The sequence below is a fragment of the Vicugna pacos genome, chromosome 11 (assembly GCF_048564905.1).
Source record: "Vicugna pacos chromosome 11, VicPac4, whole genome shotgun sequence".
Taxonomy (NCBI): Eukaryota; Metazoa; Chordata; class Mammalia; order Artiodactyla; family Camelidae; genus Vicugna; species Vicugna pacos.
The window spans coordinates 27,865,282-27,935,657 of NC_132997.1; the positions used below are offsets into that span (position 1 = coordinate 27,865,282).

Below are 70,376 nucleotides of genomic sequence, written 5' to 3' on the forward strand. Positions count from 1 at the left end.
TAGAGACAATATATGGGATGGTTGACCAGAGGCAGCAAGAGAAAGGAAGACAGGGGCTGGTGCAGGGACACAGAACCAGGTGATGGCCAACTGAGAAATCAATCCTGTCCTCCCCAGGGGTCAACTCGAGAGACAAAGCAATTCAAGAAGAAATTGGGAAGCTTGACAGGGACTTGCTCAGAGCCAGCTGGTGATGTCAGAGGGGTGGAAGGGATGGAGAGGAGGCAGGTCGGGAGAGGACTGTCAGGAACCAACTCCTGGGGGCACTAGGGGCACCAGGGTCACCCGGGACCCTGGTGCTAGAAGAGTCAGAAAAGCCAAAGGTACCTAGAGACGAGGAAGACCGTGGACAAACCCGATAGCTGTGAAGCTGGGTGGTTCACACGGACCCCAGGGTCTTTCTGAGGGCAGCTTGTTTGGGGAGGACACCAAGGTAAAGCGTGGCAAGTAGGAACAAGGAACGTAGACAATGCCTTATATCTAGGTGGCAGTCAAGAGACGGGCCTGGGGTAATTCGGGAGAATTACAGGATCAACATACAAATTTTTTAGATTGACGGTGTTCTTTGTACGTCTGTAAACAGTAAGGGAAGTAATAGACTTGAGAGACAGAGGGATGGGATTTGAAAGTTGGGAAAAGGACTGTCTGTCTCATTTAATCTGGGATAGAGGCTCAGAGGGTGGGGAAGACACCAGCACACGCTGCACGGCCAGGGACATCTGAGCCGAGTGCTACGGGCACCCACGTCTGCACACATAGGGGCCATCATCTGTCTTGAAAGTGGCCGCAGTGGCCGCGTCCTGTGCGCTCACTTGCATGGTCTCCCTGTTTCCTCCCGGGCTCTTCACCTCTGTGGCATCTGGCCAGGCACTGTCTGCTGGGATCCTCGCGGTTCGGTTTTTTGAATGGGTTTCTCATCCCAGACACCCAGTGAGCCCCGTCCTGCTGCCTCTAGCACGGTCATGGGCTGAGTCACACCCCTTGGTCCTCCTTTGTAATGAGAACCCTTTCCCACTCACATCAGTTGATGTAGCATTTTTCAAACCTCTTTTCTCTCATGCATAATCTTTATGTTCTACGATCGACCATAACCTCTCGCTTAAATCATTATAACACTCCAACTGTAACACACCTCTAATCTGCTCCGGCTCAGAGCCACGCTGCCTGGCGCGTGCTCCTTCCTCTGAGTTTCCTCCCAGTGGGTGGACCCAGCTGAGGAGAGAGGACAAGATTCCGTGGAGAATCATCGCCATGATTCTATTACTTTCTCCAGCAACAGAGCTGGCCCCTCCCTCGAGTCGGGGTCGGGGTAGGAGAGCCAAGAGTGTGACAAAATGACAACAGCCCAAGGAGGGAGATGTTAGTGAGGGCCTGGTGGGCGTGGTGGCAACAGGGAACAGGGTGGGTGGAGGGTTGACGGGTAGGCTGAGACCGGGCAGTGCGGAGGGACAGGGACCCTGGGGACAGGCTCCCTGGGGCACGGAGGCTCTGGTGGGAGGGCTAATTGTTAGCGGCTGGTGGCTATAACAGAGACGCAGGTCGCAGGAAGTGGGGCCCGGGCGTCAGGAGGATCCTCAGCGTGGATGCCGAGGGAAGGAACGCGGGCAGGAAACAGGAGGGGAGATGGACCCAGAGCCCAGGCAAGCAAGGCGGCCGGCCTTCCCTCTCGCAATGCCCGCACCTGCGCTCCCTGCTTCCCGGCCCTTGCGCCCACCCTCTGGAATGACCACGCTTCCCTGATGGCGGGCTCGTGGTCAGTGTGCCCCGCCGGGAAGCAAACCCCACAAGGACCAGCATCAGGCCCCACACGGAGGACACCGATGCCCACTTGTCAAAGGCATGAGCCGCGGGCGGGGGGGGGGGGGGGCGGCTGCAGCACAGCGCAGGTGGGGCCCTGCAGGGGAAAAGGGGTCTCGCTCAGGCTCAGCCTCTCACCAACCGTCCCCTCCGTGAGACCCCACTCCGCCTGGGCCACCTCTCTCCCCGTGAGGTCTACTCTCCTAATAAAAATGCACACAGCCTAGTGTCCGTGATTACCACCAAGAAAGCTGTTTCCTCTTCCCTATTAACCACCAAACTAGAGTGGAAAATCATTCTTTCCTGAGGAAGGTTCAGAGTTCAAATAGAGATGACCGAGGAAACCAGGAGCGGGAACCGGGGAGGCCACATCTGCCTGCGCAGAGTCCGCAGCCTTCTTCCTAAGCAGACGTCACTGACCGCCTCAGAGCAGCGCACCGCCGGGAGCTGCGGCCCTGCAGTGCCCCCGTCAGGAAGGCCGAGGAACTGCTCCAGGTCTGCGCTCTGCGAACACTCCGAAAGCAGGCAACTCCGAGAACCCCTACCTTCCAGCCCTCCTGAACTCCTAGCAGAGAAAAAAATAAGTACAACTCCGTGAGGGCCTCCGTGATCAGTGACCCTCCTGTCAGGACACCTGACCAAAAGGGTAAAGCCAAGAACATGGTTTTAAGTCCAGCTTTGTTTACAGCCTGCATCCTTGAAACGTCACCTGCTTCCTCCAGCACCCCGTCTCCAGGTGTGAACAAGAACTGACATTCTCAACCTCTCCTAGAAGATGCTGCAGGGAACTGGGCACCGGGACAGAATTTGGTCAATGCGGAGCATTAAGTCAGGCCACCTGAATCATTTCAGAGTCTTAGGAAGCCTCTACACTCAAAACGCCTAGACAGAGGGAAGGAAACGGATAAACATGGAGTATGCAAAGCAGAACCACCTCCCAGACTCAGTCAAGCCAGTGCAAGAAACACAATCAAATCTGAAGCAGGAAAAAATAGGATAGTTCTCTTAGGTAGCAAACAAAAGAAAACAACCCACACTTTATTTTGTCTGCTCCAATCACACTTGTTTAAAAAATAAGGTAAAAATGGGGGTGACTAGTACAGCTCAGTGGTAGAGCATGTGCTTGGCATACACAAGGCCCTGGGCTCAATCCCCAGTGCCTCTGTTAAGGGCAAAAAATAAAATTAATTTTTTAAAAAATAGGGGAAAAAAAAAACACCTTTCGCTTAGGGATGATCCCTCAAATGATTAAGTCTGTATTTTGACCAACTGTAAAAAGGGTATCAGGAGAATTTCAACGCACATTCCATAGAGACAATGAGTAAGAAAAAAGGAAAATATCCTGAGAAACAGGCTACTGGCACATAAATATAATTGCATAAACATAATTCATGTAAGAAATAAATTTGGAAATACAAAATATAGAAAATCGCCTAGTAATTAGAGAAATTCAAAACAAAATAACACTTCTCTATCAAAGGAAGCATAAAACAAAGATCAATAATATTTAAGTCGATTCACTAGAAGGAAAATAAATTATATACTTTCTGGAGGGCAATTTGGCAATATTTATATAAATCCTTAAAAATCGATAGGATTTTTTGACAAATAACACAACTTATAGAAATTTACCTTATAAAAATAATTAAAGATAGAAGGAAAGAGTTGGCTGCAAGCATCATCCGTCAAAGGAAATTTGGAAAGAATCTGATATCTACCATGGGGAATTCATTACATAAAATAGCTGTATCAATAATCAATGCTGGAGAGGATGTAGAGAAAAAGGAACCCTCCTAACACTGTTGGCAGGAATGTAAATTGGTGCAGCCGCTATGGTGAACAGTATGGAGTTTCCTTAAACTAAAAATAGACTTACCCTGTGATCCAGCAATCCCACTCCTGGGCATGTACCCGGAGGAAACGCTAATTCAAAAAGACACATGCACCCCAATATTCATAGCAGCACTATTTACAACAGCCAAGACATGGAAACAGCCTAAATGTCCATCAACAGGTGACTGGATAAAGATGTATTCCATTGTGTATATGCAATACACAATGGAATACTACTCAGCCATACAAAACAATGAAATAATGCCATTTACAACAACATAGATGAATCTAGAGATTATCATATTAAGTGAGGTAAGTCAGACAAAGACAAATACCATAATATCACTTATACATGGAATCTAAAAAAAAATGATATAAATTTTATTTACAAACCAAAAATAGACATAGAAAACAAACTACAGTTACCACAGGGGCAAGGGGTTAAGGGAGGGATAAATTAGGAATTTGAGATTAACAGATATGCACTACTATATATAAAATAAGTAAATAACAAGGACCTACTATAGAGCACAGGAAACTATATTCAATATCTGGAAATAACTTATAATGGAAAAGAATCTGAAAAATACATATATATATATAACTGAGTTACTTGCTGTACACCTGAAATTAACACATTGTAAATCAGCCATACTTTAATAAAAATGTTAAAGAAAAAAAAAAAGCTGCATCTACTCAGTGAACTACTATGCAGTCATTAAAAAGTATGTCTGTATAAACCCCAATATATTATTGAAATATTTCACAGGAAAAAAAGTTTGGGTAAACAAACAAACAAAAATGTACTTATAATCCAATTTGGTAACTATACATTTACTTAAATATACCCATCTATCTATCTATCTATCTGCAAAGGGAGAGAAACAAGGGACTCCAAGATGACAGTGGCTGTCTGGGTAACAGCCTGGGAGTGTTTCCATTTTTTTCCCTTTTATTTTTATTTTCTGAGCTTGCTACAATGAAATATATTGCTTAGTTAATATGAAAAATATAATTAAGAGTATTTCTTAGACTGAAGAGTAAAACAAAATTCCCAAGGGAACTTCTGAGAGCTGAAGCCAGAAGCGCAGGCAGGATCCGGCGTCCCGAGCCAGGCACCTTCCCGCAGAGCAGCACCCCGCATGACAGGGCACCACCCCCGCCCGGAGCAGGCACCTTGGCCAACACCGAGTCCCGGCTTTGCCCAGTCCCATCAGGAGGTACACTCAGAGGAAAGGCAGTAAACTGGCATGTCAAGGGCATTTCCCATGTTTCTTGAAGAATGTAAAAGGCAAAGATATTTAAATTGGACTTAATTACTTAGCCATGTACCTGGAGTTAAAAAAAAAAATCCCCAAACCCAGGTTCTGCATAGTTCCTAGTGGGTAGAGGGGACACCAAACCACTGGACCGAGACAAGAACCACATCTGGAATGGCCACAGGAGACATTCAGCAAGTTTTTATTGCATTCACCTCCTTCCAGGATCTGTTTTCAGGATTCTGTTGCAACACTTACTGCATAAAAAGATACCTTAAAAAATATTCAGTGTGAAAAACATAACTGTAAAATACAATGTATATTATATAATCCCAAAAGGATTTTCCACCAATTTCGACGCTGTGAACTAAAGCATCTGATGAAGTCTTTCATTCTCCGACTCTTTCAGACCCAGGGCCACAGCTGCTCTGCGGTACCAAAGCAGCACTTCTGTGACGGTGAGTCAGACGGTGTATCTTTTCTCGCCTTCGTGTTTCGCCTTGTGGTACTTCACGTAGTCACCGTACAGCTCCTTAAAGACATCCTTCACTCCTGGTTGCAGCGAGACCCGCAGGAATTGGATGTCTGGCTCAATGCAGAGGTCCAGGATGAGGTAAATGCCCTCCTGCAGGAGGCCCTTCACCGCCGGGTACAAGGTGACCTGGCCAAGGGGGACAGACAGCTCTGTAAGAGCCAACAGGCAGACACCAAGCCCTCGATGGCCTGACAAGGAATTTCAACCCCCGCCACCAACTTAAGAAAACATATTGCTTTTAAAATATCATTTTGCACATAACTTAAATAATTGAATATTCATATCTTGAAAGTTTATATTTGGGGAAATGGAGGCCAACTCAAGCCAATAAAAACTTAGAGTGAAACATCACAAAATCTCAGGAGTAGCTTTGCTATTCAGTAAATGATGCCTACCTGTTTACTGGGGGCATTTAAAAACCTGAATCTTTAAGTTTAAAAATCTTATAATAAGAGCCACCTGAACATTGCATCAGATTTCCTCCACATGGCCAATCACGTTGGAAGCTGCATTAATTGGGATAATGGTGGCAATGTACGTTCCAAGACCAGCCCACCTCTCTCCAGAGAAGGGCAGGTGGGCAGCCATCAGCACCCAGCATCAGATATGATTTATAATTATCACTTAATAGATATTTGTATTTCCGTCAACAATAGCACAAAGGGCCCTAAATTCCTAAGTGCCCCAGGATGGACGAGTTGGTCCCTGTGCCCAAAGATGCACTCCTTCCTGAAAATCTGGGTTAACCAAAATCCGGGCACAGCAGGAGGAGTGGGCATTCCAGCTCCAGTTTGGCAGTATCAGCTACTGGGCATGAACTTTCAGATCAGAGATTCAGACTAGTATCTGAACAAAAAGGCCGAGAGAGCAGGCTCTACTCGCACTGGCCAGGGCTGTGCAAGCTTCAGCCGAACTAAGCAGAGTCTTGCACTGTGGCAGGTGAAACCAGAAAGCAGCAGGAAGGGTCCAGCTAACAGGCCTGGGATGTGGCTGGTTCTTCATTAACGTCCAGCTGACCTGAGAGTTCTCGCCTCTCTGCAAACACAGCTTCTAACGGGCACACATTTTAACCAGGAGAAGGTGTGATTCACCGAGGCAACCACTGAGGGGCATATTCCTAAAGAAGCAATTTGTTTCTGCCACTAAGATGATGCTACTCTTCAAAGTCACAATTATTTTCACAGAATAGCTCGAAACTTTTTTGACAGATCATCATCTTGGTTAAATTTGATTGTTTTATAGACAAGAGTGCTCAAGGGCCAAAGACAGATGGCCTGTCTGTGACTCCACATTGAGTTATTAGGGACAGAAAGAAAACATAAAATGAAACAGAAAACAGAAGAAGTCCTTAATCTTACTAGCTGGGCGAGGATGTTGTAAATTGACTGCTCCTTCATTCACTGAATCATCACACTAAGCAAATAATTCCACTTCCAAAGGCAAAAAGAGGCGAATTAATTTCCCCAGTGGCAGAAGTGAGACCTGAACTGGGCAATCTGAGTCCAGACGTCACAATCCCTTCAGCTGGTCCCCTTAGTGAAGGCACAGCCCAGAGCACGGTGCTCTGGTGGGTAACAGAAAGGCCAGGACTTTTAGGACAACATAGCCACTTCGCATCTGTATGTTACAGACCACTTATTTAGAAAACAAGAAAAAAAAAAGTCTATTTCTACAACACTAAGATCACTTAGTGGCCAACAAGTGGAAACATCACTGAGTAACTTAACAGGACCTTAAACAAGATGAGTCGTACAAACTGTTTACTCTAAGCCATCGATATAGAGGGACAGTTACAAATTTCTGGGAAAAAGAGAAGATTAAAGTGACCGCAATTTCCCTGACACGTCTCCAGGGTGACACCTTACTGCAAGGTCTGCAGGAGCCGCAGCTTCCCCTGCCTGATGCGGCCCCACCGCCACCCGCCCTCACCACCACCAGACCTTCACCAAGGCCGCCTGCCACTGACACACGAGGGGAATGCAAAGCGGTACTTGCTCTCCTGCATTTAATTAAACTTAAAAATGTCTTCCTGGTCTAGGAAGATCTATGGCTCTCTCAGTAGACCTCTGATGCATATGGAATAGTTTCTTCATTACTGATTTTAAAAACAAGTTAAAGATAAAACACAGACGGCCCTGCCAATGGATTCTGGGAGGCAACAGCCTGAGAGAATTCCCAAGGCCTTTGGCTTTCAAGATTAAAATGAAAAGATACCTGATAAGCATAAATCAGACATGCATAATGAGGCTGGAAAAACCTGAGACTTTTCACAAAGTAAATCTCAGAATATTAATCAGTGACTTCAGGGTTCAGATCAAGGCCTCCCCTCTTGGCCCTCAGTGAAGTGATATTGCTGCGTCTCATTTTGCTCTTCAGTGAAACAGAAAATAACGCCACTTCTCGCTCCAGCGCAAGCCTACGTGTTAATGACTTGAGTGCTTGAGAAATATCAGGGTTCTATCAAAATGCTAAACAGCTGCAAGGAAACCAAGCCCACCTCTCATTCAAAGGATGATCTGAAGGGGCCCTCGCCTGCCGCCCCAGCTCTCACACTCGGTGCCTTGGGAGGACCCAACATACACCAGCACCCTGGCCAGCTGCCCACCATGTGACGGGCATCTCCACTGGCCAAGGGAGCCATCGTAGATTCACCCCGAAACGGGCTCAGGATGGAAGCTGAGGCCACAGCAGGCTTTCCGAGGAAGCCCGTTCAGACCAATGGAAACTCTCAGGCTTGAGAAACACCAACACCTCTAACATAACACGTTTGCCAGCGGCTCACCAGAATTCTTAAGAGATTGACAAGGGGCGGGGGGCATTCTGCTGAGGGCAAGATAAATGATATAAATGTATATGGATACCTGCCCAAGTAGACAGATGTACACGCGAACACACTGTACTTTAAGCCTCTGACACTCAATTTAAACAAATGAGACATCAAGTCTTGTAATGAACTTACTCTACAGGTCACACAGCGTCTTGGGGAATTTTGAAAATTGCACACTGACCTTCCAAAGTGAGATCACTGTTGAACAATGAATTAATTATCCAGAATATTGAGTCCAGAAGTCAAATTAATCTGGATAGGAGTATTTAATCCAGGTGAACGCATCTACTGGTATCTCCCCCTGTGTCATCTATTTCGAGCCAGAGGAGCTGAGTCACACGCATCAGGGACTCGTGAACTCCCGCTGCTGAAGGACCCCAGGGCCCCTCTTCCCGCTCTCCATTCAGCCTGGTTCTGCGAGAGCTCCTGTTCTCGGACCTGGGGAACGTTTCATCTCCCTTATTACTTGAGAGACAGACCAGGACAGGCCCCGGGGGTTTGCGCTGGAGCGAGAAGAGAACTAACAGGTGACCGGGGGTCTTTCGTGAACCAACACGGCCAGCCCTCTGCACAGCACTGCGCGGCCCCCACGACGACCCTGCAGGAGTGTGTCAACAAGCGTGACAGCCCACCCGCCACAGCGGAGGACGACCACCAGGCGCCGAATGCCGCCCGCTGCGCTGGCGGAGCAGCCCTGGGGAGACAGCTCGACCCACCTTCTGCACCTCCGTCACGTACTGGGCCACCATGAAGGGGGAGAACACTCTGAACTCTTCGGCCCGAGCTGCGAGGTGGCTGTACATCCTTTCCACAAGCCGGGCGCACTCGAGGACCACCGGCAGGTCATCTGGGCTTCCTACAGGAGCAAAGTGTTTCCAAGCCCGTTAGTTCAAAACTCCTACGTTTTAACTCTTCTAATTTTGTACTTTCAACATAGGCCCAAAGTAGTCAAAACTCCCATTTTTTCCAGGCTCTTTAATTGGCTCATTTTGAAGCCAGAATGAGGGAGACAATATGTCCAAATATTTAACCATCTTACAAAGGGAAGAACACTTAAAATACTCAAGAGTCCATGGTTTTTTTTTTTAAAGAATCTAACTAGAATAACCAAGATTTTTAGGATGAAATCTAGGACTGCAATCACATTTAAAAAGGAGATGGATCTGTACAAGGAAAGCTCCAAATGGGGGGAAAAGAAAAATTATCTTTAAAAATGGCTTTTGACAACATATGATTTTGGGGGGTTTTTTTGTTGGTTTTTTTTTAATTAAAGTCTAGTCGGTTCACAAGTCTGTGTTAATTTCTGGTGTACAGCATAGTGATTCAGTCACACATACATGTATTATTTTTCATATTCTTTTTCATTATAGGCCATTACAAGGTACTGAATACAGTTCCCTGTGCTACACAGTAGGACCTTGTTGTTTACCTATTTTACATACAGTAGTCTGTATCTGCTAATCCCAAACTCCCAATTTATCCCTCCATCCCCACCCCCTGATTTGAGAGATAAGATGGCCTGATTATGTCTTGGCCCTGTTAAGTTTCAAACATTGTCTAGGATTCTTCTTTAATAGACAGATAGATGTAAGACTCAATTATTACTGGATATCCCCCCGGCTTCTCAGATTTATTTCTGATTCCTAGTTTTTCACACTCTGAGGTGCCAGGATCACCTAGGTCTTCTTAACAAACTCCTCCCGAGAATTTTAACAGCCTTGAATGTTCCCACGACCGGCATGACACCCGCTCCCCAGGCCTGCAGAGCCGAGCCCAGGCAGGGACCTGGGCTCAGGCAGAGCAACTTCACTGGCTTTCAATCAGCAGAGCACTATGCACCCCCCTTTTTTTTCTCCAAAATTCTAGAAAATGTAAACAGACCGACAGTGACAAAAAGCACATCAGTGGTGCCTGGAGCCAGGGGCAGGGGGAGGGGAACAGACCACAAGGGGAGCTTTTGAGGGTAACACAAATGCTCTGTGTTTTGACTGTGGTGGAATTTACCTATCAAAACTCATCAAAGTACACACTTTAAACAGATGCACGCTGTTACATATATGCCTCAATAAACTTGAGTTTTAGAAGGTACGGTGTCTTTTTTTAAGATGTTGAATACACACACAAATACGTTACATATATGAAATTTTTCTAGATCGGTGTTGTTTTGTGAAAGTGTGTAAGTTAACACTCGCTGGACATTTCAACAGGCAACGTTCTGGAGGGAGGCACTTTCAGTCTCACCAGCACCATGTCTCCTCTCTCTTTGGGCTCCTGAGGACGCGCACGCGGTTCACACATGGACACCCGGCGCTTGCTACTTGAGCCCAGATTCACCGCGTGGTCATGAAAGAGTACATTAGAGACCAACAAAAAGAGAGCAAATAATTGAAACTCTCCTAGGTTACCCGGTGAACGCATCAGAGAACCAAGGCTCGGCAGACGGGGTGGCTGAGCTCCGCCAGCGGGGACGCGCCCTGCGGCAGAAGATGCGTTTACAACACGCACACACCACGCCCAGCGCACTGCCGCCCGCGCCAGGGACCCCTGGCGGCTAACTCCCAGCTCCTGCCTAGGCAGACGCCTACCCAGAACTGGGGTCCGGCTTGTAAGTTCAGACACGATCCTCGTGGCCTCAGCACAGAGCTGCAGGCAGCCGCTGCCGCCTGACAAGGCCGGTGTGGGGGGACCTGTATCGCAGCCCCCAGCCCCCAGGGCCCCGCCCGCCGCTTCACAGCATCACGTGACACCTGGTGTTCCTCCGCACCAGGCTGGGAAAAAGCCAAGGACCGAATTGTGCCACTGGCTGACCCCAAAACCAGGCAGAATGATTTGGGAATTATCGTCCAGTGTTAACTCTAACTTTTCTCTCTTCTCAAAAGTTACCTGGTTGAGTAGCTTAAATCTACACGTCCAAACCTGTTACCCTGATTCACACCAGTGGGGAGGAGTTCTCACCACTTATATATTCATAGTCAGTCCAGAACCACTGTCTCGGAGTCCTCCCTGACACCCTCGCAGCTGAGCTCTAAGCCCTCCTTTGTGGTCTGACCAGACCCCCTGCCCTCCCGCGGGACGCATCAGGTGGCATGTTCCATGCTACACGAATTCGAAATAGCACAGTGTAGACAGTCTCTCTTTATATGCACACTTCTAATTAACGAGACTCTCCCCCAAATTAGACATTTAGCAAGAATCAGCAAACTTCAGGGCTAGAGAACGAGCTGCACACATAGCTTATATGACTGCCATATGGCAGTTTGCTTCGCGGGTAAACAAACACAACCCTGGCAAGACGCATGCGGCTGGAATGGGGCGCTGCAGGAACTCCACCGTCTTATAAAACGAGAGCGCGCTACAACTGACCGCTCCTTTTCCATCTCCCAGTTAACCACGGACTCCATCAGGGCAAGAATGGGACCCGAGTCGCTCTTATATCCCCTGCATAGGAGAGCAAATGTTTCCTGAATCTAGATTCATTTTTTCTTCTAGAGAACAACTATTGCAATTAACAGATGTCAAATGCATTGTGTTGTGGATATAGTTAAAAAAAAAAAAAGTGACAGTTGGAAATTTCTTTAAAATTGTTTTGAGCATTCATTTGATGACCTGAATATTTCTCTTACTTAAACTCAACGGGGTGGTTTTATCTTCAGTAACATATGTGGCCAGAGACATCTGTAAAAATCAACACATTTGAAATTGTGTATCGGGTACCGTTACTCTGCATTACCTTTATCTTTCTGCCGTCCTTCCTGTATCACTGAAAACACCAGTCTATTAAAACAGTTCAAGAAAGAAGGGATGGCTTTCAGCATCACCTGTAATAGTAACAGACAAAAGAATAAAAATTTAGGTAACTGTGTGTTTCAAGTTCTACTTTAAAGGAGCTCACATTTATTTCCGCCTTAATCTTGTCTATCAGGACACTCAAAACAGTTGGGGCAAATTCTTTTTTGCCAGGATCTTCTGGGGAAATTGCTCACCCTGCTTAACTCTTTAACGTTCGTTTTAATGGTCTGGGGTAGGGCTTCCATGCTGCATAATGTTAGGAATCTGATAAAGTAATCCTAGCTTAGAATTTGCTGAATCTGTCTTTTACTCTAAGCTGTTACTAGCGCATCCTGGAAATGGGTAGAAGTAAATAATAAAAGGCACAGTAACCAATGTATTCAAGTATAATTGGCACTAGAAAAAAGATTACATAAAGCAACTCCATTTAAAATGAGAAACAAAACTTCACATTTTATAGTGATAAAAAGGTCTGCCTGGGGCTTCATCCCAAAAAATGATATGCAAACTATAAAACACGCCTCTTTTATACTCAGCTGTCCTTTGATCACGACCAAAGCCATGCACCGTCCAATAAAGCAGCCACGAGCCAATGTGGCTACTGAAGTTTAAATTAATGAAAATTAAATTTCAGTTCCTAGTCATATAATTCCTACACCACATTTCAAGTGGTCAAGACACGTGTGGCCAGCGGTTCCCGGGCTGGACAAGGCAGAGGGAGAACACGCGCACCACCGCTGAGCGCTCCTGGACAGCGCTGCTCTGATGCTTAGAAGGAACCAACAGCAGGTCAAGCGTGGGGATTCTTTTCTTTGGTATAATTTATCGAACCAAATTCTGGAGAGCATAACGTCACATTCTTTGTGTCAAACGATCGACTTTAGCAACGTGTTGAGAAAGAGGTCATTTTGGCCAAAGTATCCCAGAGCTTCATCAGATTTCCCAGGGACCCCTCTCAATCCTCTATCCCAGTGATTAAAAGCACACACACCCAGGGCCAGGCTCTCTGCGTTCACACCCTGGCTTAATGTGCGATCCTGGACGAACACTCAGCCTTTCTGTGCCCATTTGCTCATTTGCAAAATGAGGATGATAATAGGCTGTGCTGAGGATTAAATAAGTTAAAGCATGTAAAGAGCTCAGAGCAGCGCCAGCTGCGACCGCTCCACTGGCTACTCCGGCAGGGCTTGTGTTGTGCTTGTCCCTTCAGGTTTACTCAAGCAGACTCCAGCCCGGTGCTTTTAGCAGCTCCCACCTACGATGCACACAGCCCAACACGTGGGGCCCCACTTGCTCCCACCCCGCCCCACCCCACAGGCAGCACGTGTCAGCTGCTATTCTCAGTCACATCACTCCTCATTGCAATGCTGCATCACTATCCTTGTCAATCCTCTCCCCTCGTTCAGTGGTTTCATTCTGCTACATGGTCATCTGTTACTGGTTTTGCAGGAGAGTCACACAGCTTTCCAACATTGCTTTCATCAACCGCATGAAATCCTGCATCTTCTGCAAGATCTGCAGTTTCGGGTTGTAATTGATTAGTATTGCATTTCTACTCTACAGTCAAAATCTCGGAATCAGCAGAGATCCCATAACAAAGATGCTGGCAGGATGGGCAGGGCTGGAGGCGACAGTTAGGAGGGGATGGCACTGGAGGCGCAACGTCGTGAGTATTTAGCTTACCAGAGAATAAATTTTTTTAAAACTGCACTGCTGGCAGGTCTCCATCTTTAGAACATGAAAACACTTAAAAATATTTGAATGTGCCTAAGAATGTGTGTATCTATCCCATTTCTGAGTTCCCACACATCCCACGTATAGCAGTGGCACAATGAAAAGAACACGGGCCAAAGAAATCCACGGTCTTGTTGCTAAGATTCAGACTCAGCTGGCTGACACTGGCTGAATCATTTAGCAGCTCTGAGCATCAGTTTCTCTGCCAAGAAAACGGGATTGCCAACTACTACACAGACTTGCTGCAGGGGTGAAATGGGACACACGGCAAATGTTCAATAAATGTTGGCTGAACCAGAATCTTTTCTACGGGGCACATGTTCCTAGTCTCGGTCTAATCTGGAAAGCAGCACCCCATAAAATGCAAGCTCAGGATGCCTCACTCCTTACATCCAAGTGAATTATATGCCCAAGAAGAGATCTAAGCGAGTAACTGACATATAAATATATGCTCTATGAAAGCAGACTGATTTCTTATGGGCTCCTGGAACACCTAGTACACAAGCATGTTCAGAGTGTCAACTCCAACAAAGATGGACTCACCTAGCCTGATGCAGTCAGACATTTCCATGTCTGAGGAATCACTTTGGCTCTAGAAATCACTGGAAGCAAAAAGTCTGCTTCGTGAGTCATTAGTTTTATTCTCCTGCTGCTTCTTTTTTTTTTAAATTTTTTTGGGCAGTAATTAAGTTCATTTATTTATGATTGCTCCTATTTTTTAAGTGGAGGTACCAGGGGTTGAACCCAGGACCTTGCACATGCTAAGCACTGCCCTCTACCGCTGAGCTATACCCTCCCCACTCCCACTGCTCTTTTCTGAAGGCTGACTTTCCCTGTCCACACAGAGGAGGCTGCCTCACGCCCTGCTCCCCTCCTCACCTTCGGGTGGCACTGCAGGACTGAGAAGAGCACGTTGTGCACCCTGGGGAAGATGCTCCCGTACTCAGGGGGCTTCAGGTGGTCCAAGGGGACCGTCAGCAGGACGCTGAAGGCCAGGCTGACGTGGTGCGGGTTGCTGATGGCCTCCTCCCCCTGCCGCAGCAGCGCAGCCAGGACGTCCAGGATGGGCCCAACCAGCGCCAGGGGCACGGGCTGCTCCTGACACGCCTCTCGGTTCTGCAGCTATGGGGCAGGGAACACAGGACAGAAAATGATGGTGATTCTCCAGAGAAACAGCACAGAAGTGGAAGTGACAGAGGTAAGAATGTCCAGCCTCCAGCATGAACTGAGGGGTCACTGGGCAGTCTGAAGAGACAAGGGGACCAGTGTCCAACCCCCGAGGCGGGGCGGGTTGGAGGGGCCTACTATGGGCTTGGACGTCCTGGACCACACTTTCTGTGGGGCTCATCTACCACGAAGAGAAGTAATTTCTTATAAAAGAGTTGATTCATCCGATTTCTCAGAACAAGAAAACATCACATCAGACACATGTAACAGTATTTTCCTCAAAAGATCATTAGCCCTACACGTCTGTAATTAAACTCCATTTGTTACATTTCTTAAAATTCGGCTCTAGTTAAAGACGTTCAATTATTATTCTAGAGAATAAAGTGACACAAGGTGAGGGGCTGCCTGGAGTCTTACCTAAATGGCCTGGGAGAGCCCACCTGTGACCGTCCTCCACACACGGCGGTTTGTAAACAGCACCGCGGGGAGACCTCCTGGGGCCTGTCTCCCCCAGTGCTCACCTCCTCCTGGGTGCCCTGGCTGTGCTGACTTCGTGCTATCGCCTCTCGAGGAACCTACGTGCTCTCCAGCCTGGTGTTTATATCAGCGTGGACCTAACAGGCACCCCACCCACACTGATCAGGCACCCCCTGGGCCCCCTTCCCTCCTCTACCCCCTCACACCCCTCCCACACACCGAAGTGCAAATGGGATTCGTCCGCTAATGCAGGTGCCCAGGGAAACAACAAAGCAAGAAGACAGAAGAGCAGAAGAGAACATTAATTCTACTCTTCAGGCCCTTTTGCCCTGAGAATATGCTAACGCAAGTGACTCTCTCGGGGAGCACGAGCTAGAATTAGGGCTGATCACGATGGTGAAAGACTGCTCTCTCCAGCCCAAGTGTAAGAGCACTGACTGCAGACTCTTTAGAGGGCAGGAAGCAGAAGGCAACAGAAGACAGCCCCAGTCACAACTAGGCTTTTGTGCTAATGAAACAGAAAGTCATGTGACTCCACCAGGTGCCACAATTTGACACTTGGGTAGAATTAACAAGAATCTACCTGCAACACCACTATCCTATTCTAAAGCCATTTTTTTCTAAACCATAACTTAAACATGCACCCACACACGCGCGCGCGCGCACACACACACACACACACACACACAGCTACAGATGAATGAATGCACTAAATAGACCACAAAATTCTGTGCGGACCAAGAAAGCTCCAGAACTTCTAGTCTCACCTAATCCAAACAACCCTGTCACCACACTCCTGTTACACCCCGGCTAACACTTCCTGAAGCTCTCCTACTGGTGACACGTGTGCAGACAGACAGAAGCACTGCCGGGACACACAGACAGAAAAGCGCCACGCTTACAGCGGTCTCCAGGACACAGCCCCAGGAACGCACACTCTGAGCTCAACAGAAGCAAAAGCGCTGCCCCTGGTCTGCGGGTGACGAGCGGTGACAGATGGACACGCACCCCAGGGGTACTCACAGTCAGGGCGGTGACAATCTGCGGGCACGCCCGCCAGAACAAACGCGCTTTCTCGCCACCAAACGGGCACTGCAGTAGCAACTTGATCAAGGTCACCGCCGCCAGAACAGCCTAGGGGCAAAGGGAGAGAGCTGAGCAGTGGGAAGGGCCGGCCCTCTCGGGAAGTCAGTCCGGGGAAGGAGCCGGTCACCAGCGCTGAGATCCAGCAGAGCCCGAGTCGGGGCCAGAACAGGTCCTGGGTGAGGCCTTTTACATCCCCAAGCGGTCAGGGGAAAACGGAGCAAGACGAGCAGCACTGTGGCAAAGGAAGGGCCTTTCCCGTAGCGGCTCCCCGAGACAGTGAAACAGAAGGCCACACACGGGGACAGCGACCTCATCACTGAGCCCCTCTCGTCAAGAGGGCCACTGTAACCTACCTGTGCAAGAACCACCTGTGCCTGCAGATGAAACGAGGGGCCGAATATGTATGTTCACGTATGACTGAAAAACTGTGCTGTACACCAGAAATTGACACAACATTGTAAATTGACTGTAACTCAGTTAAATAAATAAATATAGGAGGGGCTGAGCGAAACACGGACAAGGTGAAATACTTAGATCAGGTGATGGCTTTAAAGGATGAGAAGGAAGGAAATAACTTTGGTGACCACACTGGGCACCTCACACCATCCATTTCAGCCCCACCCCAGCCCCTTCTTCCCCTCCAACCCTGCAGACCCACCACCAAGAAATGCCTTCTGCCCTCCGCTCTCCCTCCCTCCCTCCCTCTGACCAGACACACCCCTCCCCCTCCCCTGCTGAGCTCCGGTCCCCTCTCCCATCCACCTGCAGGATATTTCTACCCCCCGGCACCCCCGTCACCATCTACCTTCTCACACTCAAACACAATTGCTCACCACCCTCCTTCCTGTCTCCATACCAATGCCCCTGCCACGGCCCTATCCAAATCCTCTCCATCACTGAATGCTCAGTTCAGTCTCATGACTCTTCTCTATCTGACTGGTTTAAACAGAAGTTGATGGTTTGGTGGGGAGGGGCGGAGAGGATATAGCTCAGCAGCAGAGCACATGCTTAGCATGCACAAGGTCTTGGGTTCAATCCCCAGTACCTCCTCTAAAACTAAATAAATAAACCTAATTACACCCCCCAAAAAAAATTAAAAAAGAAAAAAGAAGTCGATGGTTTGTTTTTCCCTGGCTTGCTGAAAGGAAGGCCAGATGCCTTCTCAAAGCTGGGGCCTGATTTGCGCTGCAGACAATGAAAACTTCCAGAGAGGGGCATATGTCACAGGTGATGAGACAGGGGTGGGGGTGGCACAGAGCCGGACCCCCTGCTCACACACAGGAGATGTGAGTTCTCCCTGCTGCCCCTAATTTACCCTCTCCAGCTCTCCTCCCACCCAAACCAAAACCCAGCTCCTGTGCTGATTATAACCAGAAGTCAAGAAGCCACTCGTGAGGCAGAGAAAGCTCAGAATCCAAAGGCCTGGGCTGCAACCCTGCCCCAGACAGCGAGCTCTCCGGCCTTCCTCCTCCCGCGTGAGCAGGGTCAGCATCTGGCCAGGCCAGTGCACGGGGCAGCTCAGAGGACCGGATTCCAGCACACTGGCTCCACGCAGTGGCCCCCAAAAGACGCAACGCCAAGTGCAGGTGCAGGGCTTCATCAGCAACTACCAAGCCGCCTAAGCTGCAAAGGACCGAAGGGCAGCCTGCCTCCCTGAGAGATTCTCAAGTGGGATCCAGGCTGTGACCAAGCCAAGTAAAATTTCTTAAAGAGTATGATGCGAAGGATCTCAAGCAGTGGATGAGCCGAACTTAACTTCTTAAAAGTGTCAATTTTATGAGTACGTAACACTTACCTGTTTCACACAGTGAGAACACAGTTGTAATTTGAAAGAGGTCCCCTTTGGAAAACAAGGCCTCCATGCACTGAGGCCCTGGGCTTCCCCAGAGGGCACAGCTCCCTCCCAAACTCCTCCTGTGCCTATAGTCTCTAGCGGATGGATTTTGCATGTTTGTTTAGTCTGAGCGCTGACACCGCATCTCGAATCCCTTGTCCCATGGAAGCCAGTATCACTTCCGTGCCCGCCGCGGGAGGGGGAGGAGCAGCCCACCTGCAGATCTGCTTTCCACATGTTGCTGACATCGAGTCCCTGGAGAATACACTGCATTGCCATCCTAAAGTCCTCGGTTGCCCCAACCTCTAGCATTTGGGTGAACAAGGCTCCCAAGTGAGGCTCCATGTCCTGAACCACCTGGACTGGAACTGCAGGATCTGTGTGGAAAAGAAAATCTGCTGAAGGATGTGACCGGCAAGGGGCAGGGAAACAAACCAGAGCGGCCGCACTGTGAAATGGTGTACGGCCATTAAAAGCCAGCATCTCACGGAAGTGGAGACACTTGTGGTGCAGGCAAAAAAAGGACGGCACACTCACAGCGTCGACACCAGCCTCTCACACACACGGCACCCGTGCGCTGAGCACAGCCCGGAGGAAAGCCTGAGAGGACAGAGCTGTTTCGCAGGGCTTAGCTCTGGACCCCGGGAGACAGGTGACTGGCACTTTCTTTAACCTCTTTCTAGTTTCCTTGTATTCTTTTATAAAGTCAGTAGGGGCCCAAGGGCAGAGTGGTCCTTTTAGACAGATGGGAACGTTGATGCGATGGAAAGAACCCCCAACTTTCAGGGACTGCCTGTTGCAGTCATCCAGCTGTTTCTGCTTAATGCAGGAAAGCCTCCTGAAGTCCCCAGAGCCCCAGGGTTTCATAACAGAGCCCACAGTTAGGACATTCAAGGCCCTTTACAATCTGACCCCAGCCTCGTTTCAGCCACCAGACTATCCCACACGGCTGGAGTACCTTCCTGCGTCCCAGTCTGCTTACTAGACAGCACTGGGGGCGGGCAGGACCAGGGCTTCGAGAGATAACATCCAGGTTCAAGTTTTCTACAAGCTTTGAGATCCTGGATCCACTACCCCTTTGAGCTTCAAGTCCCTCATCTGTGAAATGGGCATAATGGCACCAACTCCCACGGCCAGCAGGCAGAAGCGGCCCTGCAGAACCCCGTCACATGGAGGGCTCAGCGTCGGCACTGCCCCCACCCCACCTGCCCTCCCTCCAGCAACCTGCCCCGGCGGAGGCTCTGCCTGCACTCACGCAGCCCAGTCCCACAGTTCTGGTTCACTTCACAGCATTTCGTCATCCTGTGACGTGTGCGAATGTCCGATTACTTAGATAGGTCAAAATCAGCACTTCATTCATCTCCGGTGTAGGAGAGAGTTCCACATATATATGAACCTTTTTTTAAAGTAACGGTTTTCTGTATCTGAATTGAGGTGGTCTGTTCTACTGTCAGAAAGCATTCCTTATAAAAGCTCATTTTTCTGGGCTGAAACCTACCTGAATCACCCCTGGGGACACAAGTGGCCACCCTCTGGTTATCTGTAGCCACCTGAACACTCCCTCTCTCAGCCCAACGCCTCGGGCCCCTCCTCAGCTGGCCTTTCCTCCAGAGCTCTCACCACTCTGGCCCCTTCTCTAGACCGAGTCCAGCCACTCAGGTGAGTGAGGCCTGGACCCAGCGGCAACACTGGGGCCTGTGGCCTGAAGGCACAGTGGGGTGGCTGTCCTTGACCCCAACGGTGGCTCCGCCCCTGAGGTCCAGAGACACACAGTTAGGACTCAGAGGCCACCTCGACTCACAAGGGCTGCAGGGATAAAGGAGGACACTGTATTCTGTTTAACAAAGGGATGAAGGGGCCAGCGCTTCACCACCGGCTGCCATTTTTTTCGGACATTCATTTAGAATGCCAGAATAGAAGTGTTCACAGAAGACTGAATTTTAGCCGCTGTTCAAAGGGTGACCACCACTCCCTAAGAGAGGTGCTGATAGTGTGAGACAGAACATGTGAGACTAAAGCTCTCCAGTCAATCCACAATCTAGGCAGACGAGGACCACACGGTAAGGAACACAGCAGAGCATCATTCAGGGCCCAGCACTCAGCCTCACCTTAGCCCTCCCGGACCAGCCGGCCCTTCTCTTACAAAGCCCAGGTTAACACTTCCCTACCTGAGCACGCCCACAGCCCCACGAGGGCTAGTACTGTTCTGAGACCCAGGGGAGGACATCCTGCCCTCCAGGAATTTTATGAGGTTCCTTATAAATTAAGTCACTTGCATTTTTTTTTAAGTTGGCAGATTTTGTATCTTTCTTAAGTAAATGGGTGGCACTGACGATCTGACACAGAGGAGCCTACGAATAAGGATCAAACTGTCCGCGTTGACCTCTGGGGCCAGGACACAAAAAGGCTAAAACAGAACGGTTCAGAACCATAAACTAGCGCAATCTTCAAAATAAGTCAAAAAAAAAAAGTGAAGTGTGAAACAACACACCTGGAAAGCTGCTGCTGGTGTCGAAGCGGGGAACCAGCCGCGAGAGGAACTGCTTCCACGTGCAGGGGACACGGCACTGGAAGTGGGCTCATGGGGGGGAGTCACGCGCTACTTTTTGAAATGTACACCTGTTCCCACAGGCGGAGGGGCCGGTGGCTCCTCTCCACCCAAAGCTCTACAGTACAGGACCAGCCCAAGAGGAACCATCTTACCTGCAAGAACCTTTCTCACAGAGTGGAACACAGAGGTAAACACAGACTCCTCCTCGGGGTGTAGGTCTGGGGCCAGAAAGAACAGAGTTAAAAATCGCACGGCTGCCTGGAAAGACGGGGTGTCTCTGGCCAGAACCGGCAGCTCTGCCAGGATCTGAGAGTAAACGGTCTGGTAGAGGGCAGTCTGGGAGTGCAGCATGTTGTCCATCATTTGGGAAACCTCTGTCCCGCCTGGCCTGGACTGCAGGCCCACGTCGGCTTCCAAGAGTGTGCTGACTGACGAGATGATGGCGGAGGGGAGGCGCTGGCCCTGGGCCCCGCGGGCCACGCAGAGCCGGAGCACGGCCCCCGCGTGGAGGACAGCCTGCTCCAACAGCTCGGGCAGGGCCTCCGGGGCCTCTTGCTGCTGCTTCTGCTCTTTGACTAAAGGCCCCAGGACTTGGCACAACTTGGTTAGAGACACGAGAAGGAGCTGCTGGCCCAGAGGATTCCCATTTCCCAACTGCTTGCCTGAAGTCATTGCCGTGTACACTTTGCACCGTGAAAGGAACGTGATGATTTTCCCCAAACTGAGCACCAGGCTGAGCTTTCTCTGGATCAGCAGCAGCAGCAGCTGTTCTAAGAAAGTCCCCACCACATGGAGGAATTCCAACCACAAGGGGTCATCCATGGCCGTAAGAAGCCTACCACTGGCTTTGAACAAGGAGGTCAGTGTGATCTCAAAAATATCGCTAACGTACATGACCCTGAGCACAGAGTGGGCACTCCTCCCTCTTTGCAGGTAACCGAGAAGCTGGTAGCAAGTCATCCAAATCTTGAGGGTCAGTGCAGAAGGGCAAGAGCTCCCCAGCTTGGTGACAGCCACGGATAGTAACAGAAGAAAATAATGAACGTGACAGGGAGCCAGGAGGCTGTCCAGCTGCAGGGAAGAAATAACTTCCAAGAGCCCCAGGAGGCGCTCCAACTGCTCCCCCTTCAGCTGGATGGGGAAGCCACCCTTGACCAAGGATAGTATGTTTTGGGCAATTTCTCCTTTTGGTTCTACACCTTCAGACCCGACTTTGGCAAATCTGTTTTCCCAATGAGCTACAACCACGTGGTCCTTTTCAAAAAGCCAGGGCAGCTGCTGACTAAGAAGGGCCAGGTCCCCCTGGGCACCGGAACGCAGAATGCTGCTACAGGAAGCAGTCAGGCTCAGTAAGAATGCACGATAAAGGGGCTGCATTTCTGGGAAGAGGGGGCTGTGAAGGACGGCCTGAGATATCTTTTCAAGTGTCAAGTCTGGCTCTTCCTCTGCCGAGCCTTCCTGGGCTCTGCTCACTGGTAAAGTTCTCAGCAGGATGCTGGCCAGGTACCTCATGTCATCGGGACTAAGATAGGACATTAGAATTGCCAGGTTGGACACAATCAAGTGCCAGTGGGCAACGGGGTACGTGAGGGCACTCACTGTCCCGACCTGGCCGTCCCAGGAAGCGGTCATCCTCTGAGCCAGGCTGGCTCTCCCTGAGCCCAGGATGTAGGCAGCATCGTGCCTCAGAGCATCGAGGGCTTCTTCAGATTCGAAATTCGTTTGCATTAAAGTCCTTTTCATTTTCTGCAGGTAGAGCTGCTCTAAGCAAAACCTGCCGAGGGAGTCGAACTGAGCTGTAAACTCCTGTATCTGCTTCCAGTGCTGGGCTTCCACACCTGGGAGCAGCGGGGGGAGGCACGGGGGCTCCAGGGCAGCCGCAGCCCCAGAGCGATACTGGCTGCAGGTCAGAGCCAGCATGGTGTCCACCTGCGCCCAGGTGTGGGAAAGCAGGAGCGCCGCGTCGCTGACCTTCTGTCGCCACAGCTCAGGCGCTGGGCACTGGGGGTCCTGGAGGAGGTCCAGCAGGGGCTTCACAAGGTCCCGCAGCATCTCGTCCATGGTGCGCTGCATCCGCCTAACCACGGGCAGAGGCGTGCCGCTGTCCAGGCTCCGCATGTGGAACATGATGCAGTGCAGCAGTGAGCTCAGGGACAGCGACTTGAGTGCCATGTCCCCGTCGCCCCGCAGATGAGGCAAGACCAGAGACTGGAACTTCTCCAGCACAAGGGCCCAGGCGTCCAAGATCTGGGTCGGGGGCAGCTCCAGGAGGCACTCGCGGAGCACGGCCGAAGGGCCCGCGGCCAGCACGGGCTGTCTCAGCGCCTCGGCAGCCGGACGACAGATCACCCTCAGCACCTCCTCAAACAGCCGAGGCACCTGTCGGAGTTTGGCGTACGTCTGGAAGAGCGTGTGAATAAGCGCCTCCTGGGCTTTTTTCGTCCGAGACTCTGTTACTTCTGCATCAATCCAGGCTGAAGCCAACAGGTCGTCCAGGTCCGGCTCCAAAATCAAATGATTCAGAGACATCAAAACTTTGAGGCAGCGGAACCAGGCCGGCACAGGCGCTTGCGCGTGGTTTATCAGCAGCTCGGCCAAACGGCGGTAAAAGTGGAACTGAGCCTCTCCGTGCCGGATCCTGTCGGTGGCAATGTTGTAGATGTTATTACTAGCCACGGAGTTGAGCAGCTGTTCCAGGGCCAGGAGTTCTGTGGTCCAGTCGGATGTGGACAGGGCTTTTATCTGCTCCTCCGGCAGGCGTGAAATCCTTAGGCAGCCAAACAGCCGGGGGAGCACCTTGAAGCAGAGAAGCTGGTTCCCCTCCTTGAAGTAAGAGTCTATGAAGAGCTTATACAGCAAGGCCACGGAGCTGGCTACAACAGCCGCGTGAAGGGAGGCCTCACAGTAGCCAGCATCAACCAGCTTGGCAACCACAGTGCCCAAGGGAGCTAGAAGATTCTTCATGGCCCCCATCTTCGTGTCACCCTGCTGCTGGTCCAAGAGCTCCTCTTTGTAGGAAGAGAGCAGGTCGGGCGGAAAAGCACCGCCTCGGAGCACGGCCTCAATCTGACTCCGAATGTCCCGGCCTAGCGCTGGCCGCAGCTGGCCCTGCGTCCACGTGCCCCCTGAGAGCAAGTGTCTCAGGACCAGGCAGGGCTGGAGCAGGTGCCCGGTCACCTCCCCAAAGGCACGTTTTGGGTTGACCTGCTGCTGCTGAATCGAGAGGTAACGGCCGAGGGCCAGGTGAATGACGTCAAATAACTGGGGTGTCGCAGCTCCTTCGGGCTGCCGGCAGGCCGACCAGCACAGCTGGCCCAGCAGGTCAACTGTCAGCTCCTGTCTGGCTGTGTAGATGGCAGCAAGGGTGGGCGTCGAGAGCACACCCTGGCAGCAGCTCAGCACAGCACTGATGTTCCTCTGGGATCCCGAAAGAGAGAACTCGGCTATTATCTCATTTATGATCTGGGTGTAAAGAAAGAAAGAAAACTCATCACAGACCCTAAACCCACACGTACACACAAAAAAATACAACCGAATCAATGAACTCACTCCTTGCCCTCATCTTAATGAGAAAGAAATGCCCAGATCATCACATCTAAATGAACTTGACATCTGCACACCAAAGGCAGGCGGAGTACCTGTCAATTCCTTCACACACCCATCTCCTACCAATATAAATTGGGGAAAAGGATCAGTACCTTTGTAAGTCCGGTCCCTCTTTAGAGAGCTGAGTTTTACAAGGCTTAATCTCCAAAGATTTCACTTTTTCTTAGATCCTAAACCTGCAATTCAACTTAGATGCTACAGGTACATGGACAAGTGGCCTTGGGTTATGATCCTGTGGTCCAAAATATATTTTTTTATGATCAGTTATACTATTTCTATTTAAAAAAACAAAGCAAAAGGCATTCTTAAGAAAGGAAAGCAAATGTTGCCAGTTAACACTTATACAGCAAACCCACGGTCTACTGCTTCCAAAACGCTGAAATTCACAAACACCAGACATCATGAGGGCCAGGCAGATTCCCAAATTCACTCATCAGCCAAGTGACTTGCTCCCAGCCTTAGAGCATCCGAGAATCAAATTTATTCTAACTGCTAAGTTATCAGTAGCCCAATGACACAGATGTGTTTATCTCTGTTCAAGTAACAGCTGGCTGTGGAAAAGCTGAAACAAAAATGTCTTAATGTACCCTGCTCCAGTGATCTCCAAATTCTTCTGATTACACAACTCACCTGTAAAAACTTTTCCACAGTTATACCTAATAAGGTTATAAATCGTATACATGTACTATAATACTAATACATATAATATATAATTATAATGCATGTATAAAAACTAAAGAGACTTTTCTTTCAACATATAGAGATGTTGTAAGGTTTTCTCCCCACACTGCCAAAGGACCATCCAGAATAACCCACTGTGGTGATCGCTGGCCCATTATTTTTAAAAGTTACACAATTTAGAACGTAATTTCAAAAACCACTGAAGCCTGTGAGCCATCAGGCAGCTCAACTATTTCATTCTTTTGTTAGCAGGCTCTACTGGTTTTCTCTGCAGACCTGCACACCTACGTGGGCAAGGTGCTGAGGGGGTGAAGAGCACAGGTTTTGTGACCAGACAGATGGAGGTTCAAATCCCAGCTCTGTCACCTACCAGCTGTGTGACTTTCAGCAAGTTACTTTGCCTCTCTGAGCCTGGCCCACACTGAGTGCTCATTATTAGTGCTTTTTATTGTCACTGGCTATTCGCACAGTATTTCAAAATATCAGTAATGATGATGAAGCTCATGATTCTGATCTGAGACTTCAGAATCACTTCAAGTTAAAAACCTCTGAGGAAATTCTCATCTAGATTTTGGCCTTTGATCTCTCTTCAGTCTAACAGAAAGGTGGAGGATAAAACATCATCAAGTAGCATCATTTGCTGGCTACCTTTTCCAATTGAAAAGGTAATTAACAACCAGTTTATGAAAACATTCTACACTTTTCTTGATTATTAAATAATATGAAGTGCTTAGCAAAATGTAGAGCATACAATATGTGTTTAATACGTATCAGTCATTATTATTACTCTAATAATATTATTTCTTTCTTCTCGCCTACCTTGACATTTCCTGCACCTTCATATAATTAAACCCAAAACAAAGGAGCCTCCAGCATTAACAGGAAATCAGCAAAGATGTTGGTAACACGTGCAGGATAACACAGGAAACTGTTAATTACCTTGATGAGGGAAATCTGAAGGTTAATTGTCTTTCCATTCTTGAGAAGACTCTGCAATTTTCTGCTATGTAGAATGTTATCTATATAGAGCCAAAGCCTTTCAACAACATCTTCCTTCAGTTCAAGTTTTTTCTTATAAAACGCAACCAGTGACTGTCTGGCCCAATCAAGTAATACCTGAATTTGGAAGAAAGATACTTCAAAAATAAATGAACTTCTTTACCAAGAAAAAACGACACTGGACATTTATAGAGACATCCCGTGCGTAACCAAAGACACTTGCCAGGGGGAAAACTCTTCTTTAAAATTTACCTTGGGGAATATTATAATGCATAAATGTTTTGGTATCTTAAAATATTTATTAGTAAAGAATCAATTAAAAAAACTAATTTTGTCATCACCTGGAGGCAATAAGAAGTTTCCAGTGGGAGAGTTCCTTCTACTAGCTTCTCTGAAGTTACACTAAATTTTAAAAGTTAAAAGCACAACAGTAATTGCTCAGCACTGCTATGAAATGAATCACACACAAAGGCAAAAATGCAGAGTCAGAAGACCAGGGTTAGTGTCCTGGCTTCCCGTGTGACCTGCAGCTTCATCTGTAAGTCTATTAACCGCATTCAGAAGTCAGAGACAGACTTCGGTGAGATAACTCACAAGTGCTGTGTTAGAAGGAGGGCTGGCCATATATAGTTTCCATCACTGTGACATGTTTCCTTATTAGTAAACAGGAGGAAAGGAGGTGTGGCCTCAGCTCACAATACCAAAACTGTCGATAAGAGCATGAACAGTGACAAATGCTAAAAGGAAAACATTCTCCCGGGATAAGGATAGTACCTACCAGGACCACCAGGTGACTGTCAAGCGGCCAAAAGGAATCTCAGGTGTAGCCAGGTTTAGGAACTACTAGGTATGACGGTGCTCCACACGTGGTAGCTCCTCATGTTAACGACATAAGCCACCTTTGGCACGTTCTGTGCTGTCTTAATACCAGCATACGAGTGTATGTTAACCCAGTCTCGTGAGCTCATCATCCTGGTTGTCTCCATTGTATTTAACACTAATTTTTACTCAAATAAGCTTAAGAAATCTTAACAACAGCAATGCATTCCTTGGTTCCTAATCTGTTTCTAATCTGTTGATTTCTAATCTATTTCCCCTCAGCCTACCACAAATGCTAAAGCTTCTCTACTTTCCAACCTTCAACTCTCCAAATTGCAAAGACGTGTAACAAAGCACCAACAAGCAATTGCCTACAGAGCGGCACTTTGCTCTGCAACCAGTGAAGATACCAGCAGACTCAGAACCTAACTTCTGTAACCTAAGTCCTAATTTGTTCACTGATGCACAAACTTCAGTTGGAATATAAGAGATATTCCCAAACAAAAGAAATGCTAACTGAGGTTTGGTAACAGAAAAACTTCTTTAATGAAATACGGGCTTACTGACTTTTTCTCACTGACACTGCTTTTAACTTTCCGATTATGTTTCTTTCCCCAACTTTTCCCCTAATCTTTTAAAGTTTAACTCAATGTCAATATGCAACTTACATACGTGATAATTAGTTAAGTTGTAAAAATGTAACTTGTACATTAAACTTACTTGTTCTTTATTTGGAAGAACACACTGGTGGGAAATCCAAGCAAAGTGAGCTAGTTTTAGTTTATCTTCCCAGGAAGTTGTCTTGCTTTTAAGCTTCAGGGAAATGCCAGAATAAACAGCAGCCATTGTTGCACTTTATCTACCATTTAAAGCAACGGAAAAAGTATTTATATTAAGGTCAAACTTAAGAGGCATCAGAAAATGAACATCATGTATCTTACTGCCTACATAACACATAGTTCTTTAAAAAAATTTTTTTTAATGAATTAAAACACTGTTGGGCAAAGTCTATACATAAGATGCTCAAGTCCATGACTTTTCTGGGGGATACTCAGACAAAAGCAGGCAGAAGATGGATTACACACACACACACACACACACACACACACACGCACAAGTATTCCTGCTGTGATCAAACATCACATCCTCAGAGGTCAGTGCACAGGAATTTAATGGGACAAAACCCTAAGTGTTCAAATTACTTGTGAAAAGATTCATTTACACGTGGTTCTAGATGGAAAAAGGTAAGTTTTGGCACAACTGCTCTGAAATATATATACTATGTAGTGTGTATTAGCTCTATTAAATAGTTTAAAGAGATAAATAAGCAGTGTTTGGCAATACTAATACTCCTCCAAAGTACAAAAGAAATATTGTATAAACCCAGTCCCAATAAAAAACTGTTATTTCAGCTGCAACAGTAACTTCCCCACTACAGATTTATCCATTTATGTATAAATTTACAAACACACACTGCTTCTAAAGACTCTGCAAAATACAGTTACACAATTAACACTAGAAAAAAAAACACAGTATCATAAAATCATGAATACAGAAGGAACACAAACACAGCAACCACCTATAATCCTATAAAACTGAAGATTATATGTAGCTTTACATAAAAAGCTTTATAGGTAACTAACTTAGGTAAAGGTAACTTCGAGTTTCCTAAAAGTCATAGCGAAAAGGGGAAATGTATTAAGTCATTTTCATTATATAAAAGTAAGTCAGTCAGTTCCTCAAAGGAGAAAGTTTGTCATGATACTTAATATTGAAATTATCATAAACAACAACAAAATAGGACCAAGGGGGAGGGGAAGGGAGGGGAGGGAAGGGAAGGAAAGAATCTCAGTTCTATGATTCTAATTTAAATACTGGTAAACCAAAAGAATTTGCTATACTGAGAAGGATCACCGGATTTTTTAAATCTAAGGGGCCTGAAGTCCTACCTTCAGAACTAATTCCCAACAGGTATATATTTACAGGGAATGAGCGAACACCGTATGAGGACACTTACTCAGCACGGTATTCTTCACTCTACAGAGAACAGAACAGTGGCGTGCTGTCAGTCTTCCTATTTTGTCAAACGTCCAATATCCATTCAACAGCTACTTACTTAATGTCTAAGACAGCCATCGCGACAGCTACAAAGTACTTAAAAAATGTTTGCAGAACTGGCTACAAAGACGCCCGAGACACTCTCCGGGAGTCTACCCACCTTCCGCTCTCGGCGCCCCGCAGCGATCTTTGACAGGTGGTGTCAAAAGCTCGGTGTGGACAGCAAAGCCCGTCAGTACTCAGGCGAAGACCGCTTAGGCACAGCCCTGCGGAGCAGCAGGACACCAGGTAGCAAGAAACAGGAGCAGCCAGGAGCGATGCGAGAGACCACCTAAGGGGCGAACCCAGTGGGCTCTTGTCCAGCGCTTGCTGACCGGGGAAAGGCCAGGCCCGGGACGGAAAACCGTCCCCAGGTAAGGAGCTCACCTCGCGGGCGACTCTGGCTAGGGGTCGCGGGCGGGGAAGGAGGGCTGTCCCCAGGGAAGGAGGTAGGGACCGCGGGCAGGTGCGGAGGCCCGGCCCGGGAGGGCGCTCACCTCGGCGTCGGCCCCAGGTAAGGAGCTCACCTCTGGGTCTTCTTGGGTTGGGGCTCACCTGCAGTCCGTCCCCAGGTAAGACGCTCACGTCAGGCCCCGCCCGGTAGGGGCGGCGGGCGGGGACGGAGGGCAGTCCCCAGGTGAGGAGCTCTCCGGGAGGCCAGCCCCCGATGGGAACCACGCGGGGGTGGAAGGACGACGGCGGCGGCGGCGGCGGCGGCGGCGGGACCGACTCGCGGGCGCCCACCACGTGGGGCCGGCCCCGCGCTCCTTCCGCCCGACGCCGGCGGCGCGGGGGCGGGGCGGCGCGCACGCCAGGCAGCGCCAGCCGAGCGCCGAGGCGCCTCGCCCATTGGCGGAGACGGTTGCGCGTCGGAGGCCGGAGCGGCCCAGCCCGCGGCGGCTCCGCGTCAGTCAGTCATGGGGCGGCCGCCCAGAGCCGCCGCGGGGGCGGCGGGGCGCGGGGCGCGGGGGCCCGGCTGAGCCGCCCGTCGGAGCGAGAGCCTGCCGCGGAGACGACGGAGGCGGAAGCAAGGCGATCCCGGAGGCGGCGGCGGCGGGAGCAGCGGGAGCCGCCTGGGATGTTCAGTGAGTGCGGGCGCGGCGGGGAGGCCGGGCGGGGCCGGGCGGGCGGGCCGGCCGGAGGGCGCGCGGGCGGGCGCGGCGAGGCCTAGGCGGCGGTGGGGGCGGGGCGCGCGCGGGCGGGGCCGGCCGGAGGGCGCGGGCGGCGTGGCCTGCGGTCGGCGGCGGCAGCACCGGGGGCTCCGCGATCCTCTCGGTGCGTCCTGCGGGGCGGCTGCGGGCACCCGCCGGGGTGGGGTGGGGGGGCCGGAGCGCGGGTCCTCGTCTCTTTTCATTTAAGGAGAAGGGAAATGTCTTTCGGCCGAACTCAAGATTAAACTTCGCACATGGTGGCTGTGGGTGGACGGGGTTGCAGTCGACCTCTGCATGTGACACGGGAGAGCTAGAGTTGGGCGAGCTGTTGCTAGAGGATGCCCACCTGCGAGGTGGCCTCGGAGGTTGCTTAACTCATGACAGCGAGGTAAGGTGCGCGAAGCCCCGGGGCTTCTGAAAACGCCTTAGGTAAGGCGTTGGTCTGGAGGGAGCTGATGGTTAGAAATAGTGGTGTCATTTTAGACTTAGCGGAAGTGGAGTACAGGAAAGCTTCATGCAGTTCACCCATCAGTTGTGAAAGTGTCGTTACAATGCGGATCTCGCAGCTTGTAAGGTTCTGGGATCCAAAGGTAAATCGGCCAGTCCCATGCGGCGTTCGTCTTGAATTACCTAAACTCTGACCTTGCAGATTGAAATCTTGGAATGGTAACTCCCGCTAGCAAGAATCGGGCGCCGCGTTGGGAGGAACGGTAAGGGCGGAGCTTGTCTTCTGTTAGGTGATACAAGTGTAGATATACCTGAGTGGTGGGGAGGACTCGGCGGCCGGTCCCCAGCCTTGGTCACAGCCCTGCTTCAAAGTGAGGATAGGAAGAGGAGTCAGTGCCACATCTTTCCACTCGGAGAAGCTTAATGTAACGGATGGGGGCTTGGTGACTGCATTCGTCTTAGGTGGAAACCATGTAACCATCTGTAACCTCTGTGAGCCTTAGTTTCCTCTTCTGTAAAATGAAGTAATGACTGGTAACTTTAACGTGGACCATTTAAAGGACATCAAAAAAAAAAAAAAGAATACTGTGTATGAAAATGCCCGGCATTTAGCATTCTGGTGTTCTGTAAATACTAGTTATCGGCCATTGTAATTTCTCATTGGCAGAATACCATCTGGGTCGTAGGCCTAATCTTTTGCATTAAGTATGCTAACTTTTGATTTTCTTTATGAACTGGAAATTTTTCTTGTCTTGAAAATCAGTGTTAAATTAGAAAACCAAAAGCTGGGCTAGCCTTGAGCATTTTTTGTTTGTCAGTAAATTTGACGTGTGTTTTGGAATAGTTTTGTTGCTTCTGCCTCTAAATGTGTAAGGTTTGTGTTTGGTTCTGTCCCTGTGAAGCTCCGTAAAGGGCTCCCTTAACTGTTCATTTGCTGTTTCTCAAATTTTATTTTTGCAAACAGATGTCCTTCCTAACACCTACGAAGGACACTTCTGGAGAGAGGGAAGGGGTTTTGATTTTGTTGGTTCATTTAAGCTGGAAGGGAGCCCTGAGGGTGCTCTGTTAAGCCAGCATTGCACAGTGAACAGTACTAGAAGTCTCTCTAGAAGTTTCCAGCCTCTCTTCATGTGACAGACAGCTACTCAGGTAGGAACTGTTCTGATTATTCTCTCAGTAAGCGTTTGGTGAGTTTTCACTGCGGTGTTCCCCAAGAGGCTCCTGACCTAATGTAGAACCCACTGAGCAGCAGGACACCACAAAGGGGCAGAGCTCAGACCGGTTAGCCAGGCAGCCCATGTTCTCCTCCCAGTACTGCGGGCCCTTGAACACCTTGTCTGACTTCTTTGGGCCTCAGCTTTCTCGCCTGAAGAACGTTCCTTAGCTCTGAGGGTTGTTGCAAGGCCGTAAAGGAGATCATCGCTGTAAAACACTGACAGGTGTGAGGTGTTAATAGCGGTGGTGTAGGAGACAAATAGTGTGGTGATTACTGTGCTCCAGGTTTGTTGCTGGGTTTGGTGGAAGAAATTACACTCGAGGAAAAGACAGCCCAGCTGAACTGTGAAGCCCGAGTGGAACTGAGCTAAATAAGGTTGGAGTGCCAGTGTGGAGGGCTCCTCCAGTTAATGGAGGAGCCTTGACCAAAGCCCCTGAGGTGAGAGGGTAGGGTGGCACCCACCTGTTTTGCACTCAAAGGCAAATCAAAGTAACCTCAAGATGACATGATGGAGATAGAATTTTTTTTATTCTCCACACTGGTGGAGGCAGGAAAAAGTTTTTAAGCTGAGCGCAGATGGCATCAGATTAGCTCTGTGGAAAGACTGTGCCTGTGGTGGTGTGGGGTGGGAAGTCGGAAGAGCCACCGCTTGTCCTGGCAGCTTTGTCAGCCTGTGACTCTGAAAGGAAGACGACTGCTTAGCAGAGACAAATGTTTTAATCCAAATCTGGACACTTAGAGGCATTCTGAGAAGAAAGGAGGATACCTGTAGCTCATTCCAGGCAACCTTCCCTCTTAGAAAGGATCTTCAAGGATGTACTGTGTGTGCTTGAGTACAAGGCAAGGTGCCCCCCAGAAGTATCCCTCTGAAAGGAGGGTGTGGCCACACATTTAAGTCTCTGCTGTTCCAGGGGCTGTCTCAGTTACTCTGCTGAATAACAAGATGCCGTCTGGGAAATACTTGTTGGACTGAAACCGTCTCAGCCAATGCTAGTTTGGGATATTTATACAGTCAATATAGTAAGTGATGAGTGAGAAACATTCTGCCACTTGAATGGGTATTGGTGGCTTGTGTTGAGATTTCCAGTGAGAGCAGCACGTGGATTCAAGAAGTGCCCGCTCACAGATGATTTAGTAGATGCGAAGGTGATGTCCTCTGGGAAGTGGAACTTGGTGATCCAGAGTGGCTTAAGTGACCACAGAGACACTGACGGGTCTTTTTTTTTTTTTTAAACTAAAATATTTTTTCTTAATTTTCTCATTTCAGAGGTAAGGTTGTCCCGGGTTTGAGCTTGCTTCTTACTTGGGTGTTTTACAGACGTTGACTGCTGCTCTGTTTCTCTGCTGAAGCAGGTTCCCCTTTCCCTTCTCATTTTCGTAAACTTTAAGAATTGGAGAATGTTGTGTGCTGGCAAAATTCAGGAAACATTGTAGAAAACTTCCACTCATAAATGCTTGTTTAGCAGTCAAATAAGACATCCTTCTGCTAAGATGTATTGAAACGTAGCTGTGTCTTAGTAACCTTACAGCATTGGATAATAATAAAAAAGTTAGCTCTGTTTTTACTAACAACATGCCAACTTTTGGAGAGTTGGTAATTTAGGAATCAGAAGTGATTTGCAAAGCTTTGTGAACTGACATTTTTAAGCTAAGTTGCTGATGCTTTGGTTTCATAAAGTAATACTATGCTCTAGAACTGTGTTGTCCAATACAGTAACCACTGCCTACGTGTGGTTGCTTAAATTTAATTTAAATTAAAATTTCAAGCTGTGGTATATTTCTACAATGGAATACTACTCAGCCATAAAAAAGAATAAAATAATGCCATTTGCAGCAACACGGATGGACCTGAAGATCGTCATTCTAAGTGAAGTAAGCCAGAAAGAGAAAGAAAAATACATATGATATCACTCATATATGGAATCTTAAAAAAAAAAAAAGACAAACGAACTTACATATAAAACAGAAATAGACTCACAGACATAGAAAACAAACATGGTTACCGGGGGGAGGAGGTGGGAGGGGATAGACTGAGAGTTTGAGAATTGCAGATACTGACTGGTATTTGTAAAATAGATTAACAAGTTCATACGGTATAGTGCAGGGAACTATATTTGATATCTTGTAGTAGCTTATGGTGAAAAAGAATATGAAAATGAATATATGTATGTTCATGTGTGACTAAAGCACTGTGCTACACACCAGAAATTGACACAACAGTGTAAACTGACTATAATTCAATTAAAAAAATTAAAACTTCAATTCCTCAGGTGCATTAGCCACATTGTAATTGCTGGAGAGCCCTTTGTGGCTGGTGGCCACCAGGCTGAATGGTGCAGACCTGTAACATGTCCATCACTGCAGGGAGTCCTGTGGACAGAACTGCTCCAGAATGAAAAATTGATCATTCCAGTTTGAGACACACACACACACACACAGGGTTGATGTCATTCAGGCATCTCCAAGACCTCACTTGCTGCATTAGAATTCAGTTTTAGGGAGAATGATAAATGTAGGCAAACATATTCCCCCTTACTTTGAGAGCACAACACCCAGTTTCTTCTGTCTGCAGTGACTGCACATGGAGCGTATGTGACAGGTGTTTTTTAATGAAGTCAAACATGGTGAGTGAAGGTCGCCATTCTGTAGAGTGTGCCATACTCTTCCATGTTAACAAGGTTTTGTACAGAATTAATTTTTCCGAGCCCTGAAATAGTGTTGAAGTGGGGATCAAATACTTGTGGCTTTTTTGGTTCATAAAAATCCAGGGAAATCGTGACCCTAAGGTAAACTGTCAAGATTTGCAAGCAGAAGCTAGACAACACTCACTTTGTTTTTAATGGGAATTTCAAAGATAAGAAAAACCCTGTTCTAGAGAACTGTCCGCTGGGGGGAGTAAGGAACGGTGGTGGCAGGAGTGGACAGCCTGCCCCCGGGGTCATTCGGGAGAGAGTCTAAGCATGCGGAGTAGCATCAGCAGGTTTGTGATCTACTCTGGCTGCATTCAAAAGGGTGGTGCGAGGTAGGGCTCGAGGTGAGAGGATACTGGAATAGTCTGTTGAGAGGTGAGTTGTGCTGTCAGATAGTGACAGTGAGGATGTGGTAGCAGTAATGGCTCCAAGAGAGAATCCTGTCTAGAACAGAAGGAGCTGATGGCCATTTAGAAGTGAGGAGGGTGGACAGGAAGGGGAGAGACAGAGAAAAGAATCTTAGGATGATGACTAGTTTTTTTGGTTTGGTTTGTTTTTTTTCAAGGGGAGGTGTGTTTGGTTTCTCTTTTTGTCATTGTTTTCCATGTTGGTGGGTGGTGGCCACAGTCAAGCTGGCTAGGAAAGCTAGGAGAAGGAAGAGGTCTTAAAGGAAGATAATTTGAACATGTTGAATTTCAGAGGTTAAGGTCTCTTAGACTTCGCTCAGGAAGGTGATCTGACCAGAGACCGTGCCAGTCTTGTGTCAGTGGTGGGACAATGTGAGGGATGTGAAGGATGGGGGAGCCAGGAGCCACACCAGCACAGGGACGGAGTTTCAAGGGAGGCGCATGTTCAGCATCCTAGAGGTCATGTCAGATAGTGTGGAAGAGGGACTGTCCGACTGGCAGGAGTTGAGGAATCTCAAGTCTTGGTAAATAGTCCCCTGAGGTGGGAAGCAGGGTCAGCTGGCTGGGTAGGGAGACGGGTCTGGAATGGCTCGGGGTGGGAAGCTGTAGGGAAAGAACGTAGTTGACAAGACAAGACTGCTGGGACTTCATGGAAGTTCCAGCTGGTATTGGAGGAAATCAATTTCTGGTGGCCTCTGTCTGCCTGGCTGTATGATTTCTGCTCCACACCCTCCCCACCCCACCAAAAAAAAAAAAAAAAAAGACGTCCAGATTCTACACTGCATCCTGAGCCCCTAGCTGTGAGCCTTATCCATGTGCCGTTTGTTCTTAAGACACCATGAGAAAGGGCACAGCTTTTAGTTCAAGTGTATTCATGGAAGTCGGGGTCTGAGCAAAGCCTGAATATGAAAGACCATCATAATTTTTCAATTCTATTAGGCATGAAAGAAACTGATAGTGGTATGGTTCATTTATTTTTCAGCTATGATTTATATTTTCACAAAGCTAATTGAATACATTTTATCATGACGACTAACGCAAAAGCTTAGGTTTTTAGGTTCTGCTTAGAACAACTTTTTGATAGATATTACAAGCACTTAGACTGCTGTACGGGAAGAGAAGGGAGCTGGTGTGTGAGTACCTGGTAGGCACTCTACATGACATCTCATTTAAGAAAAAATACAAAATAATTTTAATCTGTTTTTAAGCATGAATTTATAATTGGAAGAAAAGGTACTTACTTAAAACAACAATAATAGAAACACATAACTACCTGTCAGGATACTTAGCTGGGGAACTGATTTAAGGTTAGGGGTGTGGGTTTGCCTGGACTTATTCTGAATTCATCCATACTCAGAGATGTCACCTTACATCTGAGGGGCCGGCAGGAGACACACTGTTCGTATACTGCGTTGGCATTTCATGGACTCAGGTAGCCATATACATTTGAATGTATATGGATGGAGTTAGGGCGCAGCTAAGAGCTGAAGAGGGTGGCGGTGTTTCTTCCTACACTGTTATTACTTTGAGACAGGAAGGCGATCGTGTAGTGATTTTGTATAGCAACTTTGTTTAAGTCTTAAACAGTAGGCAGCTACTAATGTATGAGAAATAGATACATATTGTATCAGAATTTTCATTTGAATTTCCAGAAATACTAATAATATGCCATGAAGAGAAAGATATATGATCATCTATTTTTGGCTTTAAACTTAAACTATTTTACGTCAATTGAAAATTAAGGGAAATCCTGACATTTTTAATAAAGGTGTAATTATGTCAAAACATTATAATTTAAATTTAAAAGATTTTATAATTACAGGAAAAGATAAACAGGTAACTTGGAACTACAGTGTTAATCTCATGTCTGAGTTTCTCAAAAGACTGGTCTATTTTAAGGAGCTTTTTTTATTTTGTTACTCACGTGTCCATTTATGGATATTAGTACTATGGAAATCAGTAAAGGGAAGGGAACTGATTTCTCTGCAGAGCTCCCTTCATTTATTATTTATTTCACTTGAAATATGTGTGCACTGGAATCAAATGCAGGGAAGTCAGTTGGATCACGTCTGGTATTTCAGTTGAGTGTGGCTGTAAAAGAGACTTCATGCCAGCATTCCGGCCCTGAGATCCTGGGCCCTGCAGTTGGCGCACCGCTCACCCTCAGGGAAGGTCCTTGTCATAAATGGTGGTTTGGAGTCACCAAAACTGCTGTTGGAGGCAACTAATCTGGGCAAATTCATTAGACACAGTAATTTACAAAGCAGTTTCCGGTAATCTCCAAGATGACCACTTTTTACTGTTGCTCATTCCCGCTGCTTCCTGTTCGTTCTTTCACGACTTTCATGTCTTTCCCTCGCGTCTGCAGACATGCATATCCATCGTCCCACTGTGGGGACACTGTGTCGTTGCAGAGTCTGTTCTGTCAGTTTTCCTGTGTTTCTACATGCATTTTTTTCCCTTTTATTCCCCTCTTAGAGAGGTGAGCTCTTAACTTCCGTGTTATTTGGAACACTAGGGACACACACTGATACAAGCACACGTTACCTTGGCAACAAGAGATTGGCTGTAGGAAATCTGGAAAAGTTTTAGTCTCAGCTAAAATGCAAGGAATCAGGCTGCTCTGAAAGGGGTAGATTAAAAGCATCTTTAGCAAACAGTGTGAGGCTGTATGGCGGCAGTTGGGGCGGGGGGGTTGGGGAGAGCCAGGTGGGTTGATTAGTTCTGACTTTGGTCCAAACTGGGAATGGACTACTGTCACACAGTGTGCATCTGAATTTTTTTCCCTCTGAATATGACATTGAATCAGAATCTCCAGGGCTGACATGATTTATACACACACAGGAGATTCCTTTGTGCAACCATAGAGAATCACTGATAGAGTCAAGCTGATATGGTAATGCTTCTTAGTAACCACAGAGAAGCAATTATGCGTCTTCACTGATGGACAGATGAATGCTTAGAGCAGTGATCCCCACTCAAAGCATCAGAATCCTTGTATGAGCAACAGAAAAAAATCTTCCTTAAAAAATAATCTAAGTTGTCGATACAGTGAAAAACCCGCACATCATAACCAAGTAAGGCAAATTCCATAGTGAAACGTGGTTCAGTGTTAGGAAATTTATTAATATGTTTCGTTGTATCACTGAATCTGAACCATATAAGACCCAGTGTCCTCCTTTTTAACAAATATTTTATACTGTCTTTGGTGATCCAGAAATGAAATGCGTATATAACACAATCATTGTATACACGTCATTTAAAATAACACATTTATAATGTCCTAATATTTTATATTTATATGTAAATGTATATATATATGTTTTTGTGTTTGTGTGTCTCCAGCCTTCGCCAAGGGCAGTTATATGACTTAAGCAATTGGAAAGTAGACCTTCAGAGTATATTTTAAAAGGGTTACCACAAATCAGTTTGGAAGGGTTATTTGCAAATGATTTTGGAACAATCTGTTTGCTACAGTATCTGGGTACAATAATTTGGTTATTTATCATAACTTGTACATTAAAAGAAATTGCAATAGATAAAAATCAGATACAGATAAACTTTTAAATATTTAAAGAAAAAATAAATAACAGATTTCTGGAATGGGGGGAGGGATTTTCAATCTTAAAGAAAGAAAGGAGGAAATCACATAGGAGAAGGCCGTTGCATGTAATTGAAACTGAAAACCTAAACACATCCAAATAAATCATTAAAAGCGGGTCTTCCACACACAAAAAAATAGAAGCCCTTGATTTACAGAAAGTCGCTCTGATGGGGATGATCATGTGTTGCATGCATCCCAAAATGGGCACCGTATTTTGATCATGAAGAGGAAGATAGTTTTTACCTGACAGACGTGAACCTAGAAAGTTCATCCAGCTGTCGTTGGTTGTCCAGACTGCAGTGTGCTTTTTTCTTCTTTTTTCCTTTTTTCTTTTCTTTTTTTCTTGACGCAAACACATATATTGGTTATCAACAAATACCAGGTACTATTCAAAGCAGATTGTGTATTATTAATATGAATTTATTTAAACCTCTTAACTATTACCTTCATTTTACAGAGGACACTAAAGCTCAAAGACATTAATTAACTTTCTCAAACATAAAAACTACAAAATAGTATTTAATATCTGGAAAACCAGGTAGTAAGTAGAGCTTCCAAGTTGGAGCATTTAATCCCTATGCTATGAGATCTTTTCTCCTTTCTCTATTGATTATTTTTAAGTGTGCCCTGTCAAGGTCGCTTTCCCGTTCCCACTGAATTCTCCACTGCGCCGCTACCTGCAGCCTAGACCTTTCCCTTAAATCTAGTTAGATCCAGATCAAACTTCATACTAGCATCTAAATTTGGCCAGAAAACAGACACTTCAACTCAACCTGTCCCTGTGCCAAGTGGAGCCCACACTGCCCTCCCAGAACGTCCCCTTCCCCTTTCTTCACTCACCTCACCATTTCCGTGGCACTTACGCACCAGGAGCTTTCTCCCCCTCAATCCTGGCATCAGAGCTGCCACCAGGACCTCTTACTCTGTCACCTTAAGGCCTTCCCCTCTGTCACTGCCTCAGTTCAGTCCCTCCTCTTCCTTCATCTGATTGGTCCCATTGCATCTGATTGTCTTTTTTTTTTCTTTTATTTTACCGCTCATATTTTTTATTGAAGTAGAGTTGATTTACAATATTGTGTTAGTTTCAGGTATACAGCAAAGTGTATTCAAATAGATACATGTATATATTCTTTTTAAAATTTTCTTCTATTATACGTTATTTCAAGATGTTGAATGCTGTTTCCTATGCTATATATATATCGTTGTTGTTTGTTTTATATATGATATTGTGTATCTCTTAATCCCATACTCCTGATTTGTCCCTCTCCCCTCCCCTCCCCTCCCCTTCTGGTAACCATAAGTTTGTTTTCGACGTCTGTGAGTCTGTTTCTGGGTTCAGTTCATTTGTATCATTTTTTTAGATTCCACATGTAAGTGATACTGTATGGTATTTGTCTTTGTCTGTCTGACTTACTTCACTTTGTATTCTTTCTTTATGGCTGAGCAACATTCCATTGTGTGTGCACCTGACTTTCTTTACAACACATTCTCCATTGGTGTGGCCAGAATGTTCCTTCTCAATCTTGATGGCGATCTATCACCCTCCTGCCCAACCCCCTTTAATGCTTGCCGTTGTCCCAAGGACTGGGTATTAATTTGCTAGTAAGACTGACTTTAAGCTCCCCCCTCCAGCCTTTTTTCTTGTGAATTCTCCTGTCACGTGCCACATACTTACTTTGTTGTCAAAGATACTTTAAATTTTTCAAATAAATCTGGACGGCAGTATTCTTTACTTCAGGCAAAGTAGCATCTGAGGCCTGTGGCAGTGTCAGGGGTTCCTGTCATTCTTGGTAGTAACTTTAGCAGGCAAGGAAAGGAGTCCTTTTGGGAGGTGGAACCCTCAGATAAGCTTGAGTTATCACAAGTTGTCTACCCCTGTCGAGCATACTTTCCTTCCTTCCTTATGGGAATTCACGAGACACGTTGTAACACATGTACTTATCCTTTTACTGTTTTGATGCTTGTCTGTACTTTGAGTTAAAAATTAAGAGTGAAAGAGGTAAGTAATATGCTTGAAATGAAAACACGCTGCTCACGTTCTCGACTCTGCTAGCTGCCTTCTCCTGATTATTAAGAAAAAACATAGCTCTCCCTTTCCCCAGGATTAACTTCTCACTTTCTGAAAATCTCTCTGTCTGGTTGCTGGACTTCTCAGGTCTTTGATTTTGTGCTGCCTCCTGCCTGCCTTTTTGGCTGGCGCACTGCTAATTAACATGTCTCTCACCCAGTGGGCGGGAGATACAAGGCCTGGGAGTCCCTGGGTCCTATTTGCTTTTCGTTAGCTTTTCTAATGATAAATTAGACGGGGCACATTGAAATCACGGTATTAAATGGAGTTCGGGGTGATCTGTGGGGTTTTATTATCTAGGCCGTTCCTGTTTTGCATCATGGAAGTTGGCTGTTGTCACTGGGAACACAGAGACATGGAAGGCAGGGCCGGGCTGGCCATTAAGGAGCCTAGTATTGCATCTAAACGTGGCCATGTAACTCGCCGGTTGTTGATGTGTGTGTTGTGACGTCCCGCTTGGGCAGGCGACCCCAGGCCGCTCACCGCGGGTCCCCACGTTCCCCACAGGTCATGAAACGAGTGCGCACCGAGCAGATTCAGATGGCCGTGTCCTGCTACCTCAAGCGCCGGCAGTACGGGGACGCGGACGGCCCGCTGAAGCAAGGCCTGCGGCTGTCACAGAGCGCCGAGGAGATGGCCACCAACCTCGCAGGTAGTGCAGCCCCGCAGAGCCCTCCCGCCGAGCGCGTCCTCCGTCCTCCCTCGGGTACTTTTAGCTGTACCTGATGTGAGGTGCAGCTTTCTCCTTCCCTGAACTGGGGCAGGGTCTGTGTCCCCCTCCTGCATGTGTCCCCTCTCCCCCAAGCTGGGCCCCGCCCGTGGAAGTCAGGTGTGCCAGGTGGGTGAGTCCTCTGGGATTGGTGGTTGGAAACATTGACATCATGGTTAGGTTCCTGAGATTTTTAAAATGTGTTTTTGTGTTTGTTGTTTGTTTTGAAATTGGATGCTTTTTTAGAAAAATTTGTCTTGAGTCCGTCTTGGGGGAAAAAATCGTTACTTAGCTGTTTTGTGAATTCAGGGTTTTATGTGATGTAATTTTCTTCAGCTGAATTCATGTACTGGAGACTTGGAACATTTCTTCCTGCAGTGCTTTTCGGGAGCTTGTGAATGTCTTTAAACGGCCGGGTGCTGAGTCCCAGGGCTCTGTCCAGCCCGGCTGCCCCCTCTTGCCTGCTCAGGCCGGGCCCTCTCTCTGCCTTGTTCCTGTGCTTCCTGCCACTCTTCTCATGTCCGTCGCCACCACTCTATCCCTTAGTGGTTTCAGCTTCCGTGCTGGCAGTGGCGGCCCCCTTCAAAGTCAAGGACCCAAGCCCTTCACACCCTAAGACTATATTGCTGTCGGAAAGGAGTGATGGGCAGGAAACACCTGAGGGGTCCCCAGAAGAGTGGCTCCCGGCTCCCTCCGAGACAGTAGAGGCCCAGTGAGCACCTGTCTGCCACCTTACACTCCCGCGTCAGGCCCACCCCTCCTTCCTTCCCTTCACACTCCCCTGGGTACCAGGTGATGGGCTTGGAATAGATTCATAAATGCCTTACTGCTTCTAGTAGGGTGGCCAGTTTGCAGGACCAGAGTAACTCCTTGCCATCACAGCCTTGAATAATCTCCTGATGCCCCATGTTCACTGGAACCTGGGGACATAATTCTGTGCTGTTGTTGGCAGGAAAGAGAAGCAAACTTAAATTTGCTCTTCGTTGTCTTAGTTTAGATTCAGTGGCGTATTAGGAGAGTCACTCTTGTTCCTGGAAAACCACCAGGAAATGTGAGATGCGTGAAATGTGATTATCGTAAGATTTGGTCTTAGGTCTTTCTATTAATTGAGTCATCTGAATAATTATGCCTTCGTTCAGCAGTCTTGAACACCTGCTGTAGTCTTGAACAGGTGCTGAAAAGTTCTCGGGGTAGCGAAGATTTGATCATGGCTCCAGAGGTGCTTAACATTATAGTCGGGGAATGAGGCGGGTGAATCCGCTATCGCGGTAGCATGTGATGCGGTGGGTTCCCTGAAGGGGGCTGCCCGGGTTCTCTAGGAACAAAGAAGATAGTCAGCTCAGTGAGGCTGGCAGGTCAGAAGGGCTTCCTAAAAGGCCTGTGGTTCCCAGCCTATAGTCAGGGGTCAGTAAATCGTAGAAGGAATGAGCTGAGTTTCCAAAGAACCATTAGGAGCTTATCCGGGGCAAGTAGGAGGAGGGTACCCACGTTATCAAATGTGGATTCTGGAAAGGTCGCTCTGGTGGCAGTGTTGACAAGGGAGGGCCTGGTTTAGAACCAGGGAAGCTAGTCAGTTATGGCAGCCCCACCGAGAAGTGGGGACAGCCTGAGCCGAGAGCGGTGCTAGGAATGACAGCGAGAGGGTCTGTGTTAGGAGTCTATGGGATTCTGTACCACCCTCCAGCACATCCTGCTTCCGGCTGTCTCCGAGCTCTAGCAGGGGACACTGACTTTCTTCTCCTCTGTGCCCCCTTTTCCATTTGATGTTGTGGCTTCCCCAGCCCTGCTGCATTAATTACCATCCCCACTTCCACCTTCTAAGGTGTGTCAGTGTTTCATCGAGATTATTGTTGAAGGTGGTTCCTCCCAGTCCCCAGCTACCTTTCCCCAGCCATGTGCACCCCCCCCATGATTCCTGACCCCGGCAGAAAGGGTAGGAGAATTTTGCTCGACTTCTTAGAAAGCATAAACTCACAGAATGGAGTTGAAGTGCGTGTTTACATACTGAACATTGAGACTCCAGCCTTCCTTCTCCTCCCGCTGCCGAGAACACCGGCAGCCAGGCACATGCTGTCCAGGAAGGTGATTAAAGATTTGTTCCTGGTAGATCTACCCTGCCCAGCAGGAGAGACCTAGGGACACCGGCATTGGCCATCTAATGGTCCAATGGTAGATTGCCCATCCAGGTCCTCTCGGGTGATAAACGCGTAGAGTTCTCATCAGCTCTGGGGCGTCTCCCTTTCAGATAACCAGGGGCCGTCAGACCCTGGGAGAAACTAATCTAGTTGATGTGGAAAATGGAAATGGGAAGAGACAGTGAGCAGCAACTTGGAGGAAGCAAACAGCAGAGAGAAGAAAACTTCAAAAATGTAATCGATAGCTTTGAAACAAGAAGAGAGTGCTATTTTAAGAGGAGAAAGGACATTCACATAAATACATGACAGTAAAACTGGAAAATCAGTAGAAAGGTTGAGAGTTGAGGAAGCTTCCCAGAAAGGAGAGCAGAAAGACAAAGAAATGGAACAACGGAGAGAAGATTAAAGGATCCGCTCAGGAGATCTCACCTGGATATTGTAGGAGTCCCAGAAAGAGGGAATAGAAGACAGTCTACAAAATGATTCAAAAATACTCTGTCCGAACTGAAAGCCATGAATTTTCAGATTGAAGGGGCCCGCAGAATGCCCGGCCCGGGGGTTGAAAGTGGAGCCATCCCAGGGGTCGGCGTGAGACAGGGTCAGCGTGCGGGCTCAGCCGCGCCCCGGGAGCCCCCCCTGGTCTCGTGTGCCTCTCCTCTCTGGTCGCCTTATTTGTCCCGTGCCTCATACCTTTTGCCTCTCCGCTGTCATTTGATTGAGTATCAGGAGGTAGAGGAGATAGATGTGTCTGTTGTATGTGACCAGAAGCCCCAGCGTACTCTGAAAACCTGCCGACGTGTCAGGCGCTGTGATGCACCGGCAGCACCCTCTTCCGTCCGTCCTGCCACGCCGTGGCTAGCGACTGTCTTTCTCACCCCGTCTTGTGTGTCTCTTCCTCCTTAGTCCAATCAGAGTCTGGTTGTGCCAACATAGTGTCTGCGGCCCCCTGCCAGGCAGAGCCCCAGCAGTATGAAGTACAGTTCGGACGGCTGCGGAACTTCCTCACCGGTGAGTACCCAGCACTGGGGTCTTTCCTGATGAAGGAAGAGCGATGCAGATTTCCCTCAGAACCCACGATATTCCGGGTACGGCGCTAGATACTGAGGATTAACAGGTAGTTTAACACAGACCTCGCATTCAAACTTAGGATCTTTTGGAAGTTCTGAGAGTTAAATCATGAGGTGAGAGTGTGTACGGGCTAGGGCTCCGGGTGTGTTGCTTGCGGTTTTATCCGTGGCCTTCAGCACAGCGGCTGTGACTTGAGCTGAATAAGGGAAAGCTCGATCAGCCATGTCAGGGAAACACCCTTAAATGCAGCATGTTTGATTGAGATGACTGCTGTAACACGGTGCGTCTCAAAGTGGTCTTCGTCCCTTACCTCTGAAAATGCAAGGCAGTCATCCTCCTGAACCAGCAAGACAAACATAGGAGAAGCTGTCATGTAGACCAGTTCATCGATGATGTAATGACCACAGAACCATAGAACCAGAAGATACAAGTTCTAATCAGGTCTTCTAATTCACTCTGATTTTTTAATCACTTTTTAAAAAAATGGAGTCATTTAGCCTCTTGGAGTCCTTTCATTCTTCAGATGTAAAAGTGAAGGGGGCTATTCAAAGGCGAAACCAGGCAATTTCATCTAGTCCTAAGATGACTGATTATAATTTTAATATAATCAGGCCATGTTGATTCTGGTTATTAATCAAAGTCTTTTCTTGAGTACTTTATACAAAATCCCTCAAGGTATAAGAAATACAAAACTTTCACTGCCCTCAAAGGATGGAGAGTAATCAGCATAGTTAAAATACTTTGAAATTGTTTTCTTTTCTTGCCTTATTTGAACGATCCTCAGGTTAATAATTCTTAATGGTAAAGATTCACTGTAGGTGATCAATACATAAAGCAAAATAACGTACCTGATTTTACACTCTTAGAGAGGTCCTAATTTTATTTGGCTCTCACAATGGCTAGTATTCTAGAGGAAAGAATCCACATTTCCTGTATTCTGTAGTTGGGCACCATGGCCCAAATGTTACAGGAAATAAAGTTTACAAAATAAAACCCTAGAGAAAGTTATCAGTCTCACAGATCAGATTCATAAGTACAGAATAGTCTGTTAAATTGTTACAAAACTGATAAAATCGTGAAGATTAAAGGTTTAGTAAAAAGAGTCTATTATGTTTGAACTGGAAAGGAAAAAACTCCATTAAGATCCTCCCATCACATGAATGATAAATATCTCAGAACAGTGATCAGCCGCTTTCCACATCTACTTACGATGAAACAAGAAAAATTGGATTTATAAGAAGCATTTCACTCAGAGGTAAGCAGGAACTTGGAGCCTGTAAGTTACTTTTAAAATATATATATATTTTTATTGAAGTCTAGTCAGTTTACAATGCTGTGTCAATTTCTGCTGTACGGCCCAATACTTCAGTCATACAGGAATGCACATACGTAAGTTTTCATATTCGTTTTCACCGTAAGTTACTATGAGACGTTGAATATAGTTCCCCGTACACTAATGAGTTACTTATTGGCATCGGTTTTTGAGGCTTTGAGCAATTTTTAAATTTTTTAAATCAGTTTTTAGAAAGTTATCGTACTCGGTTTTTTAAATGCGATTATGATTTCTCCATGCTAGATCTCTCTCATCATTCTAGTGGTGAGGAAGCGGGTTTAGGAGAAAATGCCTGGCCTCTTTCAGCCTTTCTCTTTCATTCATTCTGCCTGCATTTATGTTGCGTTTGAGCACTGACTGCACGAAGCACTGCCATACGATGAGGGAAGCACACAGCGTGAAGCCCCGAAGCTGTCCTTGCCCTGGTCGGCCTCACACTCTGTGTGCTTCTGCTGGGAGATGGCTCTGGTCACGGGCAGGACTGATTCCCATTATGACGTTCAGATGACTGTAGTGACGTTATATCAATTTGTGTTTATATTTTTAAGCACTGAAGCATAGCTATAGCAAAATAGACTTATTAGAATAACTTTATATAGAACTACAATGACTTTGCAGTGAAGAATTAATACATTTAATTGATCACTGTTGTGATTTATCCTGGTGTAGTTTTTTGTTCAAACGTATCTCTTTGGGCTCTGGATGTTTTTCTTAAATATTTGCCAGAGCTCTTAATGGAGAATAGCTGTTGACCCTTTGTATTTTTTCCTACTATGTGTACCTTCTTTATTTTCAATAAATTGTAACAACTCAGCCTTTTCCTTTGCAATTTCTTGTCTTGTTTAAAAACTGAGAAAGTTGTCTGTTACTCTGTCCACAATTTATTTCTTTGGTCATATGTTATTTTGAGGGAGTGAAAATATGTATTTTTCCTTACAGACTGCTTTTCCTGGAACACTTTTCTTTATCCTCAGGTCTCTGAAGAGCAGTCAGCCAAATCAAATGAACAATTATTTCCTAAGCACCAAGATAAAGTATAACACATAGTCATTAATCTAAATTGGAATTTAATCCTAACTTGAGGGCTAAAAGTCACAGTTTTCAAATGAACTTTGAATCTGGTGGAAGTGTTTTCACGGACCAGCTCTTGTGCCTGTGGGATGCGTCTGGATGGAAGGAGAGGGGGATTTAGGTAGAGTGGTCAGAGGAGGCCTTACTGAGGGCGGGACTTAAGTTAGCACTGGAGACACGTTGGATTTCAGTGCCCAGTGGACGAGGACTAGGAGGATTGGGGTGCGTGTGAAGACCTGAGCGAAGGGGCAGAGATGGTGGTTCTTTGTTCAGGAGCAGTGAAGGAAGCGGCTTTATCAAGCACGGGCTTTCAGATTGGAGATAAAGAGAGACAAAACTGAGGAGAGATGTGACCCCAGGCCTAGGAGTGTGGACCTCATCCTGTGTGATGGAGACAAGCACCGGCGTGGAGGTGTGTGTGAAAGCGGTTTAGGAGAGTGTGTGCACAGGGGTGAGTGGAAGGCCAGCTCAAGCCCCCTGCAGTTCTTGAGAAGTGAGACAGTGTTGTGAAGGTGGAAAGCACTGTCTCGATTTCACAGTGAAATGTTCAAAGTGGGATCTCCAGGCCTCAGGAGTAAAGGAGGAAGAAGAGCCGAGAATGACTCCACGAGGCGGGCGGGGCGGGGGAACAGAAATAGTCAGGTTGTATCTTCTACATCCTTACGACAATGGTCCCCGACTGTGTAGCTCACAGTGTGAAGTTTTAAGGTTGGAATTTAAGAGAAAGATACAAATTTGTGATAAAGAACTCAGCATCAGCTCCACGGAGGTATAATTTAAAGTCTTAGGAGATGATAAATCTCAAAGGAGATAATAAAGACCTAAGGGTTTCTAAGGCTGTAACACCCTAAACATACTTCTCCGGAAGTTATCCGGGGGTGAGGGTCTGTGAGCTCACGTGTGGCTCTAGGCTCTTGATTTCAGGACGCGGACTGGGAAGAGACTGACTCTGGATTTAAACCTGGGGACAACCAACTCTTAGACGCGGCGTGGATGTAAAGTGTCTGGCTCGTAGGAGGCACACACAGTGTTAATTCTTTAAAGTGAAGTGAGCCCTTGGGGAACCACGGGAGGAAGAGGAGCCCCCAGGGCAGGACGGGAAGAGTCAGGCCGGGTACTGCTGCTTCAGAGCAAAGAACAGGTGTGAGGTCGGCGGCCCAGCCCCGCAGGGACGGGCGGAATGAGGGCTGGCAAGCTCGGTTCGGGTTCAGCTTGGTGTCCTTTTCACTACTGATTTCTGCAAACTCCATGAGAAACTCCGTTTTTCTCTTGTTTACCACCAACAGTGTGATACCAAGTAGGCCTTCGTTACACATTCAGTGGATGGATGGAAGGAAAGGAGGGAAGGAGGGAAGGAGAAGCCCACTATTCAGAGGATGTGTTACTCTGTAATTAGAAAAAAAATTTTTTAAGCAAGTACGCGTTCAGTAAAATATAAAGGTGTATGTTGTGATCACAGGGAACAAGATTAAAATTGAGGCTTGAGACTTAATGTTAGTCTCATCTTTTCCACATATAGAATATGTTGATCAGAATTTTATTTTATATCTAATATAAAATATCTCCCCTTCTCTTCAGTCGGGAGAGAACGAGTAAGCCACTTTGAAACTATGACTGAGACATCATTGAATTTCAGTAAGTTTTAAAGTAGCCCGTCCTTGATGGCAAGTTGTTTTTTGTTTTGTTTTGTTTTTCCTTAGAACTTATTACATTAAGTTCAGAAAAGTTAAGTTAAATGCTTCTCGTTTTGGAAAATAACCCTGAAACTAAGATTGTAAAGGGTTGAAAACAGCCCTTCATCCCAGTGGAATATATTGGAAGTCTGATTGGTCAAGGTTGAATCTTTGTTTGTTTTTTGTTTTAAGTAGTGTTTGGGGAAAGAGATTTTCCAATGATCTTCAAAAGAATTATAGTATTTAAAGAAATACCAAAACCGTATTAGCCAGGATTCTCCAAAGAAACAGAACCAGCAGAATGTACATACAGAGAGAGATGTATTTTAAGGAATTGGTTCACATCATACGGAGCCTGGCAGGTCCAAAACCTGCAGGGCAAGCCTGCAGGCCAGAGACCCAGAAGAGTCACAGTTCAAATCCAAAGGCCGTCTGCTGGCAGAATTCCTCCTCCCCCTCCCAGGGAGTTCAGTCTTTGTCCTAAGACCTTCAGTTGATTGGATGAGGCCCACTCACATATGGAGAGTAATCAGCTTTACTTACTCTGTTGATTTAAATGTTAATCTCATCTAAAAAATACCTTTACAGATGCATCTAGAATAATGTTTGACCAAGTATCTGGGCACTGTGGCCCAGCCAAGATAGCATAAAATTAACCATTACAGGTCCAAACCCTGTGAACTTGGCACCCATACCCATCTCCTTAAACCATACTTAATCTCCAAATAACTGTGATTAACGAGGTCAGAATTGCACCTAACATGGTACAACCATCCTGAGTACAGCCATCCTGGGTACAGCCAAAAATGCACAAATCCCCTCTGCAGAAGCAGCAGCAGGGTTCGCTAGCCATGTCTGCTCTTCTCACGGATATTCTGTAATTTAAATACTATGATGTAAAATCAGCAATACTTAAATATTGATATAAAGTCAGTATAACTTGTTACATGATCAGGGGATAAGACAGGAAAGAAAACAAAGATACGTGTTTATACAGAGTATACGCATACAACCATTTCCGACAAAATAAGAAGGAATATGTATTTGATGACAGGTGCAGCCCTCGTCTCTGTACCTGGTCACTTGGTCGTAGCTGGCACTGAACTGCCTTCCTCCGCTACCCGTTCTGCATCCCCTCTGCCTTCAGTACGCCCTGCAGCGGGTGCTGGTGCTTTTCCTGGTGGGATGACTCAAGTCTCGTTCCTGCAGGGTCTGGCCATTGGCTTGTTGCAGTTTTGCATTCATCGTGGCCTCAGGCATGGTCACACCAGGAGGAGCTCTAAGTGACTCCTCTGACCCAGACACCCTCATCCCTGCCTCCACGTCGTTGAGCAGCAGCCCCAGCTCCCCGGGGCCGTCAGGGTCAGTGCCCGCAGCCAGCACAGGAGCTCCCGTTGCCTGCTGATTCCCAGGCAGGACCCAGAGACCCAGAGTGGCTGGGCAGCGGTCCTGACTTCCAGTTCAGCGGGACTGTTACAATTCCTCTAAGTCTGCATCTGAGCGGGAGCACATTTATTCTCAAATGCACATGCTGAGCAATCCGCCTGTGACAAGGTGAAAAGGAGTGTTAAGTGGAGACAGGCTCTGTCATGCTGGTTTCATTCCTCTTCCAATCAGGGAGACAAGATCCCCTAATACAGTGTTTCTGACTCGAGCCAGGTATGGATTCCTTTTCATGAAAAAGAGAAAAAAAAATGCTAGCTGAAGTGCTAAGGGCCAACTAAAAGCATTTTTATGTTAATGTATTTAAGTATGCACAGACATTACACTAGATGGGAAGCCTTTATGTTTACTGTACAAAACCTAAACTCATCTGCAAATAAAGCACAAGCAAAACCACAAAAAGTAAAGTTCAAATTAACAGCAAGTGAACGTAGCGGATAGACTTTGCCAGATTTAACCTGCTGCTCCAGACAGGCCTGCAGGTGGCACTGAGGGCTGTGACACACTTGGGCCTGGGACAGCCTCTCAGTTTGTCTCCATCTAAATGGCTGCAAAACCTTTGCTCCATCACAGCTCTCTCTGCTCTCCCTATGCAGGTGTCACATACGCCTCTGCACTGTTCTCATTAGCCTGCAACAATGCAAGCTGCACGCTTTTCTGAACATTCTTTGTCACCTAGTTCTGTGGTGTTAAAGCCTCCGGAAGTGATGTAGTCGTAATGGCGTGAAAACGTTCCGTTTGTAAGTTATCACTGCAGAAGAGAAGTAGTACTTTTCAACCAACAAAATCAAAATGAGTACACCGACAGATGCGGGGCCATTAGGGGTGAACGATGTCGTCTCAGGGTGAGGACAGGCCAGCCGGGGTAGCCAGGCATGCTGAGGAAGCCACTGAAGTTAGTATTTTGATGTTACTGCAGGTGATAGGGCCAAAAGCCATCACAAAAACGAAACAGCACTGAAACTTTATGTCAGTACTTAACTTGCTGAAGTCCATCCAGATAATGCCAGGTTTACTTGTGTTCATTGTTTTTTTAATTCTCAAGTTAAAACGTTTCTGTGAAGAGCTCAGTCTCCCAGTAATACATCTAAGGTCTCCCCAAGGTGCGAGGTACCCAGTTTGAGCAACACTAAAATACTAAACCTTGAAGACCGGGGTACAAGCTACCGAGCGGACATGAGAGCTTAGGCAAGTCACTCACCTCTGGGCATCAAGTTCCTGGTTTGTCACTGGCTTCAGGCCCATGTTTGCTGGACTGCAGGGTCCATGCGCGTCCTTCCTTGGTCCCTAGGCTTAGATGTCGGGTTTCCAGGATTCTGTGTTGAGCTTGTACTTCAGTTAGTAGCCTCAGAAAATAGGATCCTGGCAAGAAGAGGTCCCCAGGAGAGCACATTGTTCTTCTGAGATGATACTGATTATAAAGCCCTCGCTGTGTTTTTTTTTTTTTCATTATAGATTCTGACTCCCAGCATAGCCACGAAGTGATGCCTCTCCTCTATCCTCTCTTTGTCTACCTCCACCTCAACCTGGTCCAGAACAGTCCGAAGAGCACAGTGGAAAGTTTTTACAGCCGCTTCCACGGCATGTTTCTGCAGAACGCGAGCCAGAAGGATGTCATCGAGCAGCTGCAGACCACTCAGACCATCCAGGACATCCTGTCCAACTTCCGGCTGCGGGCGTTCCTGGACCACAAGTACGTGGTCCGCCTCCAGGAAGACAGCTACAACTACCTTCTCCGCTACCTCCAGAGTGACAACAACACCGCCCTGTGCAAAGTCCTCACCTTGCACATCCACCTGGACGTGCAGCCTGCCAAGAGGACAGACTACCAGCTCTACGCCAGCGGCAGCTCCTCCCGAAGCGAGGGCAACGGCCTGGAGCCCGCCGACGTGCCCACCCCGATTCTGCAGAACGAGGCTGCCCTGGAGGTCCTGCAGGAGAGCATTAAGCGCGTCAAGGACGGCCCCCCCTCCCTCACCACCATCTGTTTCTATGCCTTCTATAACACGGAGCAGCTGCTGAACACTGCAGAAATCTCCCCGGATAGCAAGCTGCTCGCTGCCGGGTTTGACAACTCCTGTATCAAACTGTGGAGTTTACGATCCAAGAAGTTAAAATCAGAACCCCATCAAGTGGACGTGTCCCGCATCCACTTGGCTTGTGATATTCTGGAGGAGGAGGTACGAGTCTCACCTTTCCTTCCCTACACCTGCCTCACTTCTGTGCTTAGACTGTTCTTACCGAGCGTGGCAGGTCTGGCAGAGAGCGGCCTTCGTCGTCTCCCTCTCTGTGTAGCTAACAGCAGACGAGTGCCGTGCAGCCTGCAGCCAGCGAGTTCCTGCTCAGGCCTAACCTGAGCAGAGATGAAAACCGTGTTTAACAGTAACTGAACATGATCAGTGAAGGGGCAGGTATGTTACTACCTGAAGTGTGGGTAACGCTCCTGGGCCTGATGAAGGACCTTCATCAGCTAATGTTGCGATGTAAGTGCGTGCTTGTACATGTGTGCAAGTGTAAACATTAGAAGTGGATCCCTGGGTCGAAGGGCCTGCCTTCTTGTGACTTGGCAGTTTCCCAGTCTCATCGACACTAAACCAGGGGAAAGGGTGTAGCTCCAGTGGCAGAGCGCATGCTTAGCATGCGAGGTCCTGGGTTCAGTCCCCGGTACCTCCTCTAAAAATAAATAAACAAACCTAATCCACTCCACCCCCGCTAAAATTAAATAATACAAGAATAAATAAAATTTAAAAAAAAAAAGCAGTAAACGAGAACCAGTTTCTCTCCTAAGGGCCAGTGCATGGCCTCTGGCTTCACCCAGGGAGCCCCCAGCCCCCGTGTGGGAAGGCGCAGAGGAAGCATCCTTGGCACTTCAGCCCACGGTCGGTGTCATGATCCCGTGTGCTTTGTCTGGGGGTGGTCATTGGAAAGGGCAGGGCAAGTGACCCGAGTTCAGAGCACGGAGGGTCACTGCCTCAGAAAAACACAGGCCAGGAGAGCTAGAAACCAGACCTCACGGAGCTGACCTGTCCTGGGAGTGGCACCGCCGGAGTTGTGGGCTAGAGGACCTTGGTCCTACCGCCACGGAAATTCAGATGGCTCGGCCTCAGGTTACTTTGGATGGAAAATTCTTTGCACCAAGTTGAAAAATTAATGAGTTAAAAAAATCACTCAAGCTAATTACCAGCTGCTGATAAGTGTATCAAGAATATTAGATGTAATTAAAAAAATAGAAAACAGAAAAATAAAAGAATATTAGGTGTACCAGTTAAGCCCTTTTTTACCTCTTCCTGTTTTCTGAGTCACCTTCCAGTTAGCATGGCCTTTGAGTCTTTGTTTCATACAGCTAAGACCGTATAATTAGAGGACTTCGTTATGATGCGTAAAGAGTCTACATTCCAGTCTGCAAACATTGATTTCTAGAGTTCTGTAGTGCCTTCCAAAATGTACTTCACTGTGTGTGTATTTGAATTATCAGATTTCTCTTTTCCTTGGAGACAGTGCAAGCCCCTTGGGGTTTCTTCACACACAACTGACAGATACTGCCCTCGTCTACTTTTAGTTTTCAGTAAACACAAAAAAAAAATTATTCCTACTGGACCTTATTAGCTTTGATGGTACTGAGCCTGGGGGTTTATTCAAGGCATTAAAAAGTAATACAAAGGAAGATACCAAAGATAGATGGAAAGAACATTAGGCCAAATAAAAAACGTTAAGGCTCTACCCTGGTTTCCACTGAAGACCAGCTCTGTGCCTTGTTCTGTGAAGGTTCCCAGGTCATCAGAAGGCGTGTATCTGAGGACCCAGAAGTGAAGAGTAATGGGGTGAATTCCAGGAACTAAGAGAAATTAAATCTGGCTAGAGTCGGGCAGGGTAAAACAGGAAGCCATAGGGCGCCGCTGTCTGGGTCAGAGATGGCGGCGGGCCGGGCTCAGTGCTGGCCGGGGAAGGAGCACAGACGGTGCTGGGACCGGTGGACAGACCAGACGAGAGCGCGGGGCCTGGGCCGCAGGAGGGGAGGGGGGCTGAGGGCAGCACGTGTGTCGCAGGCTGGACGTCCACCTCAGCCAAAACAGGACGTCAGGGGAGTGGTGGTTCAGTTTAGCTATCTTTCTGGTTTATTTCTCATTATCCATATTGGAAGTCTGTAGTTTCTAGCCTCTGCTTTCCTCAAGAACGGTGTGATTTTGGTTTTGTTTTTTTATTTGTCTGTTTTTAATTTTAGACTAAAGTTGAGATCCTCCTAGTCTGGTTGAGGGGTTTCCACAGCCTCACCCCGATCCCCACCCATTTTGTCACGGCCATTTGGGGCAGGTTTCTTTTTGGTTTCTGACAAGGAGCATTTGGAGGGGAAGGCAAGATATACATTAGTTGTGGAGCTGGTTTTTAATGTTTCCTCAGTGAGAATTTGGGGTTTCTGTTTTCCTTGTAGACATCACAATTAAAATCGAGCCTGTTAAATAAAGCAGAGGTCCCAAACCCAGACGCCTTAGAAGCCAAGCAGGTGAGTGGTGAGGTCACCTGGCTCAGAGATGGAAGGAACTAGGAAAGCACTGAGGAAACCAAATTAGGAAGTCAGGTTTCTGTCTCTGCTTTAATCTTTGTGAAGCAATAACTGTTGCATAACTTAGTGGATAAAACATTTTAACGGTAAATATTTAAAACAGCGGTCATACCCTGCAGTTCCATTCCTACGTGTATAACCAAGAGAGCTGAAGCCCTGCACCCACACGTAGACTGGTACATGGATGTTCGTGGCAACATTGTTCATAACAGCCAAACAGTAGAAACAGCCCAGACGTCCTTCTGCTGATTAATGGACAAGCAAAATGCGGTGTATCCATACACTGGAACGTTCTTCACCATAAAAAGGAATGAAGCTATGTGATACATGAAATATGCTGTAACGTGGATGCACCTCATAAGCGCTGTGCTAAGTCAGAGAAGCCGGTCACAGAGAACCGCGTGTGGTATTTATAGGAAATGTATAGGAAATACTCAGAATAGGCGTAACACAGGGACAGAAGGTAGGTGAATGGGGTTGGGGGCCGGGGAGTGGGAAGCGAATGCTACAGGAACAGGCTTTCTTTTTGAGGTGCTGAAAATCTTCTGCACTACCTAGTGGTGAAGATGGCACAAGCCTGTGGATACACCAAAAACCATTGAATTGTACACTTTAAAAAGAGTGAATTTTATCATATGTGAATTATATTTAAAAAAAAAAACCAGTAACCAAAAGCTCTGATGTAAGCATAAAATTTTCTCTATTAATTATGCCACATGCAACTGGATATACAGCCCCTCCCCACAGTGCCCATGGTCCCCACTGGAAGATGATCGAGATTAGCCTTTGAAATCTGCTCGCTGGCCCCACCAGGGCGCCCCCCCAGTGCCAGCAGCACCTCCTGCTGCTGGAGGCGCGCAGCGTGGAGAGCGAGGCCTGTGATCCCTCCTTTGTTCCACAGGGAGTGGAGATAGAAGTGAGGTCCAGCTTTCGCGCTTGTTGACTGGTAACTCTGTGGCTTTTCCATGTGCAAGCAGCGTGGCGAAGCCCCGGCTGCCAGGTGGAGGATCCGCTCCACTTCCCAGTTATGTGGGCGGAGGGGCCCACCCCACCTTCATCACTGCCACCCTGCGTTCAGCCCCCGTCAGGTCGAGTCCTCCTTCCTCCAGCCTGGTCATCTCTCAGTGTGAATTGCGAAGGCAGTGTTGTCTCTAATGCTCATTTCTGTCATTGGTGCATAAATCTGCCAGTCACATCTCTGCTGGCCAAGAAGAATATAACATGAGCCATATATGTAATTTAAATTTTTCTAGTAGTCACATTAAAAGAGTAAAAAGAAATAGGCAGAATGCATTTTAGTAATGTGTTTGATGCAATGCCATATCGCCAAAATATTATTTCAATATATAGGCAATATAAAAAAAGAAATCAATGAAATCTGTTACATTCTCCCTTTTTGTCCCAAGTCTTAGAACCCAGCGTGTCTCTTACACTCACAGCACACGCGTCCCTCCACGCTAACCCGTAGTCCCCTTTTCCGTCCTAGTGTGGGCTGCCGTCTCCCACAGATAGCAGTGTCTTCGCTTGCTTCCCACCCACCCCGCAAGCCCAGCCATATTTAATTTCTTTCAGTTCCACTGGCAGCTAACTGGAGAATAGCCCAGGGCTAAATTTCAGGCCCCCAAAAGTACCCCTGATCTAGGACTGACTGCACTGTGAGCGGGGGTGCCTGGAACACCCCATTCCAGAAGCAGATGTCCACAGCAAGTCAGAGATTTCAGGGATTCCATGGCCTAGCGCAGGGTCAGCAGCCTGCAGCACAGAAGACGGTATTTGAAAATCTGTTTATACTTACTTTTGATTCTTTTTAAATTTTTGTTTCCAGCATGTTTTATGATGTACAGAACGTCATTATTACATGAATATGCTTTATAAATCAAACATCCCTGTTTGGGGTGCATGTGGGGTGCATCCCAAATAGGAACTTCCTGTGGGGTGATCTGACACTTGCAGGGAGTTTGGGGTGTTGGCCTGGGAGGGAGGAGAGAGAATCCGGGGCTGGGCCTGTGCTCACGTTCAGCTGCTTGCTTGGGGCTTCTGCTCGGCTGTGCAGAGGCCCTTGTGGGACCAGCTTAAGCCACAGAAGAAAACGTGGCCGGGTTATTTTAAGCTGTGGTCCTGGCAAGGGGCTGATAATGATAGCCAGCAGGAACGTTCTGGTTTCCCCATTTCTTGGTTTATGGAGTCAACCAGGCTCTTTTCCAAAGGCTTCGGACAATCACAGGGACCCCTGGGAAGTGCCAGCCTGACTGGTGGCCGCCCCCTCCCTCCATCTCTGAGTGCGCAGTGGTGGTCCCCACTGAGGAGGTGAGGTCCACTCCCACAACGAGTTGCTCCAAACTGAGACCACTTAAGCCTCAGAGATAGTACTGTGTCCTTCAATCCGCTGTTAACTTTCAAAGGATCTTTGTGTCATCTAGGGTCGTCTTTTGCTCCCACAGTTCTTACATAAACTTTCTGGTGTAGAGCAATGAGTCATTCTTGAAATTTTAAAGTGTTGTTGTAACCTCTTTGGAAGGGAGAAATCACTAATATTCTTGGTAACGCTCAGTAGAACCTTAAGCTCCCAAATGCTTATGTATTTTTAATGCTGAGTATCTGGAATAGCCATTTTGAATATTCATGGACATCAGTGTTTATTTTCTCTTAACTTGTCTCAAATATGTGCACTTTGGAGGCATTCGTTTTATTCTGAATTTAATGGTTTTCAAGTAGAAGTTGAAAGGGTGCCCTTTTCCTGTACAGAGGCTCACAGAGATATTTATTTCTAAGCCAGCAAAGCCAGTTGGTTCAAGAAGCTTTGTCTTACTCCTTATTCTTCTCGTGTGTAATTAAAACTTTTTCAATGTGTGAATTCCAGGATTGAGACCGCTGTAGTTTTAAGGAGCTTGCCTGTGAGAGAATGAAGGGCAAATGGATTCTGAACACGGAGTGTCCTTGTGGGGACGAGGATCAGGAAGGGGACTCTCCCCCCACCACCCCCCATGCCATGAGGCTTCTTTCCTGTCCCCACACATAGGAATTTACTTCCAAGAATCACAGGAACCACTTGGCTTTGTTTAAAGCAATTCGGAATCCATGCCTTGTTTTTACTTTGAGAAATATTTGAGACCCTCCAGAGAATCATGGTTTCGAAACTTTTATTTCTTTTTGGACACCAGGAGTTTATGCCTGGTCACAATGTGTGAGGCTGACTCATTGATAACTGTACCTTTCTGGCATAGTGTTAACTCTGTTTAGAATTGAATCTAGGCCTCACTTTTTTACCTAATGTGCAATTTGGGGAAAGTTGTTTAACTTCTATGGATGTCAGTTTCCTTATCTATAAAATAGTGATGATAATAGAATCTACCTCCTTCACTCGAGAGAATCAGGAGCATTGGTTTTTTTTTCCCTCTTTGTCGCAACGGACTGGGGCGGTAATAATAGAATCTACCTCACTGTTCTATACTCAGTGGACCCTTGAACAGCTCTGGGGTTAGGGCCACTGACTGACTACACAGTCGAAATCCGCATACTGATTAAATCTTTTCAAGTGACATTATCAGAACAAACAAAGTTACCATAAACTACCTTCTACCTTCTGATCGACTTTTGCAAGTCTTAGGTCATTCTCAACCTAAGAGTAAGGCCCACTCTTTGCGCTGTAGTAGTAGACTTGCATCTCTGTGTCTTTTGACTTGATAAAGCCTTAGCTGCAGGTGAATTTAAGGGACGTGATTTGTTTTTTATTCAATTCTTGAGCTGTCTTCCTGGAGTCACCCTTAAGGGCAGGAGTGGTTTACTGGGTAGGCGCTCTCTCCCAAGCAGTGTTGGTCCCCCCCGCCCCCGCCCGGGGACTTCTTGTTTTCCCTGGCAAAGCACTGAACACTCTTTTCTTGTGTGTCTCCTTTTCCTCCCGCCCTCCCCGCCCAGGACGATGAGGACGACAGCGCGGGCACGGAGATGAAGGTCCTGCGGGGCCACTGCGGGCCAGTGTACAGCACCAGGTTCCTCGCAGACAGCTCAGGGTTGCTCTCTTGCTCTGAAGACATGTCCATCAGGTACTGGGACCTCGGGAGTTTCACCAACACTGTGCTGTACCAGGGCCACGCCTACCCCGTGTGGGACCTGGACATCAGCCCGCACAGCCTGTACTTCGCCAGCGGGTCCCACGACCGCACGGCCAGGCTCTGGTCGTTTGATCGGACGTACCCGCTGAGAATCTATGCCGGACACCTGGCCGACGTGGACTGTGTCAAGTTCCACCCTAACTCCAACTACTTAGCCACGGGCTCGACCGACAAGACGGTCCGGCTGTGGAGCGCCCAGCAGGGGAACTCGGTGAGGCTCTTCACGGGCCACCGCGGCCCCGTGCTGTCTCTGGCCTTCTCTCCCAACGGTAAGTACCTGGCATCGGCCGGCGAGGACCAGCGGTTGAAGCTGTGGGACTTGGCCTCGGGGACCCTGTACAAAGAGCTGCGAGGCCACACGGACAACATCACCAGCCTCACCTTCAGCCCGGACAGCAGTCTGATCGCCTCGGCGTCCATGGACAACTCGGTGCGCGTCTGGGACATCAGGAGCGCCCACTGCAGCGCGCCCGCCGACGGCTCGTCCAGCGAGCTGGTGGGCGTCTACACCGGCCAGACGAGCAACGTGCTCAGCGTGCAGTTCATGGCCTGCAACCTCCTTCTGGTGACTGGAATCACGCAAGAGAATCAGGAGCATTGATTTTTTTTTTTCCCCTCTGTCGCAACAGACTGGGGCGTGCGCAGGGGCTCCAGGTGGCAAGTCTGAGGACAGACCGCGATGGAATCACTGACTGTGAAAGACTCCCCCGCTCCCCGCCCCCCCCCCCCCGCTCCCCTCACGGACACCCCGCCCTCACTCGTCAGCCTTCACTCAGCCCCGCAGGGTCCAGGGACTGGGGGCGAGGAAGGGCGGCGACAGGGAACCTGAGATCAAGAATCACAAAGATCCCACTGTGTCCCTGCGCGAGCCCCTCCCTGTCTCTGCTCGTCTTCCGAGGAGCCAAGATGCTGCTTGCCTCCCCGCCTCCCCGCCTCCCCGGCGCTGCATTTGGTCCAAGGACGTTTGCTCCCACTGGGAGCAGTGCTGCGGGGCCACCGGGTGGAAGGGACTTTATCCGGGAGGAAGGCGTGGGTGGGCACTAGGAAAGGGGGCAGGGTAATCCTGGCAACACGTCTTTCCTTTCCCGTAATTACAGAGAACCAGGATTTTTTTATTATTGTTATTATAATTATAATAATTATTATTATTGAGAAGAGGAAACCTAGCACTGGCAGAGGGGGCCTTCTCTGCTCTCATCTTTCAGGTTTTACTCCTGGCACTGGCTGTGATACTTGGAATTTTGAGGTTCAGGGAATTCAGAGAATTTGGTAGCACAGTGTATGGGAGAAAGGGAAAATTTCTGGGTGACAGATCAATCACTCTGGCTGACACGTTTCTCGAAGTGGGTGGGTGGATCTGATTGAGAAAGTCTTGGGCTCTCGCAGTGATGGTGGGAAAGAAAGACTCTTTTCATGACTGCATTTCTCTTAACAGTTCTCTCCCCTGGAAGGACAGATTGTGGTAAAGAAATGAAAATAACTTGAAGTGAAAAGTCAAAAGGTAGAATTAAAAAATGTTGAATTTTCAAATGATTCAGAGGTGTGGCTTTTCCAGTGTTGCTCTCCTGAGATCGTCCCTCCCACCTCCTGCTTCGCAATAGCAGTTTAATGAACACTCTGTGAAACGAATCTTAAGTACGTACACGCGCAGACAGACTATGCTCTGAGGATAAAGCAACTTCTAATTTGTGGGAAAAGAATTAAATATTTCTGTTTTCTGAAAAGAGTTATTTTGTATTTTGTTTTCTATTAAAATGTATTTAGTTTCCAAAAAAAAAAAAGTGTTTTGGCATCTCTTTTAAACTGAGGACAGGCGGGTGTGTGGGCTGCTCTAGAGTGACACGCGGCTCCCCGCTCTTCAGGATGACAGCCGGTTATGTAGGCCGGACACGCCCAGGGAGGGCCTCCCATCTCTTGTACTCTGCTCAGCCTGCTTCAAATCGTGATTCCTCTTGACATTCACGTGGAGTCACAATAGCACCGAATACTTTTTATACCTCCAGGATCGCCAGCTGCTGACCAGAGACAACATGTATTTCCCTATCTGGAGTTACTCAGTGAGATTCTATTTCCAGCTTTTCTTTGAAGACCCCCTTATGAAATCTCCCATGGGCATAAAAACAGTGCTGTTTAATTAACTCAGACTATTTATTGAACAATTCCAGGTAAAGGCCTCATTTCAAAGATTTAAATGATGTAAGAATTTTTTAAATGTATTTTCAAACATAATTTTCAGGAAAGGACACCAAGAAGTATCAGGAAACTAAATAGGAAGACTAGAGTTCTATGCCAAAATTTTTTTTTTATTTGCACCTAAGGTACTAATTAACAGGAAATGTTTCTTATTCATAAAAATCCATATAGTTGAGACATTATAAGGACTCTTTGGCAGCTTAGTCACACAGCATCACCTTTCACACGGTCTGCAGGTGAAGCCTGAAAGTGTGTTCTTATCTGTAATAAGTGAACTCTTACGTTTGATTTTGTGGAATATTGCCAGAAACAATCTCTAAATAGGGCTGAATCTTTCTCAAGTGAAAATATCACTGATTTGGGGTGATTTGGGGAAGTTTTTATGTTTGTCTTTTAACGCAGAATTTCTTTGATTAAACACAAAAATGTATTAAGTTGGTCAATCTCATACTACCAGTCAAATATAATATATATGCTTTGTGATTTCAGTTCAGGCTCTTAATAATCTGCATATTTGACCTTTTTCTTCTGTGAACTAATTTTAATCTGGGGTAATTTAACTTTTTAGAATGCCCCTCACAACTTCCCGAAAGTCTTAGAAGCGTTTTAAGGGGCATGTATGTCTGTGTCCACAAGGGTGCGGAAGAACACGATCACAGTCTACAGTGTGCTTTCTTGCATTGTTTTATTTTACCTTCAGGGCAGTCCTGTGAGGCAGGACTAGAGCTATTACCATTTTGTAGATGAAATAACTAAAATACCCAGAAAAGCCATGTTATCTGTCTGTACCCACCATGGACTAGTCTCAAGTCTTGAATGTGTTACATAAAGGGCATATATTCAGTATCCTCAAGTTCCAGCTGGAGGGTATAACCCTAAAGATAGAAAAACTTGAAAAAAAAAACAACTCCAAAAAGGAAATATGAATGTAAAGTTATTTAACAGGCTTATAGATAGTGCTTATTCTCTGCCAGAAACTACCCCAAGAGCTTAATGAAAACTAACTCATTTTGTCTCCATTGACAACCCTATGAGTTGTCTCTTTTCTTTCAGTTTAATTTTATTTTTTGTTTTGGGGGAGGTAACTAGGTTTATTTATTTACTTCCCTATTTTAATGGAGGGACTGGGGATAGAACCCAGGACCTCGTGTATGCTAAGCACGCACTCTACCACTGAGCTCTACCCTCCCCCTGAGTTAAGTCTCATTTTTATCCCCATTTTACAGATGAGGAATCTGAGGCACTGATGGATGAAGCCGAAGGGTCATCAGTGATACGTAGTGACTGACGAAGCCAGAATTTGACCCGGAGTAGTCTGGGTCCAGGGTCCACACTCTCACCCAGGCCGATGCCTTCCTCCTTTCCCACAGAGCCAGGTTAAGAGTGACTGAGGTTAGCAATAACGAGACGCCCCTGGCAATGGCTACAAGACTCATGCTTCCCTTTGCCAAATAAATCAGCAGCGACTGCAGGATCAGAAACTGGCAGTGAGAACAAACTTAAACAATACATGGCTGAAAGAAACTTCAGAATATTCAGTAATTTCAAAGCACAATGATCTGTCTCTGCAATGTGTATAAAGTGGGGGTGGGGGGAACCCAGCTGAAATCTCTTAGACTGACAGGCTTAGAAAATCTGTAATTTTAATTTACTTTTTAAGGTTTTTTTTTAATTGAAGTATAGTTGATTAACAATGTTGTGTTAATTTCTGGTGTACAGCACAGTGATTGATTCATTTATACATATATATATTCCTTTTCATATCCTTTTTCATTTTAAGTCATTATAAGGTATTGAATATATATACTTTTGTGGGGGTGAGGGGCTGGGGGAGGTAATTAGGCTTACTTATTTTTAGAGGAGTTACTGGGGACTGAACCCAGGACCTCCTGCATGCTAAGCATGCACTCTACTGCTTGAGCTATCTATCCCCTGCCCCTGAAAATCTGTAATTTTAATTTAGCAATAGACTGGCCAAAAGAGAGAGAAAATTAGAATAAAGGAAAGTAATGAATAGTAATAAAAGAAGAAATAATTTAAAGCTTTTATATTCTAGAGCCGGCTTTTAAGGATAGCCACCTCTAGTAGCTTTTCATTTGTTTTATTCGTGTATTAAAAACGTCTCGGTTGTATAAGAGAAAACCTGCTTCGTATGTAGTCTTCTAAGTTTGATGTTGCCCCAGCTGGTATTAAGTGTATGGATTAAAACATTAGTCTGTACTTCAACTTGCCTTTCAGTTGCATGTTTTAGAAAAGTGCCCATTATATCCCTGCCCAGCCCACATTAAAAATTCTTATTATTGACCCCTGGAAATCAGCCAAATGACTCAAACTGCTTTGTGGTCAACAGAAAATCCTCACCGTGGGAATCAGAGGAGTGCAAATGTCCCTTGTCAGTTTCACCCACGGAGAGGCAACCACGATGCTCTCCTAAGATTGACTGCGGTTCCTAAAAGAAGTATTTTCATATGAAACATGTGTCTGTTATAATCAGACACTGTGTTAGTGGGGAGAGTGAGCAAACTGATGTAGTCCTGGCTTGAGTTTATAGTTTAGAGATGGAGGCAGGTATCAATTAAATAATGCTCACACACACATATCATTTCAGTCTGTAGTGAGTGCTCTAGTGGGTGCTATGGAAGAATACCCAGGGATCTAATTTAGGTCAAACATTCAAGGAAGGGCTCCCTGAAGAAGCAATTAAGCCGAGACTGGAGGGTAAGTAGGAGTTAGCCAGGCAGAGTTCAGGAAAAAATGGTTCAGACCCCCAAATGGGAAAGAACCTGGAACACTCCAAGTCCAGAGGGGCTGAGGCAATGCGAGTGAGAAATGTAACAGCCTGACGTGAGTTTGGGCAGCGTCAGGAGTTTGGCTTTGATCCCAGGTGGGAAGGAAGCCACCAAAGGGTGTAGAACAGGGAAGGGACGCAGTCAGTCCAGTTTCCACCCCAGCGTCACCGGCAACAGGAGGGCGTACAGACACCATACTTACAACTGGAATTCACTTCAACATCAGGACAAGCAAGCAACATTTACTGAACCCAGGCTACCACACACTGCCAGGCACAGCCGGATGAGCTGCCCTGCAGAGTGGCCCCCAGGGCAGTGAACTCAGAATGACTTCCAACTAACAGCCAGTAGGACCCGAATCCTGCCAACAGCCACACAAGGGAGCTTGGGTGCAGATCCTGATCCTGCTGGGCAAGCCTTCCAGAGGACTGCTCCGGACCGACCTGGGGGTAGAGGCACTCAGCTGAGTGCCAGGGTTCCCAGCTCACACTAGGGTTTGGGCTGGCTTCTTGTGTAGTAATGGAGAGCCAGCCCATCTGTCTTACTCCACAGTCCATTCTTTTAGCTGCTGCACTATAGAAAATGAAATAATTACTAATTTAAAAAATTCAATGGCAGCTCTCTGAAACATAGATTGGGAGTATGCGAGGGAGAGCCGGGGGTCAGTTAGCATCACTGCTGTTGCACAGGGGAGAGGTGAGGGCGACGCAGACCAGAGGGCCACAGGGCAAATGGAGAGAAGCAGACAAATCCAGTGAGTACCTTAGACGGGGGTTTGGCTGGACTTTGTCCTGGGTGGGATGGGGAGGAAAGAAAGGAATTGTGGTGGACCCACATTTCTGGCACGAGAAATTTGGTAGATTGGGTCGTCATCTATCGTGATGGACATACTAGAGGAAGAGGACGTTTGGGGGAAAAGAGTTCAGCTCAGGACCTCTAAAGTTTGAGTGCTTAAGAGAGAACCACGTGAAGATGTCAGACAGGGCTCAGGAGACGGATAGACAAGTCTCTCTCAGGAGAGAGCTCAGGCCTCAACACGCTGATTCGGGAGCTATAATTCATTATAGAGCTTTCAGCCACCAGGGACAGAAATACGACTCCAAGTGGTTTTAAAAATTAGGAATTTCATTGGTCCACATAAAGTCTAGTGGTCAGGTGGGTGTCACGTGCAACTCGCTAAGGGCCTCTGCTCTGCTCTGTAAGCCCGCTGCTGCCTGTGGCTGGTTTCATCACAGGTGAGCTTTCCCAAGGTTGCTAGAGCTGTACCAGCAGCAAGAGCCAGACACCCCCTCCTTCACATCTAGTGGGAATGTGACCTGAGCTTCCCATTCCTTGCTCTTACGAGCAAGGGGAAAAAAATTCTAGAAGCCCCATCAAAACTCTTCAATTTGAATTAGGCTAGCTCATCACTGAACCAGTCTCTGACAAGAGCGAGACTCATTGGCACATCGTTGGAGTCGAAGCCTTGCCAAGAGATGTGACTGCCAATGATACAGTGAGAGGAGGTGGGGGCTGAAGACTATTCCTTGAAGTTCTCTGACTTTTATAGGTCAGGAGGGTGAACAGCCAACAAAGGAAGAAAAACAGGGAAGCGCACCATTCAGAAGCCAAGAGCAGAAAGGACTTCAAAATAGAAGTGGTCAGCTGTGCTACAGAGATTTCAGATATGATAAGAATTCGAGAATATCCGTTAGATTTGGTGGGGAGATGGCCGGCAATCTTAGCACTAGAAGTCATGGTTGAGTAATAGAAATGGAAAGAGCATTGAAATCGATTGAAAGTGGAAATGTAACAGGAAACATGAACACTGTGAAAGTGACCCAAACAGCAATGGAGGAAGGACAGAGTTTTTACTACAGTCAATTGGCTATCCATAGGAAAAAAATAAAATTAGACCCCTACCTTGCTCTACACAAAAATCAATTCCAGGTACGTTAAAGATCTAAATGTGAAAAGCATTTAAAAGAACATTCTCATGACTTTGAGACAGAAATTTCTAAAGAAACAAAAGGCTCTAACCAAAAAAAAAAAAAAAAAAGGTTGATTAAATCTGAAAATACCCAATCATCAAAGGAACTCATGAACAGGCTGTGAATGTGAGCAGGTACCTGTAACATGTGAGGGACAGACACACGTGTCTGGAGCCACACCGTTCAGGAGAATCAGCTGTGTGATGGAAATGTTCTTCAGTCTGTCCTGTCCTATAGAACATTCTGGGAAAATGAAAATATTCTCTAGTTCTATCCTATAGAATGTTCCGCAAAGACGAAAATGTTTTGCAGATCTCTGCTGTCCAGTGAGGTAGCTGGTAGCCACCACGTAACTCCTGAGCATTTGAAATACGGAGAGTGTAACTGAGGGGCTAATTTTTTTTAATTTTATTAATTTCATTGTAACTAACCACGTGAGACTATTGGCTAACATATTAGTCTACAGAATTCTAAAACACATGAAAAAGTCTTACAAATCAGTGAGGAAAAATGCATACAGTCAATGAGGAAGAAACGCAAAAGTCTGAAACACTTCACAAAAGAACCTCAAGTGGCCAAAAAACAAACTAAAAATTACTCATCCTTATATTCCTCAGGGAAATGCAAATTTAAAACAATCAGATTCCATTCTATACACATCAGACTGAGCACACTGTGAAAGCCTGGCAATGCTAAGTGTCGGTGTGCCGGGACCCTCCCAACACGGATGAAAATGCAGATGAGTGACCTCTTTGGGAAACAACACAGAATTACACAGCAAAATTGGAGAAAGGACAGCTCTGTTGTCACCAGCAATCCCACCCCAGGTCGAGGATGCACGCTTATATCCTCCAGGATACAGACATGGAACTGCCCATGGCAACAGTGTTCATCATTTCCCAAAGCTGGAGACAAGCGAAATGCCCATGTATAGGAAGGATAAACACGCTGTTGAAGAGTCACAGACGGATAAACCACAGCCAGTCAAATGGACAGATCAGAGCCTCAAGCAATGACGGGGAAGAACTCCACCTTACAGCCGGCACCGAAGAGACAGAAAGACCAATTATTCCTACAGAATGACTCCATTTACACAGCTCAAACACACAGAACAACTGTAGATTTTGGAGTCTGTGTTCAAAGACAACTGAACTGTCAAGGGGGCCAGGGCCCTGCTCAGGAGGGGCCGCGAGCCTGCCAGGGATGACTTCGTTACCACGGTGTGCGCTTGAGGACTGTCTGTTACATGGTCCGAGAAGTTTTATTTTATTATGTTTAAATGGTCTCCAAAGGAGCAAATAGTTGATGAGGGGGTGGGGAGTGGAGCTAGCGTGCGGACGTCTCCTGAGACAGACACTCAAAGGCGGCAGAGACTGACCCGTGTAGAAGCAGAATTGTTTGCCTGCTGGTTTGTTTGGGGTGTTTTAATGAAAGTTCCTAAAGCAAGCTAAAAACCTTTAGACCTCAGCCAACAGTAAAGAATATATTTTATACTGAGACCTCAGATGCATATATATAGGGTTTCATTGAAACTAAGGGTCCATTGATCATAAGAGGCATTTTTTAAGCTATCATCAAACGATGAAGAATGCTTTCCTATCACTTGTAAGCTCTGTTTTATTTTGGGTTTATTTAAAGCACTTTCAGACTTACATCGTTTTATAGCATAAGTGAAATACACGGGTGTGGGTGTTCCTAAGATGTCCTCACCCTGAGCCCAGCTCTTTGAACAAGTCATCAGTACCGATGTTTTCCCCTCTGCCCTCAAATACGCGTTTGGGGACGTTTCTTGGATGAGCACCACCACGGCCCCCAGGAGATCCCTCCAGGCCACTCACAGCCCTTCTGCAGGACTCAATGCTGACACTTCCTTTATCCTGGTGTCAACAGAAGGTTTCAGAAACCAGCTAGGCTCCTTATTCCTCCCTAAATGGTCCTTACATATTTTCCAGGGAGAAAATGATGAGTGGTTGCCATCCTGCAGTCCTAGCACCTGGATGAACAAGCCCCTCCACACATCACAGCTGCCACCTGGCCGAGGGCGGGGAAGGTGCCATCCAGTTGTGAGACCCACTCTTTCCAGGTCTGATTCCAGAAATGTCCAAAAATGGTTTCTTTTTTAAATTACATCATGACTCAATAGAGTATATTTTAAAAATAATTTTCCATGTGTGATATACTGGGAGACCTAATTTTTATTTGTATTTTGTTTTATTTTTTAACTTATTTTATATATTTATTTTTTTGAGATCTAATGTTTAATACTGATCACAACCGACTAATTAAGCTCGTGGCCCACGAGTGAGGCCAGTGCAGGCAGTTTGGACCAAGCTGCTGTGGGGCGGAGCGCTGGTGGGAGGTGCCCAGAGTGGGGAGGGCTGGGGAAGGAGGTCTTGCCGGTGGAGAGGGGGAGGTGGGAAGGCTGGGGTCGCGAGCCGGAGAGGCTGGCCCTTCCTCAGAGAACACAGGTGGGAAGAAGGAAAGGAGAGGGAGATTGAGGGAAGTTGTAAAGAAAACAAGGAGCTTTTGAACCCATATGATGTCATTTGGTTCCCTGGGATTAATATTTCTGCCTTAGGTCTTGTTGACATCACTCAGCTTTGACAACAGACATGCTGCAGGGAGCCAGTGGCTTAACCTCTCTGAACTTGAGGTTGTTTTTTTCAAAACATGAAGGAAAAAACAAAGCAAACAAAACCCCAGAGAGGTATACTAATGCTGGCCATTCTGTCTGGATCCAGTCCCAGTGATTCTGATGCCTTCAGCCTGAACTTGAGCCTCCCGGAGCCAAGCGACTTGCTCTCATCTGGTTTCCAAGAGAAGCAATAGGATGCAAAGTCCACTCCCTGCAGCAGTGCAGGTGCAGAATTCTGGTACTTTGAAACACATGTACCTGTAAGAAAGAAATCTGGACTTCGGGGGCTGGAGGGCGAGAAAGGTTATTTCAGTTGGCTTGTTTATTGTGGGCTGGTGCAGGGGTGGAGCCCAGGGTCTGTTTGCAGAATGGAAGGCCGAGACCTTAGAGATAAGTGTGCTGATGAATCCCAGCACCACGGCCAGGGGTACGTTACTTGGCTTCTCTGACCCTGTTGGCTCATCCATGAATGTGGACCAAAGAAACTGACGTAGGTAGCGTTTAAGGCAGTTAAGTTTTAATAGTCAAAGGATGCCAGAATATGCACTTAAAAATGGTAAGTGAAAATCTGATATATCTCTTACCAATATCTGGAAAAGCCTAAAAGTTTGCCTAGAGAAGTCAAACTGAAAATCAAAAGGTAACACGAGGTGATGACAATTGTGCTGACAGCTGCAGGGCCCTGTGAATATACGAAACATGACTGGGTTGTGCACTTGAAATGGGTGAATTAAATCTCAATAAAGCTGTTATCAAAAAAACTCAAAAGACAGATTCTGCCTCCAAACAATGTAACTGGCCTGAAATTGGTCCTCAAAGGCCACCTGAATGAGTGAGTTTACTCACTGCCAGCAAAGGACAGCAACACAGACACGGGGAAGACAATGGGCAGGGCCTTGTGTCTTTGAGAAGATTTCAACTCAACTTCCGGCAGGACATTGAAGGCTGACTACTTCAGTAGAGGATGGTATTAACAAAAGGCGCCAAGTCCTGTCTGTGGAATTGTTCGTTTCTTTTGCTATTTTTTTTTATTGAGTTATAGTCAGTTTACAATGTTGTGTCAATTTCTGGTGTACAGCACAATTCTTCAGTCATACATAAATAGACATTATTCATGTTCATGTTCTTTTTCACCATGAGCTACTACAGGATCTTGTATACATTTCCCTGTGCTATAGGATATAATTTTGTTTATCTGTTCTATATATAACCTGTCAGTATCTACAAATCTCAAACTCCCAGTCTATCCCTTCTCACCTGTCTCCCCACCGGCAACCACAAGTTTGTTTTCTATGTGAGTCTGTTTCTGTTTTATATTTAAGTTCATTTGTCTTCTTCTTTTTTTTTTTTAGATTCCACATATGAGTGATATCATATGGTATTTGTCTTTCTCTTTCTGTCTTACTTCACTTAGAATGAAAATCTCCAGGTCTATCCATGTTGCTGCAAATGGCAGTATTTTATTCTTTTTTATGATTGAGTAGTATTCCATTGTATAAATATACCACAACTTCTTTATCCAGTCATCCGTTGATGGAATTTAGATTGTTCCCATGTCTTGGCTATTGTAAATAATGCTGCTATGAACATTGGGGTGTAAATTCAAAAAGACACCTGCACCCCATTGTTCTTTCACTATTTTTAAAAATGGGATTTATGCTTCCTAAAACTGTCTCTTGGTTTTTTCTTTGAAAGGTAATTCTTGATAAACCAATATTCTTGAGTTTATCAATGTTTCTAAGCTTCCCTTTCTTCATAAAATAAAGTTCAAATCCAAATTAACCCACAAATTGATCTGATGGCTCATTGAGTCTGTTGGTAAAATCCTTTGGCCTCTCAGAACAAAACCACAGGCATGTACAACAAAGGGACAGGATACTGCAGTTCCTGCTTAAGCCAAGAAGTAAATAAAACGATTGGGGGAGAGATCAAGCTATAAGTCAGTGCCCAGAAATGCCCTATAGTGAGCTGTACACTTAGTCTATTTCACAACTGTCATCTTTTTAAAAA

At 46.8% G+C, this 70,376-nt stretch overlaps 2 protein-coding genes and 1 long non-coding RNA gene across 12 annotated transcripts; 1 reads left to right on the top strand and 2 right to left on the bottom strand.

Moving 5' to 3' along the window:
• Positions 1-5,075: 5,075 nt before the first annotated feature.
• Positions 5,076-29,856, bottom strand: URB2 (URB2 ribosome biogenesis homolog). 7 transcript variants are annotated; one of them, XM_015246223.3, is made up of 11 exons: positions 29,647-29,856; positions 29,213-29,318; positions 27,715-27,853; positions 26,116-26,292; positions 21,042-24,351; positions 18,555-18,715; positions 16,442-16,552; positions 14,654-14,896; positions 11,982-12,069; positions 8,968-9,107; positions 5,076-5,550 (listed from the first exon to the last, which is right to left on the bottom strand). In XM_015246223.3, exons 3-11 carry the CDS (start codon positions 27,838-27,840, stop codon positions 5,353-5,355), a joined length of 4,554 nt encoding a protein of 1,517 aa, XP_015101709.2. In that variant the 5' UTR covers positions 27,841-27,853; positions 29,213-29,318; positions 29,647-29,856; the 3' UTR covers positions 5,076-5,352. The 7 variants fall into 7 exon arrangements, with proteins under 7 accessions (XP_015101709.2, XP_015101708.2, XP_072827075.1 ...); XM_015246222.3 differs by having other exon boundaries at positions 29,213-29,383; XM_072970974.1 differs by having other exon boundaries at positions 29,619-29,856.
• A 136-nt stretch (positions 29,857-29,992) lies between these two features.
• On the top strand, positions 29,993-59,513 carry TAF5L (TATA-box binding protein associated factor 5 like). 4 transcript variants are annotated; one of them, XM_072970976.1, is made up of 5 exons: positions 29,993-30,176; positions 41,182-41,326; positions 44,422-44,526; positions 51,562-52,286; positions 58,583-59,509. In XM_072970976.1, exons 2-5 carry the CDS (start codon positions 41,185-41,187, stop codon positions 59,378-59,380), a joined length of 1,770 nt encoding a protein of 589 aa, XP_072827077.1. In that variant the 5' UTR covers positions 29,993-30,176; positions 41,182-41,184; the 3' UTR covers positions 59,381-59,509. The 4 variants fall into 4 exon arrangements, with proteins under 4 accessions (XP_072827077.1, XP_072827078.1, XP_015101711.1 ...); XM_072970977.1 differs by lacking the exon at positions 29,993-30,176 and adding an exon at positions 30,284-30,366 and having other exon boundaries at positions 58,583-59,510; XM_015246225.3 differs by lacking the exon at positions 29,993-30,176 and adding an exon at positions 30,429-30,630 and having other exon boundaries at positions 58,583-59,510.
• On the bottom strand, positions 41,560-44,473 carry LOC140699239 (uncharacterized). The gene is made up of 2 exons (XR_012077261.1): positions 44,209-44,473; positions 41,560-42,698 (listed from the first exon to the last, which is right to left on the bottom strand). It is a non-coding gene; the product is annotated as an uncharacterized lncRNA (long non-coding RNA).
• Positions 59,514-70,376: the final 10,863 nt, after the last annotated feature.

What these genes read in the sequence shown, in the direction of transcription:
- TAF5L (XM_072970976.1), top strand. Translation starts at nt 41,185, where the DNA reads ATGAAACGAGTGCGCACCGAGCAGATTCAGATGGCCGTGTCCTGCTAC. An exon ending in GATGGCCACCAACCTCGCAG is followed by an intron (nt 41,327 to 44,421) that starts GTAGTGCAGCCC and finishes CTTCCTCCTTAG; the next exon opens with TCCAATCAGAGTCTGGTTGT. An exon ending in GCTGCGGAACTTCCTCACCG is followed by an intron (nt 44,527 to 51,561) that starts GTGAGTACCCAG and finishes TTTTCATTATAG; the next exon opens with ATTCTGACTCCCAGCATAGC.
- URB2 (XM_015246223.3), bottom strand. Translation starts at nt 27,840, where the DNA reads ATGGCTGCTGTTTATTCTGGCATTTCCCTGAAGCTTAAAAGCAAGACA. An exon ending in TGTGGAAAGCAGATCTGCAG is followed by an intron (nt 16,553 to 18,554) that starts GTGGGCTGCTCC and finishes CTTTGCCCCTAG; the next exon opens with GCTGTTCTGGCGGCGGTGAC. An exon ending in AGATTGTCACCGCCCTGACT is followed by an intron (nt 14,897 to 16,441) that starts GTGAGTACCCCT and finishes CCTGCCCCATAG; the next exon opens with CTGCAGAACCGAGAGGCGTG.